Genomic DNA, 72,089 nt, shown 5'->3' with positions numbered 1-72,089 from the left:
TGTGTCAAGAAGTCGAACGGGTCAGGAGGTCGAATGAGTCGAGAGTTCCAACGCATTAATAGGTCCAACGCGTCAGGAGATCCATCGAGCCTTTTTTTTTTACATTCTCTGTTTATAATTATATTTCTATTAATGGCTGCTTGTAACGGTTACTGACAGTTTGACCTATTTGAATAATTTTGAACAATACAACTACTACATAGCTATTGGTGACAAGTATACAGTTCTGTTTGCCACAATGTATATGTATTTTAGTGTTCAATAATGGATACTGCCAGGCGACATATTTTGGACTTGTAGAACTTAGTATCCTTGCTCCAGTCTCTGCTGAAACTAGCTGCATGGTTTGTAGAAATCATACAGTGTTTGAAATTTCAAACTAGCAGCATGGTTTTGTAGAAATCATACAGTGTTTGGAATTTTTGTGCGAAGCTCGATGTCCCCAATATTTAGGTTCGTCAAAATTGAGGGCTGAAGAAACATTGATTCAAGGCTTCAACAGTGGCTCTTTCCTCATTGCATTTCACAAATTGCAGTGATAGAGATTGAAAAAAGAGTGAAATCTACCACCTTGTTGACAAACCTACCTGCTGAAGGTGGCCATGGATTCCCTTGTCACCACTTGGTCACTTGAAGAAGCCGGTAATTATTGTATCTGGTTGTACTGTGGCAGCAATGTTGTCGCTGTAATGCTTATGTGATGCTCAGGTCTCTTTCAGATGTGCAGGTTCACGTCGGAGAGTAGCCCATCACCATGGCAGCTGGTATGACAAGACTATAAGTGCATTAGCCAAAAAATTGAACAGTCAGACAAGCTAGCCTACATGCAGTCTTGTACACGTTACTAAAAAAAAGTAATCGATTACAATTACTATTACTCTTGGCTAAAAAGTATTCGATTATATTACTTGATTACTCGACGGCAAAAGTAATTGGACATTACTTAAAGAAGTAATCGTTACTTTTCCGATTACTTTATTGTGGGAAGACACATCTTTAGCGCTCATAACAATGAACTACTTCCAACCTATATTTCACATTTGCACAAGTATTGAAAAAGAAGTACTAGCTCCCTCTTCGTGGTCGTTGCACCTTCACAATGGGCCTGGGGACACAGGCATAGAAATCGTTTGAAGACATTTAATGATTTGGGCGTTCGCCAGTGTGTGTGTGGGGGGGGGGGGGGGGGGGAGCGGAGGGAGTTCTAGATCTTGTTAAGCTTGAGCAAGGGTTGTCTCTCAAAGTTTGCGTCGCTCATTTTATTATTCACATGTGGATGAGCTCGCATGTTATACGAAAGAGCAGCAGCTCTAGGATTTGAAATGGATCATGCATAGTATTCATTAGCGGAAGAGATCGCCCCGACCACCTCTTAACTCGAAACACTGCTTGTCACAAAGACCACGTAGGGGAAATGGGGAAGTATTTCAACTGCCTTTGTTATATTTTGCATCCGCTTTAGTCATTCTTCGGTTCTGGTTCTCCTACGGGCTCCGAGTAGGTACCCTAAGCAGGATATTTTTTTTTTATTTTTTTAGTTCTGTGTTTGTGTTGAACGAAGGACTTACGAAGCCACATTCTGCTTCCTCAAACTTCGCCCTGAATGGCTTTTGTGACGCACTGTGGCTTCCCTGGGGCTTCTCACTTCCAGTCGCAGCTCAAAAAAAAAAAAAAGAAAAGAAAACGGACATTTTACAGAAACTGTACATAGAAGGAGATTGACCTCGTTTCCTACAGCTTCGCAAAAATCTTTCTTTTTTCCGTTCGAAAAGAAAAGCATATTTTATTTTTGTCATTTCATAAAAAAAAGGCGTGTGCCGGTAGGGGGGGGGGGGGTCCCGTGGACAAATTGTAACGGTTACAAGTAATTTTATTACTTAAAAATAATCAGATTACTATTGTGATTACTGCCTAATAAAAGTAATCAACTGATTACAAAATTACTCCAAAAAGTAATCGATTACAAGTAATTTGATTACTTGTAATGCGTATGGTACAAGTCTGCCTACATGTCACACAAGTCTACACATAGAGAATTAGAAAAAGGAAAAATTAAAGCAACGCAACATTGTCTTTACAGGGCTGTGTATCTCAACTCTCTTCCCTACCCCTGCGTTGACCAAGACGTGATGTATGCATACTTGCAAGTTCAGACGAAATGGGACAATCTACGTACGTCGTCTCTATAGCTTGCATTACAAAGGCAAACCACGTTTTTATGTTGGCGGTGACAAAAAGACTACAGGCTTAATCTGAGGCTCTTTTTTAGAACAAAAGAATTATGTAAAACGAACCCACGTTACAGCCTGTACCGTGTCTAAGTGAGGCGAGTTAAATTCTGGTTTCTCTCCTGAATTTCTATAATACAGCGCTATACACCTAGCAGTGCTAGAGCATTTCTTTGTCAAAGGCTTCCCAGCAGCACAAAGTGAGTAAGGCATAGAAATACCTTCAGTTGTCTAAGATTCGTGAATGAATCCTTCACAGGGGTGAATGTGCACGAAACGCGCCATTTAGTTATGTATAACAATGAGTGCATTGTGGGCCAGATGTAGATAATACAACAGATATATACTTTATGATGACATCTGAGCGTATGTACAATGTCTAGACATGCGAATTCGCTGTCCCGGCAAACGTGTTCCCCACTGCTTTATTCTGAGCGACGATTGCTACTCAATAACGTCACTGCAGCGCGGTGGTTTGAGACGGTGCTGTGTCATTAGCCATTTTCAGACGTTGGAAACTTAGCAGCAGACGGAAAAACTACTGTCGCAACTTTTATATCAATTCAACCTAACTAGCAGACTAGATAAAATCATAACTAGGGATGTCGCGAACCTGCCGAGGATGGAGGAGTTAAGGTTTGAATTTGAAAAGTTCACAAATTTCAAACCCTGCGGTGTTTTGAATTTGAAAAGTTTGAAGATCTCAAGTTTCTGAAAGTTCAAGTTTGAAGATTGCAACTCCCTTTACAGATTGAGTATGAAAAGTGTAAAACTTTCGAATTTCTTTGCTATTCATGTTCGAAGAATTCGAATTTAAGTTTTTTTTTTAATTTCAAGAAACGTGATCAAATACCACAATTTAAAAAAAAAAATGTTTTTAAGGACTCATCTGGAAAAAAAACGTCAAAGTGCTACAAAGTTGACTAAAAACGCAGCACATTTTATTTTGTGCCATAAACACTACTTTCTTCTCGGTACCAGGTTCCCGACACTTCTCATTATTTATCATGATTTATAAAACAAGCCTTGAATCGGTTGGACGATCCAGCGACAAGACTTGAGGCTGTCTGGTGTGCATCAGTAATCGCTACCTCTTTGCAAACTGGAAGCAATGCGATTGAATACCCCTAAATGAGATGCTGGCATGAGACAAAGAAATATACAATATGATACGTGCAGACAAAGTCGCCAAGGCAAGACACGCTTCACGAAAGTTTGTAGTTGCTGTGGGCGTTTATTTCCAGTGGGAAGGCCCGTGGGGCAGAGAAAACAGCTCAAGGAGCTTGCAACCAGGCAAGCTCGCAGCTCCCCCAGCCCTTAAGACACAGCTGATCAGGTAATGACCGGTCGTGCATCAGGCTCACTACACTGCCAATTCTTTGGCACCTCAGTGGTTCCAAGGCAAGGCACCGGCCTGCAGACCCCAGGTGGCGGGTTCTAATCCCGGCCCAGGTGCCCGCAATTTGACAAAGGCTCATTGCCGAGAAAGTCGTGCAATCAAGCTTTCTGTTGCACGTCAAATGATCCCCAGGTGGTTCAAATTAATCCTGAGTCGTCTGCTGAGTTGTTCGGAATGCCCGTCGTCTGCTTGGCTTGTAAAATCCCCAAATTTGATTTTGCATAGCTGGTTCTTCGCGCTTTCGTACTAAGAAAAATAAGAAATTAAGTGGCGATATTAGTAGCTTTCAAAATGCCACTGGATACTGACGATAATGGATCAAGTGCCTATCCAGTGTTGCCTCCCACGAATCGGTGTCGCTTTCAGTACGCGTCTTTCCCCAACCAGCCACTAACACGAGGAGATCGGGCAACATGCATTCAAAAGCAGCCAGGGTTATGAACAACGCCCCACTGAAGTGCCTTTGTCAGATTTCAAACCTGAAGACGAGACAAGGGACCTGCAAGTTTCTTTGGGGCAACCTACGCAGTTTTACACGGTACGACTTCCAGGTACGAGGCCAGCCGCCACCACAAAGCGAGTCGTTGGTAGCACCACCACACCTTTGTGCTAATAATATTTAAGAGCTTATACAATTTGGTTAAAGTTTCTTCTCACTTCGTCGAATTTCTGTTCAGAAGTTCAAAATTCGTCAAACTTCTGTATGTTTCACCTTGAATAATTTTTCCCCTTGAACTGGAAACCTCAAATATCTTTTTGGTTTCACTCCAGAATAAAAGATATTGTAATGTTTCGGTGTGATTCCGATTTGCACACGAATAAAAGTTTTTTTTCTGATGTTTGGTTTTCTTTTCCGTTCGATGCCCTGGTGCCCAAGAGCTCAATGCTCCTCAAAACCTAAATCTTTTTTTTTTCTTTTATGAAGAGTTTTGTGTTATCATTGCATGTGACTGCAGAAAACGGTGCGAGGGAAGCCCTGAGCGACAGTCTCGAGATTACGTGTCACGAATATTCTTTTTTAATGTTGGGACCTTCTTTGTCGTGTTTCTGTAAACTCCGGAAAAACATAAATACCTCGGTGCTTTACGATTCGAAATACGATAGCATAAACAATGGCGTAAAAGAAACGATATTTATGTCAACTTCAATGTTATCGTCTTTTGGGTTGTAGAATATAAACCCTTTGTCACTGGCCCGTCAGTTGTTCTAATTTCAAGGAATTGGGTGCAAAGCGTAAGAAAATGAGAAGCACAACCGTGCTTGCAATGTTACATTGCGGAAAAGGTCTCCCTATCAACACAAATGTTTAGTAGAGTTGACAAATACAACGTAGTTTGTGTGCTGCTAATCTTCTACACTCCGTAAATTACAACTCGTCCAATTTTGTCTTTCGGCACCGTCGAACATTTCTATTCGATCCGAACGTTTCATTTCCCTGTGTAGCTTCCAATATTTTCTTTTGCAATGCCGCTTAAGATGATGAAATTGCCCCGTGATCCATGCTTTAAGGAATATCTTCTGATACATGCACAAGAAATCTTCGTGAATTGGGAATGCATACCGTGTTGTTGCAGCGGCCGACTCCTCAGACTTAAATCACTTCAGTCACAAATGTATTTTCAGTTTTAATTAAATAGAAGGGCACGCTACAGTTTTATTTATAGCATGTCGAGTTTTCAGAAATCTCGTGTCGAATTTTAGGGATGTAAGAGCTTACAAATAAATTCAGTAACATTGAATGCTGTTAACTTGAACACTGCAGCGTCAACTGGTCACAGCCATTTTGCTTGTTGTCGATTTCGTTTCTGTTCGTACGTAGCCAACGTTACTAAAACACTCAGTTGGGAAACTCGCCGTCGAAACCTGGGCCGCTGGCGTCCACCGAGGCCGAGCTAAATGCGACAACAGCGCCACTCTTTTTCGTTTGTCTGTACTATGGTCACCTCGAGCTTTTTGAAAGCCTGTTTTTGCGTAGAAACAAACGGAAAAGACTATTTTTGCATGAAATTTATTGGAGTTTAGTACCAAATGGTGGGCGCGTGATGTTTTTATCATCTTTAGTTCGCAGGGCTTTGCGGAACAATTAGTATTGTTTTCATACAACCATGCCTCAGCGGGCCTTTCAGGTAGCGAGTCCCGCCCTAGGTGCATTTTAACTTCTGTAGTTGAACGCGGCGCGTCCGCCCGGGAGACGGGGGTGGCACCCCTGTAACCTCTACCGCTGTATCTGTTCTTAAAGCCAAAATACAAGTCACAAGCAGTTCTTCGAGTCGCCGCTGCGGGAGTGGTGTTGTGTTCGTCATTAGCTCGGTGCTCAAATGTAGAGTGGGGCCATTTTTTCGAAGCTGTCTCTATGGGAGTTTCCCAACTGAGTGTTTTAGTAACGTTGTACATAGCACTCATCTCAATGGTACGTAGTCGTTAGGGTCGGTAAAGTTAAGTTTTCGTATTAAAATATTAGACAAATTGCAATAAATATTAAATAACAAATGTAGTTAAACGATTTATTTTGGTTTACATGAAACGAAAGTAATAAATAACGAAAGTTGATGTGCGAAACTTTCTGTAACAATTTAAAATTCAATCCTTAGAATCACTGTCATGGCTGCGCCCATCATCTGGCTCAACGGTCCACTGTGGGCTACGCCAAGGAGGGCTACATGAACCTGCGTCGCCTGCGGCCTGCGTCCCTTGGCAAGTTGGCTCCGATTCCTTATTAAGTGACGCTATGCTCTGATATATGCGAAACATTTTGATGTAACCTTTAGGTACAAGTATGAAGTCTGATGTTAGCCATATAATTAGTACATAGACAATCGTGGTGCACATTTCGCATGCGGTTAAAAAACGAATGCCCAAATAGCAGGCTGCCAGCCTTGATATGATTAAAGTTACGAATTTTTCGCGGAGTTTCTAACGGGCAGAAAGAGATCGGTATAGCCCCGTTTGATTTCATGTTGCTGAAGGCAGATTTCGAGGCAATGACACATTTTAATTCTAATTTTTTTCCACAAGAGATTGGTGCGTACACGACAACGCGCAAGGCTAAGCAGAAAGGTTGCAACCCTTACGCATGAGTGACTGCTAGCCGGCCGCCGTGTACGCTCAAGCCAGTATATGGATCGTATTCAATTTTCGAGGATATAAGAATATACATAATCAATTAGGTGGCATGTACGTACCGTTGTGTGACACTAGTCTCTCAGACCAAATCACTTGAAAACATGCTTATCCAGGTGTCAGTTTTTTTTTATCAGTGCCTAACCCACGTTTGCAGGTCTCATATCTGTGTTTGCACACTTTGTATACATGCCTTGCACGTGGCGTAGTATGGCACCGTACCACCGCCACTGCTGAACTGAAGTCACTGGATCCTGGGAAAGTAACGCCAAGCTCGCCGTGTGGTCGCCACCTTGGTCCGTGAAATGAGCAATTTCTCCTTGATCCCTCCGTTCTTGGTAAGCCGATCTAGATTCGCTGGTGACGGGTAGCTTTATAGAGTGGTTTTTCGTATACCGAGAGTTTGCTAAGCACACACCGGTGAAACAAGCGTACACCATCGTGCCACCACTAGATGCTGAGTCGGTGCTTGGAGGCACTGAAAAATAAGTTTGCTGTATTTAATTTCGCAAAAAGAACAATATAATTGTAAGAGATCCATACAGATGGGCATGAGAAATAAGTTGACTGCATACAGAGCGCCAAAGACTCTTATATTGGCGAGGAACGCCTCCGGTACTATGATGCTCAATGGTAATCTTGGCGCGACAGGTTTAGAACGACCCTCTGGAAGCTTCAAAAATTTCAATGGACCAAGATGGCGATTTCCATGGCAACGTAGACCGATCAGCCAATTGCCCTGCTAGGTTTGGGTCGCCTGCATGTTAGTATCCGTTTGTGTCCGGCTAGCAGGTAGGGAAGGTAATGGCGCTACTTTCCCAGGATCCAGTGACTTTATGCTGAACCATACCTTGTGCAGCATGCATTTCGCACCCTTCAAATAGTTTCTCTCGGCAAGCCTTGCCCAGAAGTCAAATTTGATGGTGTCAAATGTATGCTGCAGAAGGTACAGAAAAAGGCGCATGGTATGGAGCAATGGCGGCTGATGTGACGTCAATGCAAGCCATGTACACCTGGGTAGCTAAACTCGTCGAACACAACTTTGTGTCCGAAAGTTGCGGAACGCGCTAATTGGACTCTCGCGACGCTGACGTCAAGCCGAGCAAGGTGTCAATCATCCAAGCTCCCTCGGGGCTCAAATTCCAGCGAGAATGTAAAACACAAAGTCGTAGCGAGCTCCATCGAAGCGCGTGCGAGCAACACCGTGGTGCCAGCCGATTGAACGGCTGCACTGATGACGTCTCGCCCGAGTGTCTTTACATCCCTGCGCCGCGTTAGAGTCAATGATACGTAGATTGTGCCTTGGCGGCCGGTAAATACTCTGAACTTTCTCGTCACCAGATCGTCGCTTGTGGAAGGTATTGGTGACGACAAAGTGACGTTTCACAACTTTGGGAAGGAGTGTTTGGAGGCCAAAATCTTCGCTTCGGAATCGACGCGAAGATTGAACTTTGTGATGTTGTGGAGCCGTGCGCGGTGTACGCAGGCGGCTTTATAGAGCTCATCTTCCGCCACTGCCAACAACGCCACCGGGGTCACCCACAGGCGGTTTGTGTAGAGACGTCGGTAATGTCCGAGAGATGAGGGGAAACGGGGAATAAAAAATAAAAAAAAAGCCGAAGAAGGGGAATTAAAAAAAATAAAGACGTTTACAAATATTTGTAATGCAAAATTAGAGTTCAACTCTTGAGGAGGAATAAGGGAGGGTACGGAGAGGAGGGTATGCCCCTCCTCCTCCCCTCTTCCTCTCCTCCCCTCCTCCTCCCATTCAGTTTCTCCACCAAATTTTGCAGGGAAAAGGACATCACATGACAATCAAGCGGAGAGGTGAATTGGCGTTGAGGTCACGTAGCAGGGAATTGAATTGGTGTTGAGGTCATGTGACGTCAGTTTCGCTCTAAAGTTAGCGGGCCGGTTACGCCGACGGCGACGCCCACACCGCGAAACCCGGAAACGGGCGCCGAAGAGCTGCGCTCTAAAGAAAGAATTAAGGTACGACCAACACACACACACGCGCACACACACACACACACACACACACACACACACACACACACACACACACACACACACACACACACACACACACACACACACACGCACGCACAAACAAATAGGAGTCTCAAGAAGGGCCGTAGAAATTGTTCGGGAGAGAGAGAGAGAGGAGGTGATGGTGGTGAAGAAGAGGGATATTCCTTTTCCCTAATATTTTATTATAACTCTGAAATGCTATGGTGGTTCGTGACTGGGGCGATACCCCCCCCCCCCTCCCCCCTTCCGCCCCTATGCCCCTTGCCCCCTCTTTCGACGCAACTGGGGGAGGGGGGGGGCTAAATCCCCCCCCTCCTCTTCCTCCTGTTTCGACGACCCTGCTTAGAGGTGTTTTAATGAGCAATGACGAGGAACAGCACAGCCTGCAATTTTTGAAATAACGGTTCAAGAGATTCTGGAATTAAAACGGCTCGCGTTCCATGAACTCAAGAGTGGCCATGACAGACTTTCAAGCGAAAGACTCGTGCCAGGGCACATATATAGTCTGCGGGCGCCTTCAGTGACGTCATTTCATAGTTGATACCTTTGACGATGGAGTCAGGATTATCAGCTGTGAACGACAAATTTGATGGTGCGTGTTCAAATCGACGATGTCAAGTTTAGTGTCCTTGCGTTCTTGAAGCATCACCGCCAATATTGACAACCTGACATTACTTTTATTTCCTTATTTTTGTTGATAAACATACTTAATCCCAAACTGACTGGTCTTCGAATATCTACCATAAAATAATTTTATCCCGCCGATGAAGGGACAACGAGCCTGGAGGCGAAATTCGCCCGAAAGTGGACAACGGTAGTCGGCTGGTTGTGACCTAGTCACGTCGGGCTACACTTTTGCCAGATTCGAAAGGCCGAGATAAATCAAAAGAACGGCAGGGACGCCTTTTAGTAAATTCTGCTTTATCGGCGGAAATAAGAACGATACCAGACTATATACTTCGCCGGTGTTGATTTTAAAATACAATTCCCACGCATCCATCGTGCTTTTTAGAGACCATCAAACATGACGGTCGCAGCTGATAATCTTTGCTGTGACGTCACACGTATGAGCCACGCTCGTCTCTGCGCGCTCTCTAGTGCTGCTCTTGTTCGGTGCCTAGGGAGGCGTAGGGATTGTTCGTCCGCTCAACGAAAAACGTCACGAAGACAGACGGATCTTCATCTTTGTGAGAAAAGAAAACTTCGCAGCAATCTTTCGGCTCTTTCCCCCACTATGTCATAACACAAAGAATGTTTTTGTTGACGAGTTTAGTGACCCTGGGCGCATGTGTGAACTCAGAGCGAGAAGGAAAGGGAAAGGCACCATTTTTGGGGGCCCTCTTGTCCGCTAGGCTGCTCAGACAGGACTGGTTTGGCTTGCCTACTTCCGCTATTCTTACGGCTTGGGAGCATAATTGTTATGCCTCATCACAGTGCAGCTGTAGACTGTGAAAATAGCAGCAAAAATGATTCAAATAAAAATATTTATAGGGTTTCGGCAGACTTTTTCGGGTGGTGCACGAAAGCACCCAATGTGAAGCACCCCGCCACTTTTGCCCTGCTTTCAAGAGCTCGTGTTTCAGAAGCCTATGACGCGAATCCCCCGTGACAGCTGGCCGTGTCCTCAGCTTGATGGCGGGACATTCTGCTTTCACCCAGAAAACGGGTGGCCGGGGTGACACTGCTTGTGCATGATACAAAAGACAGTCTGCACACGCAAGTCACTGCAATATCTGTCGTTCGAATGCCACATGCTAAGTTTCTCCTTGAACCCATTGCCAAGCTGCATTCGAAGCACGGATCTCGCGGTGACTTGCCCTCAAATCTAGATGCAGACTGTCTTTTGTATGATGTATTTTTTATTTTTATTTTATTCATTTATTACTGCCAGCCATTGACTGGCCAAGGCAGACGTGGGTACGTTGTGGAAAAGAGCACATAATCAAAATATGCGGGCGACATTACATCAGAAAATACGAGGCAATGCTTCTTTCAAACACAGATGCGCTTGGACTATTTACAATAGTTTCATACAAACTATTCCAATCATCTATAGTTCTCACAAAGAACAAAAATTTAAATACATCAGAAAAGTACAGATGGGGATCAATATGCCTGTTATGCTTACGTCTAACAAATCTCGGAGTCTAAAACTGTATGTATCTTTGTTTGTATAACTTCTGAGAATCGCTAATTATTGAGAAGAACGTTTTAAGGCGATTTATTTTTATATGCGCTTCAATCATGTGAAATCTAGCTCTATTTTGCAATTCTGTAACTGATTTGGTTGATCTGTAATCATTAAATATAAAGCGAAGCGCCTTATTTTGTACTCTTTGCAGTTTTTCTATGTTTTGACGCGTGTAGGGTTCCCAAACCGGGCTGCCATAATCCATGACTGGTAAGACCAGGCTTTTGAAGGCAGTTATTTTAACTTGGGGAGAAGCGTCTCGTAGAGTTCTGCGTAAAGACCAAAGCCGTTGCATGGTCTTTTTCTATATTTGATCAACATGAAGGTTCCATTAGAGATTCGGACAAAATAATACGCCTAGATACTTATACTCTATCAATTTTGTAAGCGATGTCTCCCCAATACAGTATTTGAGAACTAGAGGGGTTAGCTTGATAGTCACTGCCATAAAAACGGTTTTATTTATGTTCAGTTACATCTGCCATTCGTCACACCATTTTTTTTTTTTAATTTTTTGCAAATGCAGATTTAATTTTAGCTGGTCAGATCTACTTGTAATTTCGGTAAATATTATCGTATCATCCGCGAAATGCTTAATACGTACAGTTTCTTCGAATTTCTTACCCATGTCACTGATAAAAAATAAAAAGTACAGGCCCGAGCGCAGATCCCTGTGGTACCCCAGATACAACCCTGCAAGGACGCGATTGTTTATCCCTTATATGGACCCTTTGTTCTCTCTCATGGAGGTATGCTTTCATCCATCTAATTATTGTTCTATTTTTAAGAATAGTGTTAAGTTAATAAAGCAGCTTTGGGTGCGACACTTTATCAAAGGCTTTAGCAAAATCTAAAAAAAATATTACATCGGTCTGACCACCCCGGTCTATGCAATAGCTAAGTTCGTGAGTGACTTCAATAAGCTGCGTAACTGTTGAGCGACCTCAACGAAAACCATGCTGGTTGTCACCTAGTATACCGTTACTTAAAAAAAAGACATCAAATGATTAGCTAATATATGTTCGAGAAACTTACACGACGTACTAATTAATGAGATGTTCCTATAATTGCCTACAAGGGATTTGCTACCCTCACTTGTGAACAGGAATTAATTTGGCGCACTTCCAATCCCCTGTGATCAGACTTCAGTGAAGTGATTTTTTACACAGAATTGTCATGTAGTGGGACAATCATTAAGAATATCTTTTTAGAAATTTATTCTGAATCTCGTCTGGTCCGGGTGACTTTTTTGTGTTTAAATTTTGTATCAAGTTGAAAACACCGGGTTGACTTATTTCAATATCCGGAGCAGCAGGAAAATCAGATCCAAAGGATGGGAGCGCGGGAAGAACACCGTCATGACATGTAAAAACAGACTGGAAATAATCGTTGAAGCTTTTTGCCATATCTAGCCTATTGGCAATCGTTACTGAATCAACAGTGATAGCAGTAACGCTATCTTTCGCCAGTGTAAGATACCTCCAGAACTTCTGCGGTGCTGATGTCATAAAATTCTACAGTGTGATGTTCATAAAAAAATATTTAGACTCGGTGATAGCATGACGAAGACGACGAGATGCGGTCGCAATCTGAAAGCCTCTGAATGGTGAGAGGTTACCTCTTTTATATCCCTGTTGTAGCCTTTTCACCCTTCGCTTTATTCGAATGATGTTCCCTCTGATGCACGGATATTTCCTAGCAATCCTTTTTGTGCGAAATGGAACGAAGCGCGAAATAGCGTTGCTAATTATTCTTTTTAACTTTCCCCAGACCTCCTCGACAGTTGACGTAGCCAAAGTAGAGTATTCCATATATCCGTCAAAGCTTTCATCTAGGTAGTCTTTAATCTCAGCATCATTGGCTTTTCCAAAATTAAGAACTTTTTCCAAAATTAAGAACCTTTAGCAAGGGGCATGTGAGAAGAGCTATGTTATGGTCGGACATTTCATCTATCACCTGACATGAGTATTTTGCGTCTGTAAGGGGTCTAGGTCGAGTAGCGATTCGCAATTTCACCATGTTCTTGTGCTAGTTTTGACAAATTGGGTTAAGTCATGGGAAAACGCCATATTTAAAAGCGAGCGAGAGCACTCACCTTCGTTGCCACCTTCGTGTAAATTGTTGCAATCGATATCGGGCAAATTAAAGTCCCCAGCAGGAATTAGCTTACATTTATCTTTAGCGTGCATACAAAGGTAATCATTTAATACTGAAAAATATTTAGGGTTTGAGTCGGGGAGTCTGTAGAGAGCAACCACATTAATAGGACATTCGCTTATAAAAAGCTTAGCAGCTACGCATTCTATGCCATGAACCACAGGCAATTTAACACAGGCATATTCATCCTTAACAATAATGGCGACACCCCTTCCCCTTCCCTCTCGGTTCTTCTGAAAAGCTAAATAACCTGGTGGAATAAACTCCGCATTTTCTATTTCAGCCATTAACCATGTCTCAGTCATGACAACAACATCTGGTTCATGCTCTAAAACTAGAGATTCAAAGTGGGTTACTTTATTCACAATGCTACGTGCATTTGCATTCAACAAGAAAAAGTTTTCAAGCAGACTCCGGTCATTCTTGCTGGTTGGGAGAACTCTGCTCGGACATTTGGTTGACTAATTGACGTGTATTAGTTCTTTCGTTCCAGGAAAAAGCTTTCCATTAAGCGATAACTTGTTGAACATTAGGCGAGCTTTCGCACCTTGGCCTCTTTCAGCAGCACAGGGTGCCCAGAGTTTTTTCCGCGCACATTTCGAACTTCCTTTGAAAAATCTACACTAGCAGAAATATTGTTACGCTTCAACTTGTTGCAATTTCTTAGTATCTCAAGTTTTTTCCTGAAATGCGCGACACGAAAGATGACTGACCGAGATCCGTCACGTTTAAAACCAAGACGGTGCATGCGCTCAATGGTTACAGGGTTAACTTTTATCTTGTCAAACATGGTTCATTTAACAGTTTCGACAAGCTCATCAGCACTCTCGTGTTCAGTCTCTTCCAGGCCAAATATAATCAGATTATTCCGCCTCGAACTATTTTTCATGTCATCAACTTTTTGTCTCAGGTCAGTGACGGATCTAATAAGGTTATCAACTGTTTCGTGCACCGCAATATGCGGTGCATATTGCGCCGCATACTGCAGTGCAAAAGTAAGCAGTATGACCGTAATCAAGCTATAGGGAGTATTCACTGGACGCCATAGCTGTGTGCGCGAATTCTGAGTGCGTGCTGACGGCATGCTTCCACAGTTCTTTTGCAACGTGCATTGCGCACCATCGAGAGTGTCGGTCTTTGCAGCCTATATATGTGAGCTCGTTCTGAGCATGCGCTCTAAACAGCACTAACACATATGGCGTCCAGTGAATACTCCCTATTAGCGGCGAGACGTTTTGGTGGTACCCTCTATGGTTTCCTCACGTGACGTCATTACCTTGAAAAGAACAAGCTTGATGGTGCTTGTAACATGCATGGTGGAAGCATGAAATCACTGCGCTCTCAAAGCAGCACTGCCAACACCGTCAGAATGAAAGCTGTCGTATTCCTCTTATTTCCGTCAATAACGAATCCTTTGCTGACGTCACAGTCAGCATTCGGCCAATTGTGGCAAGCCGACCACAGCGACGCTTTCGATCGCGCACGTCGCCAATAGGGAGTATTCACTGGCGGTCATATCTGTGTGCGCGAATAATCAGCGCGCGCTGATGGCGACCTGCCACAGTTCTTTTGCAACGTGCATTCAGCTCCATCGAGAGTGCCGGTCTTAGCAGCCTATAGGCAGTAGTCACTGGCGGCCATAGCTGTGTGCGCGAATGCTGAGCGCGTACTAAAGGCGAGCATCCACAGTTCTTTTGCAAGATGCATTCCGCGCCGTCAAGAGTGCCGGCCTTAACAGCCTATTGATGTGAGCTCATTCTGAGTATGCGCTCTAAACAGCACCCAGAAATATGGCGTCCAATGAATACTCTCTATTGATGTGAGCTCGTTCTGAGCATGCGCTCTAAACAGCGCCCATAAATATGGCGTCCAGTGAATACTTCCTATACCCGGTACTTAAGGCTCTACTTAAGGTGCATCCCCACCCTTGGTTAGTGGGATTCTGAACCAACAGACGGCGGTGGGATCGCCTTCCAGGCCTGTACATCAATGCGAGAAATCGTGTGTGGTGGCGCTTCGATAGAGTGGGGTATTCTTCTATATCCTGAATTTGACATCCCTGACCCCTTGCTTGTTTTCTCCGCACGAGCTTTCTTTGGAACGCGCACGGCTGAGCCAGTTTTCGTGCAAGGTGTCCAGTTGCTTACGCTCCGAGCTCATATCTCCAGCAAATTTGGGCAGAGCAGAACCCGAAAGTGGTCCTGAGCCAAATGGCGAGACAGATGCACAAAAAAATCACCGACGCGTTGAAAAATATAAAATTCTCTGTGCGCCGTTATCGGAAATTTCAGAGGCCAATTACACGTATTTCAATGTGATCAGATTTAGATTGCCACGAATGCAGGTGACGAGAGGGCGAACAGTGAGCTGAAAAATAAAGGTTTAATCGGCGAACTTATGCTAAACAAAAAAGTAAAAAAAGAGCGTTGAGGCAGCAGAGAAGCCGGCAGCGATTCGGTAGAGACCGACTCGACAAGGTTGCTGGCAGCTGCTTATCTGCAGTGCGTCGTAAGGCCATCATGAACAGTAACTGAAAACGATCCACTATTCAATCGGCGGGTGGCGAAACGTATCCGTATCTGCGTAGTTATGGGCGATACGTGCTCTAAGTGGCTGGAAGTTTACACGATGCCTGCCACGACGTCCAAAGACGTCATTGACGTTCTACGGTGTCTTTTAACTGCTTTTGCCTTACCAAAAATACTTTTCTCTGATAACACACCAAATCTTGCTCCAAACAAAATAAACAAGTTTTTGAAAAAAAAAAAGACGGCATCAGGCATTACATTAGTGCACCATACCATCCTGCAACTAACGGGCATGCATAACGGATAATGTGCGAAACAAAACAAAAAACAAAGAAAAAAAAAACTTTTGAAGTTTACGGAAGAAGCAGTTCAGTGAAGAATCGCCAGGTTGTGGTTCCAGCACCACGCGACCCAGTCTAATCTTACACGGTAAAAACACCCGCCGAAGCAATATTCGGCAGACGAAGAGCCACTACCCTGGATCTCATGATACTATGGCTTACGAACGAAGATCAATAGATTCCCAGATCGGGAGTAATTGCAGTTTATTTGGTCGGACAACTCGTCTACGTAAGGAATTTCAGCGGAAGTCGGGCCTTCCATGTGAAACATGAGTAGAAAGGGCTCTATGTTGGTGTACCCGAAGGTGTCATCTCCCTGAATACCTTGGATATCAATGTCCTTAAAGGGACACTGACAGGGTATTTATGCTCGCCGAGGTTTTTAGTTGTACGTGACATATGAGAGCTCAATTACCCAGAACAGAGCTTGCGGCTCAAAATTCGGTTTCTTTCCGCCCGAAAACCGCCGATCAAGAACTGGCCGGTTCGAGTCTCGCTCACTCTCTTTTCCGCGGTCACGGGCCGTTTTCTAAGGTATCGATGCGACCACCAAATTTAATCAAAGTCGTGGGTCACTGAAGACACTCACTCAATATTAAAAATAGAAAAAAATATGAAGCCCATTTTTTGTGGCTTCTAAAAAGCTGCAAATACGTTGATTGAAAAACAAAGTTCCACAGACAACCGGAAGCATTCTGTGCGTTCGTCGTTTCGCGTATCGTGGGACTCGCGGGAACGGCGATGGCAGCGGACGACGGCCGTAGCACCTCTATTTCAGAACTGTCGTTCGCGGTACCGGCGAATTCTGTCTACTTTTAAAAGAGAAATTTGGGACTACTCAAAAGAATTGGTATTCATCCCGTACGACACGCCCGACCACCAAGCCGATTTGGACGAAGACGTCGCCGAGCCGCCGAGCCGCCGCTCCCTTCTCGTTGCTGAAGACATCGCTCGCGCTAACGTCAAGCACGACGTGTCTACTTCGAGTTGAATATGCACGCGTAAGATTTCTTTACTAGATGCGGATGTCGCCAATGCGTGATGCTTCCCGACTTCGACCCGGGAGTGCTTTTGCTAAAGGAAAATCGGCAGCAAACTTTCCAACTTAGCTTATCGGCTCAATTATTACTAAAGAAAACGATCCCCCAATGGAGAGATGCCCCAGTAGCTCAGTGGGAAAGACGTCCGCTACACACGCGGTAGGACCAAATTCGACCCCCCGTGGAACCTTTTTTTTTTTTTTTCCAAACATTTTCCAATGTTTACATATCTTGTTTTTTACAATTATCACTGAAGAAACAAACAAAAAAATAACAAACAAATGTTGTAGACGACACTTCGCTGAATTAAATGTTATGGGATTTCCTTTTTGACACCTGCGAACTCAATGTAATCACTTTCCACAAAATGCAAGGAGCATATATATCAGGTAGCGTCCGCTTTCCGAGGTGCCCGTATATGTTCTACAGGAATTGCAGCCAGCCATTGGTACCGACCCGTTGATCTTTCGGAAACTCTCTCGCACAATGCCCCTTTCTTTTTCGGACGCAGGGCATGTAAGCCAGTTCTTCACGCAACATCTTGGGTGTATTCTTTTCGTAGCCAATCATGGAAATTCACCACGGGCACTCACTACTCATCTCTAACTCCTCAATGTACAAAACAACTCATATTGGAGTTCAGAACAGCGAGCGGAACAAACATGACTGCAAAATAATCGCACAGCGAACAGTTCCCGTACGCCGCATGTCGTGTCGTCTGCTACGGAAAGGAAAAAAAAAACAAAAAAACCGCACGGTCGGGTGTAGCCACGTGACTTCCGCCACTCACTCTCTTCTCTCCACTTCTCCGATCTCCGTCAGGTTTCGGTTTCGGTTTCGAGCAGTTGCGTCTTTTGGCTTTATTAAAAAAAATACGCAACTCTGTTGCAAAATATTAATTGGGTAGTCCTCCGACACCATAATAAAGCGCCTGGCAAAAAATGAAAAAAAAAAAAATTTGGGGGGGTGTCAGTGTCCCTTTAAGTGTAAATATAACGAAATCACAAAACTCTCTTAGTGTATTGTGTAACTGCCCTTGTATTTTCTAGTAGAAGCTATGGTGTTGATCTGGACTTTTCACACCAGGCTCCGTTTTCTTATTTTTCGCCTCATACTCCTTTGCGGTTTAAGTATGCTTCAAGAATCTTTTGGAACGGGGACACTTTACATCAACGAGGCCATTTGTTTCAAGTAGTCAATCAGGGAATGTTGCTGGAAATCCGTCCCTCCTATTAACGAATAAGCCGCACATCTGCACAGTACAGTTTTCCTGTTCCACGTACAGTTGTAAAGCAGCATCCTCATTGATTGTACCATATTCTGTTGCGGGCGAAGAAAGTCTTTGGGTACACGATACTTGAAACAAGTCTGGCACTGTACGTTGTGGTTCGACACCCACTACTGCCGTCGTCCTTATAGAGCCTCTTCATTTAATCATTACCTCGTTACCTCATATTGCTCTTCATCAACAGTAAATTCAATAGCCTACCGCCATATTACAATCCAAGAATTGAAAAATTGAGTCGTTCAGTCCGTCAACAAGTTTATTATTTATATAATGTTATTACGTTACATTACCTCGAGACGATCGACGTCCATCGTCGATCTTCAAATACTTATACCTCTATATAAATTAGACGCACAAGGGGGGGGGGGGGGTCGGTGGTCGAGTGCATGGTCTAGCGCACACCAGCTCGGAGCACTTGGAGCGAAAGCTCGCGCTGCAGAAGCCACCCCGCCCCTGCCCGTTTCGATCGGGAAGAGCATCGTACCGGCGTGCGGTTGTGTATCACTACTGCGTGGTGCACGTTAAAGACCCCAGGTTTGCTGTTGTACCGCACTGGCTAAATTACTCATCTACAGCTGAGAGTCAGACGCCCACTAAGGCAGACTAACTTCCGGCTGTATAAACATACACACAACAATTTGCAATTAGACGCATAAGCAAATTGGGTTATGGGGATATTTATACAGCGTGTAGTTGGTCAGCCATTACAGTTGCGTCGAGTCACACGCTGTAGATGAGCAATTTAGCCAGTGCAGTACAAGCGCTGGCCTGGGGTCTTTAACGTACACCACGCAGTAGTGATGCACGACCATACGTCGGTACGATGCTCATCCAGATCAAAACGGGCAGGGGTGGGGCTCGAACCCAGTGTCCCTGGGTTTTGCAGCGCGAGCTTTCGCTCCACGTGCGTCGAGCTGGGTGTGCGCTTTAGCCCACTAAGCCACCGATCCCCCGATTAAGGGGTATTCACACGAGGGAGAAATCCCCGGGATTTCTCCCCGGCACGCGCATCCCACGACGAAAACGTCAGGCTTTGCGATGTGCAAAAGCCTCGCGTTTTCGTCTCGTGGCGCGCGCGTGCCGGGGAGAATTCCCCGGGATTTCTCCCTCTTGTGAATACCCCTTTAGGAGCATAATAACAAAGAGCACAGCGTGTCGCCTTTTTTCTTTGGATGCCTTTTTTCACACCAGCGCAAGCTCGCGCGTTCTCTGTTTTGAGACGGTTAGAACGGTCGCACATAAAACCCGCGTTTCTCCTACCCGGCCGCGTCATCCTCTCATTATGTGTAGTTGGTTATAACCAAATAAGCTATAATAATGGTGCATTATTCATATTTACTTAAAGTTTCAGTTAGGGAAAAGGGGTTTTGCGGGAACTAGAGCAAATAAATTAGCTGCGCTTAGAGTATCGGCACTCTCTTCCCCGACTGTGTTCTGAACGCCGCCATTCTGGTGCTTGTACAGAGCAGGCGCAGCTGCCGATCGTCATAATTTCAAAGTGCGACAACCTCAGCATTAGATTCGGTGTTAGGAAGCTCATGTAATGCTGCTTTGCTTTGTCGCACACTGTTTAAAGTGGAGGACGGAAAAGCGTTTCTTGTGATTTCAGATAAAGCTTCAAATAACTGGCAACCATGATTTTAAGCCACAATATGGCCAAGTGTCGCTACTCTGACGCGTAGCTTATTTAATGACACTACTCATGCTCTTGTTCAAGACACTTGTAATACCTAAAGGGGCCATGACGTAAGCCCCATGGATTCCACAAGCCACTACCTTTTGACACCTGCCTCTTCCTCATTGTTCTCGATGTGCCAGTAAATTAGCTACGGTTCAGAGTAAGGACACTTAACCATAATGTGGCTTAAAATCATGGTAGCCAGTTACCTGAAGCTTTATCTAAAATCACAGGAAACGCTTTTCCGTCCCCCACAAATGTTTAAACAAGCCGTGACAGAGCATTGCAATATTGCATCAGCTTCCTAGCACCGCATCTAATGTTGAGGAAGTCGTACTTTTGGATCATGACGATCGGCAGTTGCGTTTGCTCTGAAGAACACCCAAAATGGCGGCGCCCAAAAAATATTGGGGAACAGAGTGCCGATGCTTTAAAGCTCATTTAGTGACTCTAGGCATGACGTGAACTCGGGTATATTATTTTCCTCTTCGTCTTTATTGTTTATTGATTTCAATCATATCGAATAATGAACACATTATATCACGCTAAGCGTGTGTAATTATTTGTCTTAGATATATTAACCTGACGCAGTACTTAAACCATTCATTTATCGATAGTAAATCTTCCAATATATTTTTTAAATGTGAAGGTAAAAAGACACGGAGATTGATGATTATACAGACGCCAACGCCGCCCTCGGAAATTTTTTGAACACTAGAAATCAGCAGTTTGTCTGCCATCCGCCAGGTAGCGCAACAAAACACCTTAACAGTTTTTAATTGTTTTTAAAATTAGCTAAGTTATACACCTATTAAGAAACCAAAGCAAGATCATTGTGAAAATTTAATACATCGCAATGTATATCTATTCCAAACAATAAATGTTATTAGATGCCAATAAATATGTTTGATGTCCGAAAAAGATATGCGTCAAAAACAGGTAAGTTTGAAAGTTTGTGGATCGTTATGACTTCGGAAATAAAAAAAAGCCATCGTCCACCTCTTGGGCAACCATTGTAGCTCTAAATGTTATACGAGATTTTATCATAATTTAATTATGTCCTCAGCGGCATTTGAAGTACCATGACTAGAAGCACAAAAAAGTGCTACGTTTGATATCAAATATCTAAACAAAATCCTTTTTAGATATTAAAAATATCATAAGAGGATTTGCTACGTTTGATATCAAATATCTAAACAAAATCCACGTGACCTGTCTAGATATAAAAATATCTAAACAGGTCACGTGACGACTCGTCACGTGACCTGTGACGACTCGTCACAGGTCACGTGACGAGTCATCACTCGGTTGCTACGGAAATTGAGCCAGCTCAGCTCGTTGCTATGGTACCGAGTGTGACCAATCGCGGTGAGAGGCGGCACAGGGAAAAGCGTGGCGCTACTCTGGCAGCAACGCTGCCATATCGAGTGGCTCTAGGTTTGGTCTGTGAGATAAACCAAATAAACTACGCTTAGAGAATCGGCACTTTCCCCCCCGATATTGTTGTGAGCGCCACCATCTTGGTGGTTAGTAACAAATGAAACACAACTGCCGATTGTCACTATTCAAAAGTGCGACTTCCTCAGCATTAGTTTCGGTGTCAGGAAGCTCACGTAATATTGCTTTCCTTTGTTGCGAACTGTTTAAGCATTTGTGGAGGACGGAAATGCGTTTCCTCTGATTTCAGATAAAGCTTCAGATAACTGACAACCATCAATTTGAGCACCAAGATGTGTATGAAGCGTAGCATATTTAGTGGCTCTTGTTTAGCCCGACCCCATAGGCACAGAAAGAGAACGTACAGCTTGACCTTAAACTCTTGACGCTGCTTCAGTGGCTTCATCAGCCCGTAGCGTTGGCTGCGCTCCGAACTAAGGTAAAGCAAAATAAAATATATAGATCTTAGGGTTTCAGAAGCCAAAAAAAAAAAAAAAGTCACTTAACACGCGCCAATAAAAAAGAAATTGCGGGTTTATTTTGACTAACTGGAGATCTTTTGACGTGCAACCGAAATCTCAGGTTGGCCTCCGTCGGATTGCAGGCACCTCGGCCGATATTTAGACCCGACAAATATGGATTCAAAAGCCAGCGCGTTGGCTCAGAGACACTGAGACGATTTAATGTTTTGTGCTTTGTTTTATTATCATTGCCACTTAAGAGCCACCGAGGTGATTTTCGAAACAAAATATAGTCAAACCATTCCGACAAGCATAGTTTGATTGCGAAAATGAGTTTTGCAAGTGATCAAAAAGGTTAAAATGTTTTCGCATGGGTGGCGGAATCTGAAATGGCAGAATGCATTTCATGGCGCCCATTTCATTCGGATCGCGTCGGGCATGTGTATCGACGCAAAGTGGAATGCGCGCAAACGTGGCTGTGGTGCACCCTCGTGCTTGTTGTTCTGACATCTCTGGCTCGCTCGCTTCAGGCATCCAGGAATCTGACGCCCTGATATCTGGTGTTTTTCTTTCTTTCACCTGGCGTTCCAAGCGGCACACGACGGAAAAAGCACATCAAGCTGCTCTTGAACACGTGTCGCAATCTGTAGTTTATATTTAGAAACGGCAATTTGCCGTAACTGAATGGTAAACGTTTGAGGTCTTAGAACTATCTTTGCGTGTAATATATCAATATGGAAGTTCTGGAAATTGTAATATCGAAGGATGCTTCATAATTTATTGTCTCGTTATATTGACTAGTTGACGTGACTCCGTTTTTATAGCGCCATATAATAATACTATTTTAAACCTTATATTTTTCATTTTAAAATATTCATTGTCGGTACAGTTTATTGCATTCTTTTTTAATTTATTACATCCAACCGATCGTTCACGTAAAATATCGTGGACGATGGGCCGTTATAATTTCAGAAGGAATTTGTTTTCAATATTAGAGACTGTGGTCCATTAAAAGCTAAATAATTAAGTAACAACTAAAATAATCCTAATATCGAGACATTAAGTATTGTTGCAAAATAGCTATTTATTTTGACATTAACTTTATTACTGTAAGATACATAGAAAGAAAGTTATATGCCATCAAAAAAGCACCAAAACGTCACGGACGGTGGGGTTGCACCTTAAGTAAAGAATAACTGGATTAAGCTTTTCGTTCTTAAGGTGTACGCTCTACTAATTCACATCTTACCACACTGAAATTATGAAAAAGAAACGAAAGCAAACAATACCAGTTAGTGACAAAAAAATTAATGTATGCGACAGAACCCTGTGCCGGAATGCCTTGAAAACCAATCGTTGACTCTCCTGTTCGTAAGGCCAGCATCGTTGGAGGTTCGTAGATGTGCTGAATTCAGAGAAAGATTGTTTCTATCATATTGTTCCTTACTTCTTGACGGTACAGGCGAGCCTTCGTGATATCAAGTCCGCCCGGATTTCACCCGCCCAAGTTTACTTACACGGCTCCGGATATGGGAGTGCCTCATGCGCTCGCGAGGTATACAGTACAATGAAGTCACGGAACGCAATAACCTTGAATAAATTATGCGCTCAAGGAGAGTGAAATCAGATTTTTGTAGTGGCCGGGACTTATAAACGGAGCTCACACGATCTGCATTTGGTGGATAGTTGGGTCGGGACTGGAACTGGGCACCATTACTTTCCTTGCATAACACTGTGACTTGACAGCCGACGCCTTTTTCAGTGGCTTGCACGACGCGACACTGAAGTGACGATTAAGTGACCGAGTCGACGGTACAATCTGATGCCTCATTGACGGTCTGTAGAATTTTCAAGGTATAAAGACGAAAGGGGTCATCTGTATCGTAGACAGTGGATTTTATTAATCCTCCAGGGAATCGAACTGAAAAGGAAACCAAACATCAGAAAAAAAAGCTTTAATTTGTGTACAAATCGGAATCAAACTGAAACATTATAATTTTTTTTTCATTCTGGAAAAAAAACTTAGCCAGGAAACAGAACAATAATCTTTGAGGTTTCCAGTTCAAGGGGAAAAATGGGGTACGTGATGCATACAGAAGTTTGACGAAGTATGAAGAAACCTTACCCAAATCGTATAAGGTCCTAAATATCATTAACACAAAGTTGTGGTAGTGCCACCAGCGACTCGCTTTGAGGCGGCGGCCGGCCTTGTACTTGAAAGTTTTTTCTCCTGCTTTCGCACGGAGCCTCTACCGTGCAAAACTGCGTAGGTTGCCCCAAAGTAATCTGCAGGTCCCTTGCCTGCAGGCTTGAAATCCGACAAAGGCACTTCACTGGGGTGTTGTTCATAACCCTAGCTGTTTCTTAATGCAAATTTTAGAAACTTGACATTATCAAACTTTTCAAATTCAAAACACAACAGGGTGTGAAATTTGCGAACTTTTCAAATTCAAAAGTTACCTTCTCCAACCTCAGCAGGTTTGTGAAGTCCCTAGTTATGATTTTATCTAGTCAGCTAGTTGGGCTAAATTAATGTAGAAGTTGCGACAGTAGTTCTTCGGTCTGCTGCTAAGTTTCTAACGTCTGAAAATAGATAATAACAGAGCACCGTCTGAAACCGCCGCGCTGCAGTGACGTTATTGAGTATGAATCGTCGCTCAGAATGAGGCAGTGGGGAACACGTTTGCCGGGGCAGCAAATTCGCATGTCTAGACTTTGTAAAGTCAGCACGAAATGAAACCCGAATGCCGGAACGCGTGGCCATCGACACAGGCTGCTCCACCTGGAGGGCCCCTGAGAGCTAATGACAATGCGCTTTTGAACGAGGGTGCAGGTCGTACTAAGATGTTCTAGACCCTCGCGCGGCGTGTCTGAGACTCCCGCTTTTCGCCGGTGGTCGAGGGTCGAGTACAGCTTAGTACGGCACGCACCCTCGCACCCCGGCGCATTTTCATTAGTTCGCAGGGGCCCTCCAGGGGGAGCAGCCTGTGTCCATGGCCACGCATTGCGGCGTTCGGGTTTCATACCGTGCTGACTGTACATACGCTCAGATGGAGTCATAAATTATACATCTGTCGTATTATCTACATCCGGCCCTCAACACACTCATTGTTATACATTTCTAAATGGTGTTTTTAGTGTACATTCACCAATTTGAGAGGTTCATCCTCCGGTCTTAGGCAACTGAAGGAAGTTCTGTTCCTTACTCAATTTGTGCTGCTAGGTAGCCTTCGACAAAGAAATGCGAAAGCCAACTAGGTGTATAGGGCTTTATTATAGACATTCAGGAGAGCAACCTGAATTTAACTGACCTCACTTAGACATGGTACAGGCTGTAACGTGGGTTTGCTTTACAGAATTACAGAAAAAAGAAAACAAATAGCAAATCATGGACCAACATGCGCCCAGATATTTGTCTCTTGAACGCGCGGAGGAAACTCAGAATATCTAGGACGCGAAAACCCCGAATTGGATAGGCCGGTATTGGTGGCAGAATTCGAGTACGAGCTCGGGGCCATAAAAAACCGCACCGCGCCGGGCCCGGACACCATAACGGCAAAACTTCTTAATAACTTAAAAGAAGGCGATTTCGGGGGGCTAGTTAATAATTTTAACGAGCACTACTGGGCTAGGGGGGTGACGCCAGCTTGCTGGAAAACCACCGACATTCGCGTTATTCCCAAGCCCAAAGAGCACTGAAATCTAAAAAAAAAAGATATTAGACCCATTTCACTTACCTCATGCGTTGGTAAAGCTATTGAGAGGGTACTAAACACTAGGCTCATGAGGTACTTGGAGAAGGAAAATCTCATGCCCTATACTCAATTTGGTTTGAGGCCTCATACCTCAACACAGGACATACTCCTGTGGATATAGAATATACAAAGACCTTTTAGAGAACCCTTCCAGGGGACAAACACGGTGTATTCTCGCTCTTTACTTAAAGGGGGCTTTTGATTACGTTTCGCATGCCAGCGTACTCAGAGGCCTGAACGAGATACACTGCAGACAGACAACGTTCGAATACGTACGAAGTTTGTTAACGGACAAGAAGGCTACTCTAGCATTAGGGAGCATGAAATCCAATAGCTTCGAGCTGGGCTCAAAGGGGACGCCTCAAGTGGCTGTTCTATCTCCGCTTCTTTTCACTCTGGCTGTGTTGGGTTTGCAGGAGGCGCTGGGGGCGGCTCCCGCTGTGGAACGCGCCATCTACGCTGACGACATCACCCTCTGGTGTCGGGAGGGCAACGACGCGGAGGTTGAAGAAAGACTACAGGCGGCTGCCAAAATTGTAGAAGACTACGCTGAGGAGTGCGGTCTAAAGTGTGCACCGGAGAAGTCCAATTTACTGCTCTTGGGGAACCCTTTTGAAAGTGTGTCGGAACAGATCGAGATTTGGGTCAGCGGGAAACGGGTCTCTAAGCCCACCACGGAGATTCGTATCCTCGGCCAGCTCCTTCGACAGGTCAGGGACAACAAGTCGACTATCGATAAGCTTGACACCATGACCACCCAGGTCTGTAGGAAGCTTCGGAGGTTAAGAAATTGTAGGAGGGGTATAAAAGAAAAAGAAGCAATGCAACTCGTTCAGGCCTTTATTACCTCCAGAATTGCTTACGCCACACCGTACTTGGTCTTGAGTAAAGTGGAACGGCAAAAAAAATATATTTTAATATGGAGAGCATACAAAAGTGCTCTAGGGCTTCCCGAGAGGAAGCCCTAGAGCAGTTTTAGGGCTTCCTCTCGGGTTAGGGGTCCACAACACGATAGATGAGCTTTACAAAGCACACCTCGTGGCTCAGCTAAAGATGTTGGCGTTTACGAAGAACGGGACATGGCTCACGGACAAACTCGGGATGGCGGTTCCAGGGAGGAACGCATACGGGTACTATCCTCGATCATGAGCTGTCAGCAGAAATACGGAAGAATACAGTGGTGAGTCGTATCCCGAGAAATATTGCCGGGCGCGCAGCTGGCCAAGTAGGCAGCGTGCGCGTGGCCTAACGGTTATCGCACCTGGCTCCCACGCGGAAAGCCAGGGTTCGATTCCTGGAAGCGGCGTTTCTTTTAGTTTATTCCTGCAGACTAGTATTCTGGTAAATCCGAGAACCGACGGTCTTGGCCGAATCGAGGTTAGAATGTTCTACGCGCCGAACCTTCTACGCCGAACGCTCCAGAAGCCCACGCGGGTACAAAAGCGGCTCCGCGTGGCAAGCCGGAGTCAGTTTCGCCCCAGCGTTCGACTCTGCTGTCACGCCGACTTCGACGCTCTGCTCTTCGTCTTTGTGTTCTCTTTATTTTGAGCACAAGTTCGCCCCATTAAACGTTTAGTTTTCTTCAGTTATCAACGCCGCATCAATTGTCATTCGTGACAATATGCAACCAGGAAAGGACGACGGCAGAAGAAAGGCCAGATCTGAGGCCCTGTCTAAGACATGGGATCACAAAGAGGGAACGCTATATGTTGAATCTGGCGGCCCATTGAACGGAGTCACCACAATCGCAGTGGCTAACGCCCAGGGTCGGGTATTAAGATTAGCTTCGGTCAGAGTAGAGTCTACTGGGCAGGCTGAGGAAGCGGCGACTGCGTTGGCGGTCGTTTGCAACCCCAAGGCGAATGTCATCTCTGACTCCCAAAAAGCATGTGGAAATTTCGCTCGCGGGATAGTGTGCGCCGTCGCTCATTGAATACTTAGTACGACGGAAGTGCAGAGGGTGCATCTGATCTGCTCCCCTGGCCATAGGGGTAACACTGGTAATGAGGCAGCAAGTGCTGCGGCCCGAGGCAGTATTTTCCGGGACTCGTCCCAGTCGGGTGCTCAAGTGGACGCGGACCTTTGGTTTAACGAGGCACTCAAAACGAAGAAGCTCGACAGGCGCCTATTCCCCAGCCCGTGCGGGGGGCCTGGGAAGGAAGAAGGATGGACTTGGAGAAGGCTCCAGTCGGGCACTCTCGTGACCCCCGCCAAGTTGCACCAGTGGTACCCCGACCGGTACACTACGGGAGCCTGCCCCTTCTGTAATGACACCTGGGCGGACGTTCATCATGTTACTTGGAATTGTAAGATCCCTGGACTGGCTGCACTGGTGGAGCATTCTACTCAAGAGAGGGAAGCGGGGCTGCAGAGTGAAGTCATCGATGTGCAAAAGCTGCTGGTGACCCGCGCGCTGCACGGCCAAGCCGCAATGGGAGCACTGGAATGAGGGCATACACCCACTCTCAATCCCTTTAACTCCCCTTTCCCTTCCTAATGTTTCCTGTTATGTGCAGTAAAAGTTTTAAACAACAACAACAATCCGCTACCTGGTGTCTATAGGCCGGTGCCTTGCCTTGGACCCACTGAGGTGCCACAAAAACTGGCAGTGTAGTGAGCCTTATGCGCGACCGGTCATTACCTGATCAGATGTATCTTGGGGAGCCGGGGAACCTGCGAGCTTGTCTGGTTGCATGCTCCTTGACCTTGAGCTCTGTCGGGTGCTGTACCTGAATGCAGTGTTCTCTCTGCCCCACGGCCATCCCACTGGAAATAAACGCCCAGAGAAGCTATAAACTTTTGTGAAGCAAGATGTCCTACCTTGGCGACTTTGCCTGCACGTATCAACTTGAATATTTCGTTGTCTCATCCCAGCATCTCATTTATTGGAATTCAATCACATTGCTTCCAGTTTGCAAAGAGGTAGCGATTCCTGATGCAAACTAGACCGCTTCAAGGTTTGTCGCTTAACCGTCCAATTCAAGACTTGTTTTATAAATCGTGCTAAATAACGAGAAGTATCGTGAGAACCTGGTACCGGGAAGAAAGTAGTGTTTATGGCACAAAATAAAATGTGCAGCGTTTTTAGTCTAACTTTGTAGCACTTTCACGGTTTTTCCAGATGACTCCTAAGATCTCCTTTTTAAATTGTGGCCTTTGATCTCGTTCCTTGAAATTCAAAAACTTAAATTCGACTTCTTCGAACATGAATAGAAAATTTCGAAAATTTCAAACTTTTTGTACTCAATCTTCAAAGATAGTTGGAATCTTCAAACCTGAACTTTCAGAAACTTGACATCTTCAAAATGTTCGAATTCAAAACACAGCAGGGTTTCAAATTTGCGAAATTTTCAAATTCAAACCTTAACTCCTCGAACCTCAGGGGGTTTGCGACATCCCTAGTTATGATTTTATCTAGTCAGCTAGTTGGGCTGAATGGATGTAGAAGTTGCGACAGTAGTTTTTCCGTCTGCTACTAAGTTTCCAACGTCTGAAAATAGCTAATGACACAGCACCGTCTGAAACCACCACGCTGCAGTAACGCTATTGAGTAGTAATCGTCGTTTAGAATAAAGCAAGGGGGAACACGTTTGGCTGGACAGAAAATTCGCATGTCTAGACATTGTACATACGCTCAGATGGCATCATAAAGTATATATCTGTCGTATTATCTCCATCTGGCCCACAACGTTCTCATTGTAATGCATACCTAAATGGCGCGTTTCGTGCACATTCACCCCTGAGAGAGGTCCATTCTCCGGTCTTAGACAACTGAAGGAAGTTCTGTGCCTTACTCAGTTTGTGCTGCTGGGAAGCCTTTCAGAAAGGAATGCTCTAACACTCCTAGGTGTATAGTGCTTCATTATAGACACTCATGAGAGAAACCAGAATAAAATTCGGCTTACTTAGACACAGTACAAACTGTAACGTGGTTCGCTTTACAGAATTGTGTTGTTCTGAAACAGAACCTCAGATGATGCCTGCAGTCTTCTTGTCACTGCCAACATAAAAACGTAGTTTGCTTTTGCAATGCAAACTATAGAGAGGACGTAGGTAGATTGTCCCATTTCGCATGGACTCGCAAGTATGCACGCATCACGACTTGGTCAACGCAGGGCTAGGGAAGAGAGTTGAGATACACAGCCCTGTAAATACAATGTTGCATTGCTTTCATTTTCCCTTTTTTTAGTCTCCATGTGTAGAATTGTGTATCATGTAGACTAGCTTGTCTGACTGTTCAATATTTTTGGCTTATGTATTTATACTATTGTCATACCAGCTGCGATGGCGATGGGCTACTCTCCGACGTGAATATGCAAATATGAAAGAGACCTGAACATCACATGAGCATCGCAGCTACAACATTGCTGCCACAGTACAACTAGATACAATAGTTAACGGCTCATTCAAGTGACTAAGTGGTGACAAGGGAATCTTGTGGACACCTGCAGCAGGTAGGTTTCTCAACAAGGTGGCAAATCTCACTCTTTTTTCAATCTCTATCAACGCCATTTAATGAAATTCAATTAGGAAAGAGCCACTGTAGAGGCCTTGAATCAATGTTTCTTCAGCACTCAGTTTTGATGAACCTAAGTATTGGGGACATCGAGCTTCGCACAAAAATTCCAAACACTGCATAATTTCTACAAAACCAAGCTGCTAGTTTCAAGTTAGTTTTCTCAACCTAATCTACGGGTTATTGCAGATCCACCACGCACTTTAACAGACATTAACCACAAGCATGATGTTATACTGCTTTTTCAATTAATGGCATCACCTATCGCCATCCCACACCTTCGTTTCGGGGCTGCGTGTGTGTAGTCATGGACAAAGGGTTTATGGCTATTTTTTCCGTTGTTTGTAGCTCATGGAGGAATTAAAGGTACCTATTTCCTTCTAGCGGGACCACCGTGAATCCTGTCGGAGAAAAATGAGATGTCTGGCTCCCTCCTGGGTTATGGCAGAGCTAAATTGCCATAAACCTAGACGAAACGGGTTCTGACTTGGTTTATGTACAGTCGCACAACTGGAATACTTCGTTCACCCCTAAGCTTACGGTGCATTGGAAGCTACGTGCCTGCTGGACCTGTTGTACGCCCATCATTTGCCATCTGATCACGCTCCCCCGCCTTCATCCATGCGCTAGTAGCAGGGTCCGGGGATGAGAGGAAGGCGGCCAATAGGTCCAGTGAAGATGTAGCTCCCACCGCACTGTTAGCTTGGTGGTGAACAGAACATAGGAAACAGCTCATTACATTGCATTACCACTAAACGACAAAGAGCAGGTGTATGTGATTTGTAGGCTTATATGAGGTATCTTATTGAGTGCCACTTTGGAGCCTGTGGCCAAAATCAAAACGTTTGGGATAGAACCAGCAATAATTAACTGGATTGATTCCCACCTAACAAATATAAGCCAGGGTGTGGAAAGAAACTGTGGAGTTGCAAACCCCCTGCCAGCATATTTGACACTAACTCACAGTTCTGTTTTGGGTCTGTCTTGACATATATAAATGACATGTATAACAGCACACATCCAGAAATACAGGTCGGGCTCTGGGGACGATTGCATTATTTACTCACAGATGAGCACTTCGGATAAGCAAGCATCATTAAATAGGTATGATAACCACATAAAGGAATTGTGTGTAATATTTTCAGGGTGTCAAAGCTCATCATATAGACCAGGGCTGGCCATGTGACATGGGGTTAAAGCCGCAGACAAAACAACAAAAGTTCAAAGAGCCACAGAAAAAGTAAAGGGGGGGGGGGGGGGCTACTTAAAAAAAAAGACTATATGAAGGGAACTGTGCTTTTCAAAAAGGACAAGTATAATTGTTGTCTACAACAAATAATACCAGCAGCAGAACGTTACTTTAACCGCTCAGCAAAAATAAAAGCTTCGGCTGGTTCGCTAGCCTGCCACTGCCCCTGGCGCCCGTTATGCGTATACGGTTCGAAATTTTCTCTAGGACAATAAAAGAAACAGTACCACTGGACACTTCAATGTGTTAAAAACCAGTCCAGCTGTATCTACGTAGTGTAATACAAGGGTGCCAAGTCGGTGAGCTTTTTTTTTTTAATTGTAAAGCTCTCTTCGTCTTTGGAACACAGGAGGGGTAGGGTGCACGCTCACCCGAAACCAGCGAGCCGCATGCGGCTCGCGAGCCGCAGCTTGGCCACCCCTGATATAGACTAACCAAAATTTTTATCTAGCAAAGTTTACTGCATGGTAAATATCACATCAGCATTCGCCAAATTCCTTTTTCTTTCCTATATATATATATATATTTCTAATTCAGGCTTTGTTTTCTACCTTTTCACCCTGGAATAGTGCTTTACCCTTAAAGGGATAGTGAACAAAAATTTCGAGCTCACAAAACAAGGCTGGACGGATAGGCGAAACGCTGCAAAACCCCCAAACAACACTCATACAGCGATATCTCTAACGGATCGCTGTATTTTTGGGAAAGAAGTGGGCGAGTGAACACGGCCGACGAGACAAGTCACGTCACAATTACCATTCCCTCTCCTTCTCAATACGTCCCTTCGGGCTAGTAAACCGAACCGAGGTGGAGAGAAGTGAGGCCGCTTCCCCTCATTCTGAAATTCTGCCGGAGGACAACGACGTCAAAGACCTCGCTTGATCGCGCCCTTCTTTTCCAGAAGTGTGGCCATCCGCTTGAGATAGTGATGTATGAGTCATGTTTTGGAGTTCTTCGCGTCTCGTTCAACGCTCATGCATCCTTATTTTGCGAAATCCAAATTTCGGTTCGGCATCCCTTTAATGGAGCACTACAGCGTTTTTTGAGTGTCTCGTTGTATGGTCATATCTCAATCTACGAGCACTAATCATCCTAAAAAAACAGAGATTACATTAATTTGCGGCCAATTCGTAGCGTAAAAAAGTGATCAAAGTTCCAGACACTTACCATCGCCTCAGATTAACAGATGGCGCCACAGAACCTTGCTGTATATGGTCGAACGGCGGACGGCGCGTGTCAGCCACTCGCGAACGATGGGATCCCGCGTCGACGAGTACGGCTGGTCAGCGGCTCATCCACGGTGGACCCCAGCTTGTCCACGGTGTCGCCATCGCTCGCGAGTGGCCGACACGTGTTGGCCGTTACTCGACCGGATTCACCAAGGTTCGGTAGCGCCATCTGTCATTCTGCGCTGACGCTGAGGTTAAGTGTCGAGAATTTTGATCATTTTTTTTAGTATGCAAATCGGCCGCAGATGAATTTAATTTCTGTTATTTTTGTAGTGATGGGACGAATCTTTATCCGATTCGAGATTCGGAGCCGAATCTGGGGATTCGGAAAGATTCGGAAGAGTAGCCGAATCTCAAGCGATTCAGAAAAGTTCGGAAAGATTCGGAGCGTTGCCATGGTTGCCAGATCACGTTGATGAGTGTTTCAACTTTTCGTGATATTAAATTCACTAAATTTTATGAAGTGCACAAAATATTATCGTAATATAATATAATAGTAATAAAACAAACGTTCCGCTTTGTTTATATTATTTTGGATGTTTGTCGAGAACCCAGCCAGACATCGTGGGAAAATTTAATTGGTTTCGGTTTCGGATTATGACCCATGCTTGGTGCACGTGGAAATACAAGTGCATGTTTTCATCGCCGCAAGAGATGATGCCGTACGTGCCGTGGCACACAACTGAGTATGTTCTATTTGATTATCTTCAGCAAAGTAGAAATTTGGGCTAGTTGGTTCATGATCAGAATATACAGCGCCAAAAAAAACAAAAAAACGACAGGACAAAGAGGAGAGTAAACAGGACGAGGCGTCGTTTTTGTGTTTTTTTGGCGCTGAATATTCTGATCAATTATCTTCAACGTGTGTCCACTGTGGTATTATCGGAACAAGGGAAACAACCTGATTCCTGAAACTCTTGGCGCCGTACCCTGCACTGCATTTGTACCTTTCTGGTTAATGATATCTGATTTAGTTAGTGTTTGTTTCGACGTTAGACACCCCTGTTGTTTCTTTTTCGTCAAATAAAGTTCACGTCCACAAAACGTGCTGCCGAGAACGGAGAAACGACAGTGCGAATTAGCGACGTTTTCCTTCCCCACCGGTGCCGGTACATTCATCTCGCTCTCGCGCCTTAGTGGTACTGACATACGCAGCTCTAGAGAAGGAGACGAATCATTTCCTTGCTTGAATATATTTATTGTGCGTTGCGCCACATTATGTATAATACGCAGCATTTCGCCACATTTTACCGATCACCATGAAACCGCACAGGAACCGAGACCGTGCATTGGTTAGGCCTACGTCAACCACACCGATCAGCTCAGCTGGGATCTGGGCGTGTGCCAGGGTTTAGAATGACAGCACAGTACATACCATACGACGTACGTTGAAATAAACAAGACGAAATCTGGTTATATGCAGTAACAGTACCTAAAAACAAACAAACCGACCGCGTTCGCGAGCTTTACGACAAGGTTCACGCTGCTGTTGCTGCCGTCTTCAACCAGCGACGAATCGGACGAATCTCTGAATCTGCGAATATTCGTCGCGAGAAGTTCGGAAATTTCCGAATCTGGGTGAATCCGAATCTATGGTCATTCGTCCCATCACTATATTTTAGGATGGTTAGTGCTCGTAGATTGAGTTATAACAATAAAACGAGGATCTCAAAAGGCACTTTAGTGCCCCTTTAAGACAAGGCTGAGCTGCGGTAAAGCGACATATGCAGAATTCCAATGCCTACTTCACGGGTGTAGCTTCTCGCCAGTGTACTAGTGTGTGATGTGAGAAGCGCTCTCAACGGATATAATTAGACTGCTCGAACACACCACGTACAATGAGAGATATCACGCAACATCCGAGTACTGCGTCATGTTCTGTCTGTAAATCGAATCAAAACACACATTATTCTAAGCAATAACCGGAAGTTCTGAACAATTAGCACAATGTTAAAGGAGCAATCTGGCAGTACTGCGACGCCTGAACTATTAGTTTCGTTAGTTTTCAAGTGAAATTAACTTTTTGTGCAATGTAGGCATAAATTCATCACATTTTGTTGAAATGTAGCAGGGTAAGCACTTTGGCGAAACATCCATATCAATGTTTTTCGCCTTGGAACGCATTCTTGCACATTCCGATCCAAATTTCCCATCTTCAACTTTGTTCCTTAGGTAGCATGTAGCAGGACTTCAAGGGATAACTTGCTGGTTGGGAAGTAATTTTGTGGCTAACTTAAAGGGCCCCTGAAAAGAAAAACAATGTTTCTTTTGAAAGTCTGGTTGGAACACATATGGTAAAAAAAAAAAAAAAAATTACAAGAAAAAAAGTTTTTTGTCGGAGCAATATCGATTGCGAGAGATTTAATTGAAATTGCGGGCGAAGTCCGTGACGTCACGGTTTATTCCAAAATGACCATCTTGGTCGCGAAGGCGAAGGCGATAGACCTGTTCTGCACGCGCCTGAAATGCCGAGAAAGAAAACAAGTGGTAAGGACGTGACTGCCGACTAAATTGCGTCTCACGCCGTCAATATTGCTCTAAAAGATATTTTTTTTCACGTAAAATACTTTTTGTTTGACAGATGTGTCCCAACTAGATTGTTAAAACATTTTTTTTTTCTTTTGAGGGGCCCTTTAAAAGGGCGAGTCTCCCGCTAGTGGATCGATCGGGACGCACCCAGTACAAGCATAGCGACCTACAATCTGCCTTGCATACAGAATGTTTCATATCTCCATTTTTGGATTACCTTTTCTGCACATTGGTTCAAGAGTGGCTTGGATTGACTGCTTGGTCTCTCTTTCCCCCTCAGGCAGGCAGTCTACAGTACTTCAAGCATTTGCAACGTGCCAAAGGCCTGGTTGATGGATCTGGCTGCACCATAGAGTTCTGCGCAATCAACCTCTGGAAAGCAAGAGTCTTCATGATCAAGTGTGGTTTCTTGGCAGGTGAATGCCTGCAACACTGGTGATCATCAACATATGTGGTGAATGTCTCGAGAAATAGTTCTCGGATGCAAGACCCCGAACTGCACCTGGAACTCTGATGTAGCTTGTACATGCTCATTTGATTACCTTCTGAGGACTGTGCCTCAAAGAACTGCTGGAGAATGGCGGTTGGGATGAAGGCGTTACGAGATGCGTCATAGGAGCCACCATGTACTGGTGCACATTTTCTCGATCCAGGTGTGGCTCGTTCTAAAAGTTCAAGCAAAGAGACCAGGCAGAGGGGGGCAAAGGTTGCTTTCGTCGCAACGTCCCAACTTGGGGTTCTTTGAATCTCCGTGGACGGACATGCTAGTGAGCCGCAGCAGAACAGGCATCTGCGGTGCCCGCGTTCCACTGCTGTAACACTGCCAGGATTGAGACCAGGGGTTCATCCATGATTGTCAATCTGGGAGGGTGTTGCTAATTCTGTAAAAGGCCTCCCGAGGGGTGTATAGCATAGATTTGTGCACTTTGAGTAGAAAATATTTATAGCGTCGTGCCGCTAGAGCGACAAACGCCGATTTTTGTCCGGCAAAACAACAAAGTTTTGTGTCGCTGATGCTGTTCCACTGCAACGACCAACACCTGCTACAAGCGCGGACAAACTATTGACGACGGACGAGTTCTTTTCTGTAGCTGAACTTGAAGCGCAGCGAGCAGTCCCACCGAGAAACATCTCTCATAGACAAACTTAATTTTCTCGCCCGTTTGTGCCTTTAGTTGCTGTCTTCGCCACTCCGCTTCTAGCCTTCCTATCATTCCTCCCGTTATTCAGTCCTTGGCGGCCACTGTTGTTCGCGCTCCCACAGTTTCGATTGCTGGATTGCTCGTAGTGGCCGCAGGCGCGGCTTGCTTGCTAGTGTTCGTGTTGTGCAAGGGTATTTGCTGTGGCTGGTTTTGCTCGCGAAAACTTGGTGCGCGAGGTGGTGATTCAAGACGCTGTAGTCTACGCCCCTGCATCAGGATTGATTCACCCATTTGCGAAGACTGACCAAAGTAAGACCGCTCACCACAAAGTAGGACACGACGTTTTGCCAGTTCCGCGGTAAGCCATTCCGGCAAAACGAGCGACTTCTGATCCGTTCTGTGATTGTCACGCATAAAACGTTTCCCGTATTGTCCCCCATAAAATTCCTGCCCTCGGTAATTCGGATGTGAAGTTAAAAACATCCTCAAATCGACGTGAAATTCCGTGGCTCTCACCTGGAATGCTTCGAACGACCCAAAAAAAGGAACGATTCAGGAATTCTAGTTCGGAAAAAGTTGGATGTCGATTGTCACGACTGTTTTCGGAAAGTCGACAATGGCAAATAAAGACAAGCGAATCTTTAAACAAGAAATAAAGTAATCGTATAAACTTTTACCGTGTTTGTCGGCGCGTTTTACACCCAAAGAGCAAAACATGAAAACGGCGTCGCCATATTCTGTTTGTTTCTGTATTTTCAAGTGTTTTGTTGACAACTCCAGTCCCACTAGGAAACAAGTTCCCTTGTTGCCGTGTTCTGCGTCGTGCCTGCCAGGTGGGACGGCAGACTCCGATAAGCAGGGTGTCTGTCGGTGTCGTATGTTTCTCATTGTCGTCTGTTGCTGTCGTTAGTTGGTGTTGCTCTAGTGGGACGGGGCTATTAGGGACTCGCCCTGGGGTATTTTAAGGGTGCGTGCGTATAAGTCGCTGGTCGTAAGAACCAGCAGCATGGTATTCGTTGTGCTCAGTGTCCTGGATCTTGTCTGGATCTGCCTGTAATTTATGGGGCCTTTAGAACTTCAGCATTACACAGTGATGACATCAGCAGCTGGAAATCGATGGGACCGAAATAACGATGACAAAACTAGACTGTAGCTGGGGTCTATCGCTTGCATGGTGAAGCTGTCAATAGCATGGACTTCAGATTCACACAAGAATATCACGTGGGTAAGGGGACTTTGTGCAAATGTAATTTCGAAGATGGCTTTAATGCTTCCGTTCCAATTCCCATCGACCTCCATAGGCTGAAAGGGCAGGTGACATTTCAGATAACTGAACAGGTCAGATACCGATGTATTATGTGCAAAGAAGGGAACATTACACAAGAAGGCAGCAGTACAAGGTCCATATCTTTTGAAAGCGAGTTCTGCATGGGTTTTTATGTCTTACTTCATTCTCCGCTCCTTGGGGATAAAAGGACGTATTGGAGCGGTCCTAGCTCACGTCCAGTGCTGATCAAAGTAACACGATGTGAAATAATAATAGGCGTAAGAAACAAACAGCTTGAAACCAATTCGCGTCCTTTTAATTTCACAAAGCTAAAAGGCAGAATAGCCTGAAACTGGTACAAATCAATGCAGCGTGTGCAATAAAACGTAAAAATACAGCAAAAAAGTAAACATTTGCGGGGCGTGAAACCGCGGAAGAATATTCGATCATTGCAATTTGTTCAGCGACAAATACGTTTTTATTTAGCTGCGAAGCATTGAAGTGGATATTGTCACGAATGACAAGTGATGAAGCGGCGAAAACTGAAGTAAACTAAACGTTTAATGGGGCGAACTTGTGCCCAAATTAATAAAAGAAAAAGGAAACAGAAGAAAGCAGGAGAGCGTCGCGGCCGTTGATGCCGGCGAAACCGCAGGATCGAGCGCTGGGGCGAGACTGACTCCGGCCCGCCACACGGGGCTCCTTATGTACATGCGTGAGCTTCTGGAATAATCAGCGTAGAATGTTCGACGCGTAGAATTATTCAGACCTCGAACAAGCAAGACGATTCTCGAATTCACCAGAAAACTAAATTGCAGGAATAAACAAAAGAACGCGTAACTCCCGGGAATCAAACCCTGGCTCTTCGCGTAGGAGGCAAGCGCGATAACCGTTAGGCCACGACCGCGCCGCCTACTTGGCGCGCTGCATTACTCCCCCCTTAAAAAGTGCATCGTCCCGATGCAACACAAAACAAAACCAAGCACATAAAAAGAACGGGAAATTAAAGAGTCACTTGAAACACATAAGGTTCACAGTCCTATCGAGCGCAGCACGGCTTCAGGCGCACGACGTGGACGACTTCAGGTCGTGGCGGGCGGCATGATGATGTTCTTGTTCCGTCGGGCATCACCTCGTAGCTGAGATCTCCTAGTCGAAGAAGTACCTTGTAGGGTCCGAAATACCGTTTTAGGAGTTTCTCGCTGAGAACACGGCGGCGAATCGGGGTCCAGACCCCTACTTTGTCTCCGCGCTGGAAGTGGATGTCCCGGCGACGAAGGTTGTACCGGCGACCGTCGACACGCTGTTGATCGTGGATTCGAAGGCGGGCTAGTTGGCGTGCCTCTTCTGCTCTCCGACTGACCTCATGGGCATCGTCGCATCCGTCATGCACCAACTCGAATGGTGTAAACCCGGTTGTTTCTTGAGCTGCGGTGTTGTAGGCGAACGTGACGTATCTTAATACCTCGTCTCACGTCCTGTGCTCTACGTCGACGTACATGGAGATCATGTCGGCGATCGTCTTGTTGAGCCGCTCCGTTAGCCCGTTGGTCTGGGGATGGTACGCGGTGGTCCGACGATGGCTGGTGTGGCTGAGCCGAAGGATCTCTTGCGTGAGCTGAGCCAAGAACGATGACCCTCGATCGGTTATCAAGATTTCGGGGGCGCCATGCGAAGGAGTGTAGATTCGACGAAAAACTTAGTGACTTCCACCGCTGTTCCTGACGGAAGAGCTTTCGTCTCGGCGTATCGTGTAAGATAATCGGTCGCGACGATAATCCAACGGTTTCCTTTCGCCTATGTTGGGAATGCACCAAGTAAATTCATCCCGATCTGCTAGAAGGGCGTAGTCGGGGCAGATATGGGCTGTAGGAGTCCTGCTGGTTTTGTCGGAGGCTTCTTACGTCGTTGACACTCATGGCACGACTGTGTATACGAATGGAAGGTTTTCGGGAGTCTCGGTTGGGTTCTGTCCGCTGTTTCGTCGTCTTCTAGGCCGCCGTGGAAGTGTTTACACACTGCCCCCGAAATGAACTTTGTTCATTTTACACTAACTTGGTAGAAACTTCTAAAGGAAAAAACAGTTGAATGGGTCTTTTTACAAATACTCTGCCGGGTAACTTGATGGTACCAGATCGTATTTTTCCATCTCTTCCGATAGAAACGTTTTCAATCGTTCTCATCTGCCATCGCTGTCTCGGTAGTAAGTTGTCTTTGATTAGGACAAGTCTCCGACTTTAATGTTGTGCGTTTCGAGGTGATGGTTCTTTGCATATTTCTAGTCTCCAGTAAGTATTCTGTTGACCACCTTCTCCAGAGTCTATCCAGAACCTCTTCGCGGTGTTTCCACATTTGAAGAAATTTATCTGAAGAAGTGTGGGTAACCTCTGTAAGTCCAAGTGCGGGAAATGATGTCGGTCGTTTTCCCGTAAGGAAATTAGCTGGTGACAATGCCTCTGGTTCTCCTATGTCGTTGTAGACGTAGGTGAGGGGTCGTGAATTTATAACAGCCTGTACTTCTGTCAGTGCTGTGTAGAGTTCATCGGAGGTAGACTCCTGCAGCCAAGGGCTTTTTTCAGCGACAGCTTGACCGAGCGGACGAGTCGTTCGTAGAAACTTTCCCACCATGGAGCCCGTTCGACGATGAATTTCCAGTGAATCTTGAAGGAACTCACTTGATTCGTGACTTCTTCGTCTCTAATTATGTTCCACAGGTTGAACACTTCCTTCTTACTTCTTTTGAATGTTAAGGCATTGTCCTTAAAAATTATTTGTGGGATGCCTCTTCTTGATATAAATCGTCGGAAGGCGTGTAGGGAGGATGTTGCTGTCATGTCTTCAACGAGTTCCAGGTGTACTGCTCTGGTCACGGCGCAAGTGAATAAGGTTATATAAGCTTTCTGTGAGTTTGGCTAGCCTTTGACGAAGAGGGGGCCTGCGAAGTCAATCCCAGTCACCTCAAATGCATTGGCCTTTGTTACGCGATAGAGAGGTAACGGTGCGGTGACTTCAGAAGCTGGAGTTGAATTGTAACGTTGGCAGATAACGCATCCTTGATCACCCGTCTTTCCAACTGTCGACCAGAGATAATCCAGTAGCGTTCTCTCAGTTGTACAAGAGTATCGTGCACTCCGGCGTGGAGAAGGCTTTGGTGTTCTTGAAGCACGATAATCCGACAGTATAGGTGTTCTTTTTGTAGAACAATTGGATGTCGCTCGCTGTAGGATGCGTTGCTGTGTTGTAGTCGACGAGTAGCGCGTAGCAGGCCCTCCTGATCGACGAACAAAGGCATGTCTTTCAGTTTTGATTCCATAGGTAGTTTTTTAGCTCGCTGCGTGCACTTAATTTCTTGTTGGAATGATGCCCGTTGTACTCTTCGAATCCAATACAACTCGGCTTCGTGAATTTCATCCGTAGTCAGCGGTCTTTTTTGGTGACTCTTGTGTCTCAGCTTGCGAGGGAACCTGAGGATCTAGGCTGTAGTTCGGTGAAGTCCCTGAATTAAACTGTAGTTGTTTTTATCTGGTATGGCTGGTTCAATTGGTGTTACAGTTTGCAAGACGTTCGCAATACTTTGCTCTTCCAACTCACAAGGGAATTCTTCCTTTGGTATCGTTCTCGGGGGCCATGTTGCTTCATTCATTGTAATCTAGGTGGGTCCTTTCCACCAGAGCTGATTGGCAATTAGTTGCTCGGCAGATATTCCCCGTGTGATGAGATCCGCTGGATTGCCCTTTCCAGGACAGTGTCTCCAGTTTTGGTTTGTTATAGCTTGGATCTCGCGCACTCGATTCTGAACAAACTGCTTCCATCTGTTGGCGTCTCCAAGGGTCCAGCACACGCAATCATGAAATCCGTGCAAAAAAGTGTCTCCTTCAATTTCTCTTGAAAGAGAGCTCTGATGTGATCATAGATTCTCGGAGCCACGAGGCAAGCCAAGAGCTTTAGTCTTGCCAAGGTTACCTTTTTCAGCGGAGCCACTCGTGATTTGCAGAACATAAAGGATGAACATGTTTCACCTGATATGCCCGTTGTGCACAGGTATGCTACAGCACCATACGCCACAGTGCTGGCATCCGCGAAAATGTGTAGTACCGTTCCTTGTGCTGTTTCAGTTATTTCATTTTTGTAGAACCGTGGTACAGCCACTTTACCCAGAAGGGGAAGTCCTTCACACCATTGATTCCACTCTTCTAGTATATCTTTGGTCAACGGGCCGTCCCAACCTATGTTCATACGCCATAGTCGTTGGAAACAAAGTTTTGCAAGTATAGTGAAGGGTACCAGCATCCCAAGCGGGTCGTAAATTCTTGCCGTTGTCTGTAATACGGCTCGCTTGGTGTCTGTTCGGTTTTGAGAAAAGTTGACGATGTTGTCCGACGTAAATGACAATACGTCGGAGCTTGGTGTCTACGTGAGTCCAAGTACTTTTACGATACCTGGCAACTCTCCTAGCGATACCTGTTGACCCTAGTCTTCGTTTATTTTCTTTAAAACTTCTGGAGAGTTGGACGACCATTTGTGTAGTTTCATAGAGGCGAGGTTGAAAATTTCATTCGTCTCGGAGTAGATCTGTAGAGCTTGATCTTCGTTGTCCGCACCCGTTAATATGTCATCAACGTAGATCGATTTCAGAAGTTTCTCAGTGGTTTCAGGGTACTGTGGGTTCATGAGCATCGGGTGATGTTGGACTGTTCGCTGCTAGGAGAAAGGGACTCGACGTCGTGCCCAACGGGACTCTCGTCATTCTCCAAATTTCGATTTTTGGAAGTGGATGGTCTGCCTCTGGCTTGCTTTCAAACCACAGGAAACGAAAGGCATCTCTGTTCTTGCAGTTGATAGAAATCTGTAGGAATGCCTTCTGGATATCCGGGACGAGGGCAATTTTATGTGTCCTGAAGTTTAGAGGTAGCCACACTAAGCCAGCATTCCGATTTAGGCCACTCTCTAGGTTTTCATTTAAGGACTTCGATCGACGGCCATGTGACGAAGCATCAAAAAAGTGAAAGCTGCTTACAACTCCCTGTAACGCCGAATTAGAGCGCAGCTCTTGAGGAGGAGGAGGGAAGGGCACTGGGGGGGGGTTAAACTAACCAGGGGGGGTCACGTGACCTTGAGGGTCACGTGACCCCCCATGCCGATGATGTCATCACTGACGTCACTGATGACGTCATCAGTGACGATGACGATGCGGGTACCGATGACGTCATTAGTGACGTCACTGATGACTTCACCAGTGATGATGACGATGACGATGCGAATGTCGGCGACGTCCTCAGTGACGTCACTGATAACGTCATCAGTGATGATGACGATGACGATGCGGATGTCGGTAACGTCATCAGTGATGATGACGATGACGATGCGGATGCCGGTGACGTCATCAGTGATGATGACGATGACGATGCGGATGCCGGTGACGTCAGCAGTGACGATGACGATGACGATGTGGATGCCGGTGACGACATCAGTGACGTCACTGATGACGTCATCAGTGATGATGACGATGTGGATGTGGTAACGTCATCAGTGATGATGACGATGACGATGCGGATGCCGGTGACGTCATCAGTGATGATGACGATGACGATGAGGATGCCGGTGACGTCATCAGTGATGATGACGATGACGATGTGGATGCCGGTGACGTCATCAGTGACGATGACGTCATTGGGGGGTCACGCGACATCGGCGGGGGTCACGTGACCTCAGGGAAATCACGTGACTTCGGGGGGTCACGTGACCTCGGGGGGTCACGTGCCCTCCACGAGGTCACGTGACCCCGGTGGGGGGCTCGCGCGGTGCATTATGGGACATTTCCCATGATGCACCGGGGTCACGTGACCTCGGGGGGTCACGTGCCCCCCACGAGGTCACGTGACCCCGGTGGGGGGCTCGCGCGGTGCATTATGGGACATTTCCCATGATGCACCGCGCGGTTACGCCGACGCCGACGGCGACGGCGACGGCGACGGCGACGCCGACGCCGCTCAAACCGGAAACGGGCCCCTAAGAGCTGCGCTCTAAAACTACGCAGAGCTTGGTTGTTCGACTTTCCTTGACTACTGCTTGACGTGGCATGTAGTAGGTGACACCGTCTCTGTCTTCGCTTTCTACTTTCTCCGTCATACTCTTTTTTCCATATTTTTTTAGGGCCGAGTCATACGGGGACAGGATCTTTTCATTACATCTGAGCCTTCTGGTGAGTTGCATCAGTCATTTTTCAGCCCCTTCCTTAATGTTCTGTAGGTGTACCAAAGGCTTCCAAGGGATACCTCGTAACGTTCTCCGTTGCTCGTTATCGTTTCTTCGAAGGACGTTAGTACGGAGTTGTTCGAACTATCGCTTTCGTCTTGCTTGAGTCCTATAGCCTCCAGACCCCAGAATTTTCGTAGAATGTTTTCGCTGTTCTTCGTTATGGCTAACGTCCTGAGTGCGACCGTTTGGGAGTGTTGCAACGCTGTGGAGCTTAGGCCCATGGGACCGTGCACAGTCCATCCGAACGACGTTTCGATGGCCTTGATATTGCCGTTGAGTTTCGTGACATTTCCAGTTACGAAATCCCAATAAAGTTCAGCGCCGATTAAAATGTCGATATGGTTGGAATTGACGTCGCTAGCGATAACCGCGATCGCACAATTCAGCTGACGTAGCTTCTGTGCGACGTTGTTATCCGGTTGTGGCAGTCGTTGATCTCAAATTATGCTGGTTTCAAGAGCCTCAAGGTGGTAAGTCTGTCCATCTTGTTTGCTTTGCAGAGTAATGAAGACCCTTCGAAAGTTCTTCTCCCGGTTATGTCCACCGAAATACCCTACTGCAAGTCGTTCGCTTCCCACAAATTTGCAGCCCAGTCTCCGAGATAAGTCTTCGGTTATAAATGATCTCTGGCTACCGCCGTCATACCTCTATCCATCGCTTTGTTTTAGTTCCAGAAGCCCACACTTCGGCCGTTTGTAACAGCGCTATCATTTGGTCCGAAGCCTCAGTTGTTGATTTTAGCGGTAACGAAGCTGTGCCAGCGACATTCTCTTGTCCGCCGTTCTTAAATTAAGAGTCGCACATCGTGGAAGCGTGTCGGCTTCGGGAGTGCCTACATGTGATTCTTCTTCGGCAGTTCTTAGACATGTGGTTCACAAGGGTGCAGCGGAAACACCTTCCGTGTTTCGGTAGCATCGTCTTCTTTTGTTCCAGTGAAACTGTCGAAGTGCACCCTTCCGTCTTGTGTTCTTTAGATTTGCAAATGAAGCACGGTGTTCTGAGATCCGTTTTTTGAAGTAGTGCAGACGATGATGGTTTAAAATTGTTTTGCTTATCAGGATATCTTTTAGCTCGTGCCTGTGCATTCGTTTTTTTTTTTTTGTTTTTTTTTTTTTTGTCAGAGGGTGCTCCAATCTCGCAGCTGTATACGTTTGTTCTCGACTTTCGATTTCTACCTTCAAGGCTTGGAGTAACGATGTTAGCGCTGCTGGCTGTTCTCTAGGAACTCGCGCTCGCGCTCCTTCCTCCATTTGTTCTTGGGCGTTCCTATCCTGTCGAATCGCCTCTCTGTTATTATAGTGATGCATTATCTCTCAAGGAAGGAGTCTCACGAGGAGAGAGACTTGAGTCCACGTACATGGGCCTGCGCATTTTTGTCTCTTATGACATGGGCCCGCGCGATATTTCCGTCTCTTATGACAGCCCCACCCTTGTATACCTGATGCACGAGTTGTACCTTTAGCGCACTACTGTGCTTCTCACAAGCTTAATGTATTTCTGAAATAAAATATTCATATAGTTATCTCCGATGATGCTCAGCTAGATTCTAAGTAAAACTCTTGTTCATTTTTATTTTTTTAAAGGTTAATTAATGAATTTTCCTTAAATAGCCCACGGATCGTTTCCATTAGCCCTTCATTTATGTCCCCCTTGGTGTATAACCCCCCTGCACAAACCGCATAAGTGTAACTTCAAAGTTATTCTTTAACCAAATTTGTTTATTTAAAAAAAAATGAAACGTTGCATATTGTGACATGCATTTTGTAAACTATATTTCACGATATATGTGGCGACGAGGTGCCCATTTAATAATTGTATGTATCGTAATTAATGCCACAGTTCAAGCGCCCAACTGCGATTGAACGTTTAGTGGTGCGAGGCAAAGGTTTACCAATTACGGGCATTTTAGGCCTCCTACCAGATTTCTTAACAACTTTTTGATTAATGTAAAATATATGTGACCGAGGTAAAGAAATGAATGCTGTGTTCAATAAACAAGGCATTTTGTATGCTAATCTAGATTTGTTTTTACTGTTGCGTCGAAGTTAAATAGCGCAATTTCTTTTTCATCTGAAACGTTCTTTGGCTCATCAGGGGGTTCGCCACTTTAATGAAACCCCAAAAAATAGACCGCGAAGCTCGACGCTGATTGGTTGATGGACATCTAATGTGATCAATGCCGATTGGCTGATTCTCGTGAGAAAGGGAGATTCTGGAAAACCGCGAGGCTTTGAATCTTGACTAGCGCCCGCATTTGAATTCATGGAACTGCTATGAAATTTGTTTTTGGTACCTGAAAATAAAGGTTGAATGTATAAACGATTAAAAAAGCATAGTTAATCCTTTTATGGCAGAAATAACGCCTCTTACTAAAATAACGGGAAAAATTTACGATCTGTTAAAAGTTCAAACCAGTTCGAGCCGGTTTCAACCGTATTTTTTTTTTCTTCCCGGAACTGAACCGGAACTGAACCTAAAGCCGTGAACCCAAGCCGAACATATACCAATTTCGCTGCTTTTGTTCACGCATCCCATTCTGCGTGAACTGAACGTCAATGCCCACCTAGATCGCCGCGACTTGTCGCAGCCATTGCGGTGACTGCACTGTGGACTACCAAAGGACTGCCTTAATTTTCTTCCTTCCAAACCACTCTTTATCTTGGTTCCTTCCTTCTCGGTGCGAGGAGTCTTATAAATGTTTTGGGAACGTTCGGTTCCCTGGAGGTTGGAGATTCCAACACAGGTGTCCTCTATTCTTTAGTACAAGTGCTAATAAAACCGATTTTTCTTGACCGAACCAAAAATTGACACCTATAAGCACCGAATTCATGAACCATAAAAAAAAAAGATTCCGAAGAAAAAAACACAAAAAACCTCGAAGCACGGTAGCCTAGTCATGAAGCACTCATGATGTCGCGAGTCCACGTGAGGAGCTATGCATCGCTACTCGTGAGACAGGCGCGCGTGCCGACGTTCGCGTGCTGGACTAAGTACTTCGGCCTCGAAGGTCAGACGCTTACCAAGTATACAGGACAGAGAAGTTTCTCCCGGAGAGTCGCCTGATGGCCAAGTATGCTAGACTAAGAATGACTCGTCGCCGATGGCCGTTTGCGAACTAAGTACGCTATGTATGACTTGCCTTGGACGCCGCCTGCTCAATATAGTCTGCCACTGAATCGATATCGAGTTGCAGCTGAGTGTCGCCTGTGGGCTATAGTATGCTGGACTAAATACCACTTGCCTCCGACCGTCGCCAGTAAATCGTATTATGCTAGTAAGTATAATAATATTTCTTTAATTCCTGTCCAATAAGCCGAGGGGCAAGGACAAAAAGCAGCATTCAGCAACTTGACGAGGCCCCTGTCCCGATACAAATGGCGGAGAAAGGAGTGATGTCATGTTTTATAATCCCTGATTGACAAAAACGAAACGAGAACGAATTCAAATTCAGACACATACAATAAAAATGAAGCAGTGGTCGACCAAACCCTGTGGCTGTAAATTAGTTAATTCAGTCTCAATGAACGTCATAGACATGGATATTATGTGGGACTTGGTGACAACTTCAGGTATGACGCGATATTGAATTAATTAGTTTAGTAAGTGATGAAGATTGTGTCTTGTTCATTGGTGTCCATATATTGCACGAGATGTCGGCACAAACGATGGTTCTGCATGTCATGTATTATGATTTGTGAGATGCTCGTTTAGACCTGCAAAGGTGTGCCTTTGCAGGTCTGAAAAGGCAGACCTGCAAAGGCACGTGAGTCTGAGTTTGCAAAGGAAAGATATATTTGGGATGTTTAACTGTTGAAAATAATTAGCAGTGCTCTCATTTCATGCGAGATTTTCTAATATTCTAATTGATTTGTTCGGTGCATGAAGGAGGTTATGTATATATGTTTTAGTTGTACCCCTTGTGATATGACAATATGTTAGGTTAGGAACGACAACAGCATTGTATAACATTTTTATATTATCGAGTGGTGGGCTGTATCTGTGTTTATTGATCACGCCATTTATTCTATTTATCTTTGTACGAATATGATTAATATGAGTATCTCATGTGAGGTTTGCAACAAAATAAACGCCCAAGGATTTTATTTCACTTACAACTTCTATTTTCTGTTTGTCGAGATGACATTTTGGCCTACAAATTAATTTATTTCTGGGTCTAAAGAAAATCGCTCTAGTATTATTAGGGTTTATTTGCAGACGATTTGCGTCCATGTATTTGGAAATTTCTAAAAGAACCATTTGCTTCTGGAACCATATCAGTTTAGTCAGTACCAATAATAAGAAAAGTCACATCATCGGCATAGGCTATCATTTTTGCGGATGTCATTATGTTAAATACGTCTTTAATATAAAATATGAAGACAAAAAGGGCCTAATATGCTCTCTTGGTGCAGACCCATTGTAATAGTATCAAGTGTACAAAAATAAAAGTTTATACAAACGCTTTGAGACTTATGCTGCAAATGAGATTGGATTAATAATGCTGCACTTCCCTATAAATACCATAAGCATAAAGTTTAAGGCTTATTATATTATGGTTCATCTGGTCAAACGCCTTTTAGTGAGGTACATAAATATTCCAATCACGTGATTTTTTCTCAAATGTTTCAAGAATTAGTTCTTTTGACATAACAATGCGCTTTCTGTTGACCTGTGTTTACGAAAACAAAATTGTGAGCTCGATAGAATATTGTGTTTGTTATGAAAGTTGGTCACTCTTGAATGAATTATTTTCTCAAGATCTTTAGACATTACCGGTAAAATTGATATTTGCCTATAGTTAGTTAGGTTGTTTTTGTTACCACCTTTGTGCAGCACCGTTATTTTTGCCTTTTGCATTATGTTTTTGAAAAACATTGGTCGTTCAAACGAGGCTTAAAATGTAGACTCTCTGGCAATATGAAAGACTCACTGGGAGTGCGTGGCAGAGGCGGTGGCTGAGGGGGGCGCTGCGTGTGCTTTCCCTGTTGGAAAATCTCGATGATGGAAAGAAGACGGAAAAGGCTCATACAAGCGTAACCGTAATATGGGACATCCTATACAAGCGAAAAAGGCGGCTCCAGTATAGTGGAATAAGGCGGAACGATACAGGTGGGCGGAACCATACAAGCGTGTCGTATTATGGGACATCCTATACCAGCGTAGTGGATATAGGCGGAACCATGTAGGCGGACGGAACCATACATGCATAACGTAATATGGGACATCCTATACCAGCAAAAAGGCGATACCAGCATGGTGGAGCCATATGGCTCCAGCGTGTTGGTTTTGCCTTTTCACTGTAGTACAGGGCGATTTAGTTTCAAGCTTTACATATATGTTTAGAAAGGTCGTGAAAGCTATATTAATGCGGTTTGTGCAGGCGAGTTATACGGCCAGGCGTACGTAGTATAGGGACCTAGTCGTAACGATCAGTCAGATAATTAAATACAATTTGTTAATCAACTTTTTAATTAGTGAAAATGAAAATATGGTTTCAATTAGAAACTTGCTGAGTCATTGAAAACCACAAAATCAAGTTTTTTTTAGAAGGATATAATTCAGGGGTAGCGTTTTATGCATTCTGTAAAAAGCTTTATTTGGACGAGTTTCTAGGTTTCAGTTTCTTATCAGAGCTCATCTCTGCGCCCACGGTCCTGTTCCCCAGGGGCATAGACACGCAACACACATGCGCCTTGCTTCCCTTCATCCTACGAGGGAGGCGAGGGGGCGGCTTCGCACTGCGGTCACCGGGCAGCTGGACCGCAGGTGCAAAGATGCGCTCTGGTAAGAAACCGAAGTCTGGAAATGCGTCCAAATTGACCATTTTTTTATAACGCCATATAATGCTACTCGTCTATCTTTACAAAGAAAATTGATTTAGTGTGTTTTGATGATGCTTAGCAGGTTTCTAATTGGAACCATGGGTCTATTTTCACTGATTAAAAATTTCACGAACTTACTATACTTAGAGAGAGGCTGAAGCAGTTTTGTATTTGAGAAAACACTTTTAAATCTTCTTCATTCGACCTCGAGAATCTCAAATATCAAAATTATTTGCTAATTTAATTAATCAAGGCTGCATAGTCATTTTTAAAGCGCTGTGAAAGCACCTCCCTAGAGAGCGACGTCACAACAGCAGCTTTCAAAATCTTTGTTCACGCATCTTCAGCGCCTATCAAAGCTATGCACGCACGTGCTATTTTTTAAAAGGGCAGAAAAATGTGTCACGACTGGTGCCAGTGCCGGAGAATATACCTAGAAAACTTGCGATTGGACGCGCGGCCCTTAAGCAACACACGCTTGGCGGCCGAAAGGTCTTCTTACGATGTCACTGTTGGTGGGATGTTTTTTGTTTTCTCACGTTTAGTTATATCTTTGAGGAAAACGAACGGGATATTCAGATTCGCGGGATAAAACTACGCTAGAATGAACCTCCATCTAGTTTTCTGAAAGAAGTCTGGCATATCTCTGTAATAAGCCGACGGATCATTACAAATTAGCCTTTTATACTATGCCGCCCTGGCCATATAACTCATGTGCACAGACCGCGTAAATGTAGCTTTTACGGCTTTTTTTTAAAAAAAATCTGTAAAACATAGAAAAAAAACTCTGTAGAATGTCCCCCAATACGATACGATTGTATGGTTCCTTCCCCGCTTGCATTGTTCAAGAAAGACTTGTGGACATCCAGCGTTTCATTGGAATGCTGGATGTCAGCGAGTCTCTACATCAATGAGTGGTTTCAAACAAGCATGGTGTTTGCACACCAGTAAGCTCTTATCCGAGGCTCACCAGGACCACTAAGAGCAGAGGCGAAATGTCGTGACCTGGTAAATTTGGTTGCAGGTATTTATTTTTACAAGAACTGCATGCAGCAAAGCTTAACTTTGCTTAAAAGAAGATTATTAAAAATTCAATACTGAACAATGGTGTCCCTTGAGCTGTCAGACCAAACTCCCACTCTTGCCACTCAGGAGTTCCTAACTTGTGCGTAGAGGATCAGCACAACCCAGATTTGTGCTGTGAGCGCACCTGCAATATAAAAGTTGAATAAACATGAGATGAAATATGAGACGTTTACAATTCTCTGTAACGTGAAATTAGAGCACAGATCTTGAAGAGGAGGATGGGAAGGTATGCCCCTCCTCCCCCTCCCCTCCTCCTCTTCTGCTCCCTCCCATTTAGCAGGAAACTTCCCTGAATTTAGCGGGAAAATTTCCCCACTAAATTTAGCTGGTTAAGTTTCCCACTAAATTTAGCGCAGAAATTGATGTCACATGACCTCAACACAAATGCAGTTTTTCCGCTAAAAGTAGCGGGGAAAATGACGTCGCATGACCGTGTCACGTCATCCATAAAAAAATTCAGTTTCTCAGCTAGACTTAGCGGAAATATTAACGTCACATGACCACAACGTTAATTCAATTTCCTGCCAAGTTTAGTTGGGTGGTTACGCCGACAGCGACGCCGCGAAACGCGGAAACGGGTGCTAAGAGCTGCGCTAAAAACTAAATGCATCAGGTGAAATAAAGTGAACATTAGAGATACTGTAAGAAAAAGAAGAGAATCTAAGATACCGTTCTCAGATCCTTCCTTTTGTCCGTTCTCAAATGTTTTGATTTCAAGAAATGTTTATCTCTTTATTCATACCCAGGGAACCCCTCCCAGTTTCAGCATGAATGCAATAAATCAATGCAGACTAGACCTTGTAAACTATAATCCACATGAAAATTAATGTTTGCCACATAGTCATGTATGAGTCAGTGGCTCAGATCTCTAAATACATTTGTATTGAGGAACATTCTTGAATAAAACTTCTGGGCTTCGAATTCAACAGTTTGTACTTCCATAAGGAACACTGTATGGCACTGATTTTTTTTTTTTTGTGACACATCAGAAACAGCACAGCACTGTCATCCTCGCATACCTAACAAGAATTTGTATTTTTTTTTAGCATGGCATGTGCTATTCTAATGCCCATACAGCATCCTTTAACAAAATTTCCTTTGTAGAGCTTTTTATTGGTTCTTATTTAGCTCGCACGACAGATTCGGTACCTTGAATTCTCACTCGGCATCAACAGTTTTATATATTAATGTAATAGCGAAAGACAAGATGTATGGACTTGAGTACGGCTCAGCAAGCACAGATGTTGAGAAAAGTACTGAAGAAAACTATGTGAAAATAAAAATAAGCTGGAATGTGGAATTATGGACATGGACATGAATACAGTTAGCAGATTCAATATGAAGAATATGTGTTAGACGCACGCTCAAAGAAACCTGTTGTATCTATATTCATTCAAATTACTTTGCAGAACCCAGCGCTGCAGTCTCAGGTGGGAGTTCGCTGAATGAGTCTACTGAAAATGAGTGCAGACGGAAAAAGCAGTTTGATCAGCGATAATGAACATTACATAAGTGACATGTCATTATTACTGTTACAGTGCCGAATGTTCCAAACTGTCAGTCGCATCATTCTGTGAGTTCCCTCCGTACATTACAGGGTTTGGCTCTCTCGAATGCTTTGCGAGAAAAATGATGAACTGGAAATATCTAGAGTAGTTCTAGAAAAACTATTTCCAGAATCTTATCTCAGCATCGCAAAGAATATAAAAAGTTTCTAAAGACAAGGTTAGTGCAGGAGTTGAATAAACTAAATACTTTGTTTTTCGAAACCATCTTGCCGTAGTAAACGTATGAAGTTCCCCTAGGTAGAGCTAGTCATTACGGATGATTGTGCCCATTGCGTACCATAAAAATTTAATTTGCGACCTACAATATTTACAAACTCAATTAACTCTGAATAAGTGGACCACTTGGCATTAAAGATTGGCCTCACCATGACTGTCTGCCAACATCTACATGATAATTTCCATGAACCTATGTATTTCAAGAAAATATTTGGTGCGAGCTGCTTAAAACACAATAGCACTTTTTAGCAAGTGCTGATTGTTGGGCAAGTTGGTACGGTACGTTAGAAAACATGATTGTGCTTTGAAGACGGGGACATAGGAAGGACAGACACCACAGAGTGCTAACTTTCAACTGATTTAATTCAAGAACCTCGGCGTAGAAACACACTGCGTCACCGCACCACATCTCAACCAATCCGTAGCCCTGCCACGGACCGCAAGTACGCCAACTCCTTATCCGCCAAGTCAATTGACGCCACACTGACACAACACGTGCCGGAACTATTTATAGCATCAGCCTCCATAATCTCTCTAACAGTCATATCTTTGTGCCTAGCAAGAACAGTAGACTGAGCAAATAATGGTTTGCACTCGCAGTCATGATCTGTCGTGTCACTGTCATGACTGCGGGTGCAAACCATTATTTGCTTCGTCTATTGTTCTTGAGAGGCACAAAGATAGGACTGTTAGCGAGATTATGGAGGCTGACACTATAAATAGTTCCGGCACAAGTTGTGTCAGTGTGGCGTCAATTGACTTGGCGGATAAGGAGTTGGCGTACTTGCGGTCCGTGGCAGGGCCACGGATTGGTTGAGATGTGGTGCGGTGACACAGTCCGTTTCTACGCTGAGGTTCTTGAATTAAATCACTTGAAAGTTAGCGCTCTGTTGTGTCTGTCCTTCCTATGTCCCCGTCTTCCAAGCGCAATCATATTTTCTACCGCACTTTTTAACACTTATAGAAAGCCTGTAGTGGGCCACAACTTAAGCAGTTTTCACTTCATTATAAAGAGCAATTACACATATGTGAACCATGAATATAGGCCTGCACTGAATTTTTTTCTTAAGCTGAACGTGCTATGCTCTGTTTACTATATAAATCTTTGCAGAGCTGACAATGTGCAAGTTGCTGTTTTTTTATATTTCACATGTCCCGACTGGTGAGTGTGGTAGGGACATAAGATTGATGACACCAACGAAACACAATGATTATTTTAAGAATTTGTTTGGGTATAGCACGAGCAAGGCGATCTGCGGGAAGTTATTTCTGTGACACCGTCGAACCTACATCCGCGGGCTTTAAGTTCACATGTTAATCATGTCTGCAGACTCCTTTTTGTAATTGGAATTTCATCCAACCCAAGATTTGAATATGCTTTTTTGCATTTTAGGCTTAGTAGTGCTTTTGCTGTTCTATTAATAGGTAAGAAAAAGGCTTATTTCAAGTGGCATACCTAACACCTGGTGGCACGAGGACTCCCGTGTCGTGACGCAGACCGAAAGTCACAGCCAGGGAGATACTGCGATGCTCTTGTTGCTGGGATTACCTCCCCCATGGTCCTGCCCAGACCACAGAAAAAGATTGAGTCCAAGCTTGTGGCCACTAGGATCTCCAGATCTTGAGGCACCCAAGTAGCTGAAAATAAAAACAAATCACAATCAAGTACTTGGCAGAGCTACATTAGAATGGCTAGCATATTCTTTCATGATCAGCACATAGATCCTCTTATTTTAGTCATAGTCACCCCCCAGGACAAAGCTACGTAGGCGTTAAAATGATGGGTACCGAATTTAGGTGAATGATCAAATGCATTCATTTAACCCCCTTTCGCCCCAACCTGAGACTTCTGTCAAATATTCACATTCAACTGTAAAGACTACAAATAAAACTACTACTGCAATGCAAAGCCGTATAGTGGGAGAGTTTAGCCAGCGGGTGTGGCAACGAAGGCGCCGGAGAGGAGGAAAGGGAGGAGAACGCCGAAGGAGGGAGAGAGAAGGCAGCAGAGAAAGAAAGAGGAGACGACCACCATTTTGACGCAAAGCTGTCTGCACGGAGCACTGTTGAGGCTACGTGTCGTCTGCTACGGGCTTATTTATTTTTTTTGCCTCAATAAAAGTGCATTCAAACATGGAGGAACTTCTTTCTTTAGGTTTTTAAGCCACCGAGGAATAACACTATATCATTTTATTGCCAGAGCCTGCCAAATAAAAGGAAAGAACCGAAATTTGAATATCGATCCCATGCCGGGCGAATGAATGAAAATGGCGGCCCTCCCCGTTCAGCTGGGAGCAGCCTAGAGTTCACGCGCAGGTGCTCACGCCTCTTGCTTTGTGCCACGGGCTGATCAGCTCACTCGGAAGGGAGACGTTACGGCAGCGAAATCATAGACTGCCAGACTCTCCCCATATATGGCTCTGCTGCAATGGAAAGATTTTCCTACCCTCGTGCTCAGCGAGTGTCGACTGTGGATACAACTCCGGTTCATACACTCGCTGAACATGAGGGTAGAGTGTACCAGCAGAGGGCAGGTGTCTGTATACAAAGAGTTTAGTTGGCACACCAAGAGGCTAACGAATAAGAATGGGTACCACTCTGAGCAAAATGCCAAAAATGCGTGGATCTCGGCTTGACACTAACAGCGGCACACAGTATCTATTTTACTGACAAAGGGGTACTAAATCATTATTTTCAGCTTCCTAACGAAACTAAATATTCTTCCCGGCTTGCTTTTTAGGAAAATCTCCAAATTTACAAGAACTACTAAGACAAGACAACGTCTAAAAAAAAAAAAAAGCAATGGCAAAACCAGCAATCGAATTCGCCTGCTCTCCAGTAGCACGACATCTATGGCAGGCAGACCTGCAGAATGAGCAAGCAGTTTAAGAAACAGAGTATGTCCTATGTATAATTTTTTTTTATGCTGCAAAGCAAGCGCTGGAAGGAGGTTTCACGACATTAACGAAATTTCTTGCAATCAGTTGAGAACAAATTAGAGCAGTGAACTTGTCCTTACTTCTGGCATAACGTTTTAGTGTTGCCCATGGAAACTCACATAAATTTGAAAATAAAAACAAAAAAGACTAACCTTCATAAAAAAATCTGTAACTTTGGCAAAGAAAAGTTACCTTGGAAAAAATATGTACAATACAGTTGTACAGAGTGCATTTGTGTGCTTAACCAATTTTGAGGCAAATCGGCGACAATGAAAAGAAGACGTTTGAGTACAATTAAGGGAAAGACAGAAAGGATGCATACCTACAACAAAAACATTTAGAACGACCACGGGCAGGAAACTCTGGTGAGGCTCTCGGAGTGACTCCCTCATATGGGCCTGCGCAGACCACAGAACAAGATCGGTCAGAGCTTGCAGCCATAAGGTGCTTCATACCATGAAGTTACAGAAGCGGGTGCAATTGGAAGCAAAGTGCATTTCATTTCTCTGAAAAACGAAGAGTTTAATAGGTAGCTTGCATTCATAAGGTGATACAGTCATGAATGCACAGACTTTTCAATGCAGCGCTATATCACCAACTTGTTAACCATGCCGGGCAACACTAAAAACTGAGAGCATTATTTTAAACTATCTCAGCTTAAAGTTAACCACGACAGAAGCTTCAAGCCATCCTTGCAAATTCAGTGCACAAAGCAAGCCATGTGACCTTCTAGTTGGACGCCATGGTACGTCGAGCTTATAATCATGCGTCATGCTGTTTTTGCTGCAAAGGCTTGTAGTTTTAAAAGTGGTCCAGCTTAAAGAGACTAAAAGTATAGACGTTTATGAGTGGGGCCCTCACCTAGTCTGCAGCTACATTGCGAAATAGGACGTTCCAACCGGGATGTTTGCTGCCTGTAACCACACGACCAGCTTGTGCCCAGCGATTGTTCGAGCTGAATACATGTCCTCGACAGTGCCATTATTTGACAAGCATTTCTATGACTGTTAAACATGACTGACTTACAGAGAGACTCCACCTCAACGACTAATGACTTGGGATACCTAACTGAATACTGATATATCAACTAAATGCAAAACAATTACCTGGCAAGCATTAAATTTTTCAAGAGGCTGGGTCGACTCCGCATTAAGTTGAAGGAGTCGATGCGTAATAGGACAATACAAACAAAAATATGCCTTAGAATTCCTTTTGCACCCCCAAAATGATGTGTTTTTGAAGGTAAGGTACACAATGTTCTTGATTTAGAAAGTGCCTCAGCTGTACAAATGCATATGCAATAAGGGCACTTGCCAAGCCTATTCTACTCAGCTCTGTGCAGGTTAAGCTAAGTTAGAGTATAGAAGTACATGCTCACTGACACCATCAGAAAGGCAGGGAGAAGTCTCCGTTGTTCGACCTCCAGCCCGTCTGCTACCTTCAATGACGTTTCAGCGCCTGATGAGCCTGGAGCGAGCACATCTGTCTAAAGCGGGGTGAAAAGCACAAGCATGTGCTGGAGGACGCCCAGCCATTCTCTTTTTGTCATCGGCTATACTACATATTTTTAGTAAGACATATTTTTAAGTGAGGAAAAGTACTGCAAATATGCAGTCCACCTTAAAGATAACAACAGTTGCCATTCACCATTTTCCAAATAAGTGCTCCCACGTACCGGAACATCTACACATGTGGTGCGTGAGTAGGTTTAGGACTGAGAGGCTAGAAAACGAAGCGCTCGCAAGGCTTGTCTGGCCCTTCCAACCATGCGGGTACATTCGTTGAAAGTTCCCGATTTGTAGACAAAATGATTTAGAATGAGCAAATCTTGTCTACGCCCGAGGTAGAACATTGAATTGCGATTCCCCCATATTGTGCGAACCATCCTTCAAACTGCGGTACCACCTGCAAATAAACTATGTTGTGCTGCGGCACACGTCCATGCTGCCTGCTTCAGAGGAAAACCACTGCTCGTGTTGAAGACGACATCCCACAGTGGACAGGCAACAATTTTTAACGAACAAAAACAAAATTGATATCATTCAATAGACACAGATAGGCTCACAAAGTGTCGGCACCATGATTGTTGTTGTTGGTTTTACTCTTGCATACAAACAAAGGTGACTTCCTCTCTCCTCCGATGGACAGTAAAACCCCCTTATCTTGGTAGCCCCTATTTCTTCTCGAATCGGTCACAGAGGACATAATCGCAGCCACTGAATTCCGTAAAATTAAAGGCCGCGAAAATTAAAGGTTCGCCAACATTAAGGGGTTTACTGTTCTTCTGGGTGTCACATGATGTTAACATTTCAAGGAGGCTGAAGGTATTGGTTTAAGAAAAAATTGACCTATGAAAAAAATGCCCTTCTCCAGGTTAGGCACGCGAGGTTCTTTTGCACTACGTATAAGGTGGCAAGTTTATTTCGGCAGAGCTTTTGGTAAAACGGAGTCACAAAAGTAGCTATACTTGGCGTCAACTATTTTGTGCTGCATTATAAAGCCAGAGTAGATTCCACAGTGCGTGCTTCAGCAGAGCACTGTTTGTTGCGAGAGCATATGTGGTTTAGTGTTGCATCCCATTTGCATAATCTAGAGAAACTAGCGCTGACAGAGTTGGAGCACTCCAAATATTAACAGCCGACTGTAGAAGCATTGAGAGATGCACACATGCGAACTGTGCATTTCTTAAAGGTGGGTTCGAGCAAAGGTAAAAACAATATCTATACTTACGGCGGCCATACTTGCCTTTCCCAAGCACGACCACTTTTCCCTCGGTAGCACCATCCAGTAAGAAGCACCAGCAACACGCCCATGAGACGCCGCCACCTCCTGGATTGAATGACGACCCGCCTGAGGTCTTGGAAGGAGATCCGGAACACTGCTTTAGGCCAGATGTTGTATCTGGTGGGGCAGAGACTAAAAGCAAAAATTAACGAATTTATCTGAAGCGCTACATTCCTATAGGACAGCAGTATTTTTTTAGGCCAGTGATTCGCTTTAATTAAACACAAATGGTTGGTTTATATGATGAACCATCAGCCCCTATTTTTCTTAAGTGTAACGCAGTGTCTAACGTTACGTCCGACGGAACCCGAAATAAAAATTAAAGTTACGCCCAACGTAACTGTCAAGCATTCGAGTTACGTCCGACGTAACCCAAAATAAAAATTAAAGTTACCGTATTTACTCGAAAATAGGTCGAACTCTATTTGTTGGACCCACCGAGAATAAAAAAAACAATTTAAATATAGGTCGACTTTTTTTTATTTTTAAGAACAGGGGAAATTTTGGGCAAAAGAAAGAAACCTTTATTTACATCACTTCACAGCTTGGTAGACATCCTCGCAAATCCGCCACAATACTTCACTGACACCGTTGTAAAATGACGACAAGAAACGAAAGAAGGTGCGAAGCAACGAAAGACAAACTACAAAGATGCAAACAAAGCCGCCGTGTCGCCATGAGCAACACGCGAGCCGAGCCGCCTCAAGCAACTAACAAAAGTAACATCTTTTCTTTTTTTCTTTTTTTGAGCGCGTTTGCGAGGATGGAGGACAAAGTGCATGGCGCATCGCGTTCCTCTCCTTCCCCATTGCCCAGCAAGGGGAACGCTAGAGGTGCGATGGCGAAATCTAATGCCCCAAGAGGTGCGCGCGATAGCGGCACCAGCCACCGCTGTTGTTTTCGGTTGTTTAACAAAAGCTTTTGGAAACAAGAAGCGGCGCAGCTCTACGGCAGCGCCGGCTCGGTGACTCGATAGCTTCATGCCTCCGGTACGGTCGCAAAATTTGGTCGCGAATGTAGGTCGAAATTCTTTAGTCACAATTTCCGGAAAAAAAAAAAAAAAAAAGAAAAGGTCGACATATATTTGAATAAACACGGTAGTCAGCTGCGCGACGAGACACACATTATGAAAGCGATTGGTGTGAGCGACCAAGGCGATGAGCGACGTTTTCTAGAAGCCCAGGAACCGAGCGGCGCAAGCAGCGAGAGTGAGAAATCTTCGTCGCTCGGCGCCGGCACTCGTACCTTCTCGTCGTCGCTCGTCTCGTTGATCGCTATATTGCTTACATGCTGTTCAGAAAGGTGCTCTAAGTGGTTACCATTGCATTGGGACCAGCCTCGCATCCAACCGTAACCAGTCTTGACTTTTTTTTAAGCCGCCCAGGTAGAAGTTAACATCGTACATACATCGTTTTCAAGCATGGCTCCTCGTTCATTGCTCGATTTACTTTTTCGTAAATGACAAACCGCAATGAAGCACAATTATTCTAGTTCAAAATTGTCACGAACACTTGGCACGCATGCTTACACTGTAGCGCACCTAACGTAATTTAAAAGTAGAACGAAAACGGGGCGAGATTCGCTTACCGCTTCACGGAAACAGAGTCCTTCGGATCCTAGGCCTAACGGCCGAAATCGGAAGTCGCCTGCGGTCCGGCGATCGGACGAGTTGAGCCGGCCGCGCTGTGCTGACCCCGGCTGACCACGCCTGGTTGAACCATGAGAGGCGTCGTCGAGTTGAGAGCCAGAGACGCAGTAGAAACGGACCGTAAAACATCTGTCCCGTAAAACGCAGGAGCCAGCGCCAAAACCGCTACGTCTGGCTGCGTCGCCATCTCCGCGACGACCGGAAGCGTGTAAACCGGGACTGGCCGGGAAGTTAGAAAAGGCGCGGCAGCGGAAGCCACTGGGCGGAAGCTTAACGTTTCGGTTTCGCTTTTCTCCGACATCGGCCACGGTCGCGGGCTGGTATGTTTGCGGCTGGTTGCGACGACTCGAGGGGCCACGAAAAGACGGCGAGTTGGCCGAGTACGAGTCACGGCCCACGATACGAGCAACGGGCCATTTGCCCCTGTCGACCGGCGATGCGGTATCCGCGGCTTAGTGTCACGATCGGTTTGTTGCCGTGCACGTTGACTGAAAGCTCGAAGTTATGCAGTTCCGTCAGTTCCGTTCCGGCACCAGCCGCACCACGTTTTCCGGTGCATCGCACGTGGAGGCCTTTCGACGCATTCAGTGAACGTAAAGATCGCGCCCGCTGTCTTCGGTGCTGTGGAAGAAGTTGGGAGACGGAAGAAGCATCAAAACCAAGGCGTTTAGGACTCCAGTCCGGGCCGCCGGTCCACTCTGAACGAGAGGCGACGTGTGTGTGCACGCTTTGAGGAAGCCTCCACGTTTCGCCGCGCCAGACCTCGCCGATCGCGATCAGACCCCGAGTCCGAGAGGCTCTTGCGCAGCCAGGAACGGCAGCGAGGTAGGAGCTGCTCGTTCTGCGCAACCATGCAGTGCTCTACAGTGCTCGGAGCTCTCGTTGTCATGCGTGCTTGCTCCGAAGCCTTTGTGACCCCTTCGGACGCGCAAGTCGTACTTCGCAAAGGTTTGGACGGGGCCGCCCTCACCGAGCAGCTCCGCTAAATTCCGCTTACTTATGATCGCAATAAAAGCTTGCGTTTGTTCTAGGGAAAAAAATTGCGGGACCGCTCTCCGCGCCGCCGACGAGGTTGGCCGCCACCATGTTCTCAGCTGTTCACTCGCTCCCGCAGCGAGCGCCTTCCAATAATCCTCCCCGTTCCAAAATGCGATGCGATCTTCGTTTACATGGGCTGAATGAATGCGCACTCGCCATCTCGATCCACCTCTGTCTAGCGACTTTAATGCGATGCGCTTTGCGCATTATGCCGTTTACATGACCGCATATTGAATGCGGCAACTGGATTCAATGCGACTAAGTCGCATTCATGTAAACGCGGCTTATGGTATTTTTCGACATGTATGATGTATGTAACGATACCGGTGGTAAACGATGGACGTTTTTGTTGGAAGATGGCAGTCGTCTTTCTGCATGTATGGTTTAGTTATACCGGTGGTCTTGTGGTATAGGCGTTTCGTTGGAAAGATGGCGGTCGCCTACGTCATCGGACGCAAAATCATACCAGCCATACCGAGTCATATCGGCGAGCAAACCGGCTGCCAGTATAGACAGACCCGGAGCCATAGCGGTGCCGGTATCTCCAGTTATGGAGAACGCAAAACCAAACTAGCTGCATGTATAATAACAATAAATTATGATGGTGTCATACCAGGACTGTACAAGCAGCAGGTTTGTTTCTTGTACGTTTTTCCAATAGGGTTGGGCAATTCCATGTCGCTCGGAGGGGAAACCTCGCTCGGTGCTCAGCTGCGCCAGCCGCGCCGAGACGTGCTTAACAGATTTTGATTTCGGTTTGGCGGGAGAGCGCCTCCTACGCGGCACGCCTGGGAGTATTGTAAAGGAGGCTCGAACGAAGTCTCGTTATCACGGGCGCTTTTATCAATGTTTTGTGCAAATTATCAAATCAAGCACTGTGAAAAAGCAAAGATTACAGTTATGCTGATGCCCTGTACTGCACAAATAAAATGTGTTGAAGAGCGCGTTTGTTCCTTAGTTTGTTAGAAGAATGCCGCGGGTATCGCAGTTTTAGCGGGAACGAATAATCGCTGTGGCCCAGGCCGGTGTGCCGCAAGGAGCGATTGTCACCTTGGTAGGGCATACACGCAAATCGGTGCGAAGGTGGATCAAGGCGTACCAGCAGGAAGCAAGGCTTGAAGATGCCTCGCATGCCATGCGCCCAAGGGACACGACAGAGCTGCAGGACATGCTAATAGTAGCGGCCATCGTCGACAACCCTGTTCTGTCTTTGAGGCAGCTTAAGACTCAGTTGAGTCTTTCGGTGTTGAATAGGACAATAGCGAGAAGGCTTCGATGTGCTGATCTCAAAGGCCGTGTAGCCTGCCGCAAACCTCTCCTCAGCCAAGAGCGTCGGCAACTCCGTCTTGAGTTCGCTGAGCGTTACGACGGCTGGAGAGACGATCAGCGGAAACTCGCCGTCTTCACCGACGAGACAAGTTTTTCAAGCAAATGGTACCAGAGGCCGGAAGCCTGGAGGCCTGTTTTTATGAGGTATGAATACGTGAACCTTTTAAACTTTCTTATTTTTTATCACGAAAGCAACATACATAATTATATTTCATTGTATTATATTTTGTTATATTAGGTTGTCTTTCCAATATTTATGCCTGTGTGCATTTATCAACTCAGCCCTAATAGTGACCAAATAATTAAAACAGCGCCAAACTAACATGAGGAGAAGTAGAAGGACATTCAGCACCCTCCCCCTCCCCCCTTCCCCCAAATAATTTTGTTTCATTTTGCGTGTTACATGTTTTCGGAATTAGTGCTATTTGTAACGCTCCCTCTTCTAGTTTAGCAATTGTGAGAAAGGCAAAAATGGTGAGAGTGCAGGCGAGCTAGTATAGTAATAATATTAATGTATTTACTTCCCATTCTGGTTGGCACAAAAAGGGAGGACGTCAGGACAAAAAGCTGCGGCTGCAGCTTGACGAGGTCCTGGCGCCCTAACACACTTTGGCGGGAAAGCAGCATTTGAAACAACCCGAAAACAAACACAAAAATGGGCACTAAAACACAATCACAAGAATTCACATTGTTGCACTCAGCTTGAATGCATCAAAACAAATAATTTTCAAGTAAAAACAAGTTTCACCACCGATAGAAAAACTCCAGGCACTAAAGGTAAAAATTAGCCTATCTGTAATATGATTTTTGCCAACATCCGATTTGATGTCCCATAGGTGCTGATACCATTCGCAGAATAAGTTGAACACGATGGTAGACCTGAGACTGCACAGGAAAAAGGTAAATACAATGGATGACAAAAAAAGAACAGTCTACGTTTTTTTTAACGTATTGTGCAACATGCAAGAAAATCTTGTTTTTTTTATTGCGCATTTTTAACATAGCGAAACATGCAAGAAAAATTAGTATTAAACTTACGCAACATGCAAGAAAATCAAGCAACCCAAACAAGTCACAAATACAACACCAGAAGTTTTCACCGGTTGCTCACTACCCATATGCACCGGTTTCGCAAAGTCGCACAAATCAACAGTCATAAAATATTCGCGTCTGCATTCTAAACATCGAGAATTTGTTCAAGGGAGGCCGCTTTAGCTGTCTGTGAATTATTGACTCCGATTATTTAAAGAATTATTGGTGTCATATTTTGAGCATGTCTTCAGTTTTACGGTGTCATTAGTGTGGGAAATGGCCTTATGATTTTGAGTTTGCTTTGGTTAGTTTGTTTTTGGTTGCTCTTTTTACTCCCCCCCAGATATGATCCTCAATACATACAACAAGTTGCGGCAAGTGGTCGCTGCACCGTGACTGTGTGGGGCATGATGACCTTTGACGGTTTAGGTTTACTCCACAGGCTGGACGGGTCCTTTACTGCAGATGTCTACATTGATGTTCTGCGGCACATCATGCTACCGTTTGTGCTGGATCAACCGCACCCGAACGGCAACTTCCTACTGCAACAGGGCAGGAGCCCCGTGCATACGGCACGTCGGGTGCGCCGCTGTCTTGACGCGCTGTGCATAGAAGAACTGCCCTGGCCGCCCAAAGGAGCGGATTTGAATCCGATCGAAAACGCGTGGGGCATGATGAAAAAAGGTTTTACCAAGAGACGCGTGGCGTACTCATCACGCAACGCGCCATGGCAGGCCGTTCAGGAAGAGTAGGCTTCCCTTGCTCAGCGTGGAGACCTGACAGTCATTATTGAATGCTTTGATCTATATTTTTCCACGCAGTTTAAGTGGTGTCGTGCTTGAATAAAGTCTGTGATACCTATTTACTCCTGGTCTTCAAGCGGAATGTAAAGAGAAATGGTAGAAACGCTCACATTTTTCTTTGTGATCCCGGAAAACGATAATGACCCTAAAAAATTCAGGCTACAAACTCCAGATTGCGTTCATTATCAAGTATTCATGAGAAAATATTCATTTTGTGACAGCGACCAATTGTATTAAGGTTTGAGTAAATTCCTCAAATACGTATTATTTTACTTTCAAAGAGACACTGCGCGACACGAAGAAAGCGCGCTCTCCCGACCTACCGAAATAAAATTTAAGCACCTAATGAACATAGATTCATTAAGAAAGCATCGTGATGTTACCGACGGGTCTATGGTACGATTTGCTCATTGTACCAAATTTACAAAGTAAATTTTTAAAGTGGTGGAAAGCTCTAAGTCAGGCAACTTGCTTCCATCAAGTTCAACATCATAACGAAAACTTTATTCAGCTGGTTTAAAAAAATATATGAGTTTCCATAAAATATCCCTTTTGTCTATTGGCGCCACTGAGCAGGTTGTTATATTTATTCAATTTAGCATGTTTCAGTTGGGTATTTGGTTTGTTACGGAAATATTTATAAGAACATAGTTTAACTTGGATCCCTGTTTTTAATAATTTTGTTTAAAAGCTTATTATTTATGTTTATTTAATGAACTAGATCTTGTGCGACCCATGGCTTTCTCGACATTTTGATTTTCCTTATTTGTTTATACGGAAGACAATTTTCATAACTCTTAGCTAAAAAAGAGAAAAACAAAATGTTATAAGCCTTATCTGCTGTTTCCTTTATGTATACCAGGCTCCAGTCAGTATTACTTGTGGCATTACGAAACAATTCTAATCTTTGGGCATCCATTTGTTAAGCAAATGTTGGTTCCTATAATGGTATATTGATGTTTTATTAAGAGATATTCTAATAAACAAAAAAATGGGAAATCGCCGCTGACATCACTTAGTATTACGCCAGAATACCCATGTTGATTATCATTATTTGTTAAGAAGAGGTCAATGAGAGTAGACGAGTTACTCGTGACACGTGTTTGCCATTCCATTAGATTGTTACAACCATTTGATTCAAGAATAGAGATAAATTCATTTTGCGAGGCAGATACAGTGGGTGAGTCTAGATCGAAGTCTCAACTCATAAACAATGCATATATCTTGACACACACAAAATCAAGAAATCGCTCTAGAAACACCCAAATCTTGGCGGAATTTCCGTCAGGAGGCCGATATACAACACACAAAATATTACTATCATTACATAAAGTTAGTACTTCGTAGTCATCGGTTAACGTAGTAGTAATGCTACTAAATTACAAAAGCGCTAAGACAAGGACAGACGAAGAAGTGGACAGGAAAGGTGCTAACTCACAAGTGACGGTTTTATGTACAATGATAAAGAATAAGGTGAAGGAAGTGCTTGGTGTTTAAAAAAGAAGAAATAGGTCTATTTCTAGCCGGGGCCCTCTAAGAAGGTTGTTAGATTAAAAAGACTAAAGCCGAGTAGACCAAAACGAAAATATTAAAAATTAAACAAAGGTAATGAATTTGAACTATACATGATAATATTTTGAAGGGTTAGAAAATAACATCTGGACCGTGAGAGACAAAGTAAGAAAAAAAAAATAAAAACGAATAAAAATCAATTAAAAATCAATAGGTGATCGTTCATAGGCCGCCGATCAGTGTCTCGTACAGCCTATTTTCCCTTTTACATCCAATCCGCACCACAGCCAAAGCTATACTGGGGCGAGCACGAAGACCCACCAAGTGCCCCACCTCACGCGCTCTCGTACAAACGAGAGCTCGTGAGGTGTTTGCTGGTATTTCGACGTGGTAGATTGAGTTAAAGGTTCGTTTTTTGAGATGATACTGTTTGTATGGCTACTCCGTTATTTTTGCCTTTTGCATTTATTTTGGAAGAACACTGGTCGTGAAACGAGGCTAAAATGTACATGAGAGCAGGAGTAATTATATCAATGCCATATTTAATGGGTTTAATTTTCAATCCATTTATGTGCTGTTCTATGGGATCGAATTAGCACAAAGTTGTTATAATTACGAATACGAAAATGACTCGAATTATCGTTTTACCAAGTTTGAGTAAACATATTTACATCAAATTTTATGCCTTTACTATCAAGCAACATTTCGATGTCGTTTGTGTAATTACTCATTGAACGGGCGTTTAAGTAAAACAAATTTCAAATCGTTTACTTCTAATAACTTTCGAAAGTCAGCTTGATCTAAAAACATTTGCCACTTACATTTTTCAATGATACACTGCTTTAGCATGACACTTAAACGATTTCGGAGAGGTCGTCACAAGTCATCATCTTTAAAGTCGGAGTGCCATCTGCCTTCCGTGCAAAGTTCTGGCCCTTTCTAACCCAGACAAACTTCCAATTCGCCCCCCTCTGTTTCCTGGTAGTTTAACCAAGAATCCTTTTCAACTGTGGACAATGGTGTTCATTCATGTAAATGGGCTCGTTTGACGTTAATCTCATTGTCGTCCCACTAAGCCTGTGGCTTCTCGTTTCCTCTAGAACATCGCTTCGTTTCGCTCTATGAACGAACTGCACGACGATGCCTTTTTCGGTAGGGCTGTTTGCGATGGGTACTCGATGGCATATCTCGATATCTTCCTCCGATATTGGTGCGCCGAATAAGGCACCTATTTTTTCCAGTGGCGTAAACAGGTCTCATTTGGCGCCGTAGGTACACCCTTTATATCAATATTTGCATTGCGAGAGTACTCCTCTAAACTCAGTCTACGCGTCTTGCTATCATCCATCATACGGACAGCAAGTTCGTCACACGTCGTTGTCTGCAGCCATGCATTGTCCTTTTTCAGTTCGCTGTTTTCATTCTGCACACTTTGACCTGGGCTTTCATTTCCTCATGCATCTGATTAGTAAACTTTAAGCTCGCCTTAACGTCCCGCAGATTCTCTCGAATTTCTCTATAAAACGTATCTCCGAAAACCTTCAGCTCTGCTTTGAGCTCATTCTTTAGATCATCTAATGCAGCCCACCATTCTTTGCTCAGTGATATGTTCAAGAAATGACCGACAATGCAAGTGTTTAAAAACAGAAAAAAATTACAAACAGCGGCACTACAGTGGCAGCAGCAGCAGTGGTCATGTAAAAAAATGAAATTCCAATACAACTAACACCAACCTGCGGTATCAAAAAGCGTTGTTTAGGCGTCGATTCGTTCGTCACCATTGCTGCTGCCGAAATGTAGAAATCTCGGTGAAAAGCCCTTGTTATATAGCCAGTGGCCGATGACGTAGTGACCACGTGATGATCTTGAGGGCGGTGGTGGGATGACGATGCTTTCGACGAAAGTCATGCGCAGGTCCCTCACTTTCGTGTTTGTTGCGCGTCTGCTTGCTGCGGGCGATGATGATGCAGAGGTTCGCAACACCAGCCAAGCCGAGCACTGATGTTCTCACGCAAGCAGCCGAATGTAGATGGCTTGCAGCGGAAACCTGCGGTATCAAAAAGCGTTGTTTAGGCGTCGATTAGTTTGCCACCACTGCTGCTGCAGAAATGTGCAACTCGCCGCCTACGGTGGCCTGCGGACTATAGTGTGCTGGAGTAGGGTTGACTCTCCGCTGATGGTCGCCTGCGGATTAAGTATACTGTAGTGCTGAAATAGAGAACTGAACTTCTTTGAAGGAAGCAATGCCCCCTCACTTGGTCCTCCTTGATGCCGCCGTGTAGCTTAGGGCCATGAGAGACCACGTCGCAGCCTCGTTGGCTCTTGGCGTCGCTATGGTTGTGGCTCATCAGCATGGCCCCGGAAGTGATGGTAGCCCGCCCATGATTGGAACACTCGGCTGCTTGCAGGCAGCAACCTGTGAGACAGGGTCTACCGGTAGAAGAGGGGAGACGAGATGGGCGTGGGCGTTATTTCTGTCGTCCTAGAGTCATAACTGCAGGCGGATGAGGAGGCGGAGCATAATTGTGTGGGAGGAGACAAAAGTTTGTTCCTCAGTACTTATCGTGCGTGACGCGTTCAATAAAGGGTATGACGCCGCCTTCTTGCATGAGATGTTTTATATTAATGGTCCCGAGATTTCTCAGGTGATGGAGTGTCGCAGTCGATATCTCAGACATGAAATCTAAAGCCGGGGCCACGCTGATTAACATCATCCGAAAGACAATCTGCACACATATTCGAAATCAATCACTGCAAGATTCTTTCTTCGAATGCCGCATGGCAATGAGTTCAAGGCTTGCAAGCACATCCCATCGCTTCTGGAGGGAAGCCACAATTCCCTGGTTGACGTTACTGGGTGAGGGATTTTTTTCGGAGAACAAGATCTACGACGTAAATTTCGACGTTCCTTCTGCCCTTGTCATATTGCATTCGTTGTTTCTATGGGGCAAGTTCGATATTCTCCTGGGCAACTCCCTCGGTGAAAATTCAAAGAGGGACCACTTTAACGAAATTCATGGAACAAGGACAATTTTTCAATGGACCACTTTGGAGTGGGACTATTTTGAAAATGAGACCACTTTGGAGTGAGATCACCTTCAATCGCGACCACTTTGAATGTATGATAACTTTAATATTCCGACCACTTTGAGAGCGATAGTTGATGTAGTAATGTGTGCATAGATTGCCGACACAAAGCTTAATAGTGTTATGTTAATACATTGTTTTAAGCTGTGCAGTCTTTTGATATGTACAGTGGCCCAATTTCTTAATAATATCAAGCGAGCGTCGACCGCCGCGACGGTCAGTGCCATGCCGCGGAGGCGTGCGGCATACGGGGGAGATTAAGTGCGTGCGCACAAAGTCCTTTCTGGTGGGAGAGTCGCCTGCTAGGCTGTTTCGTTGATCGGACTCAGCCCCTGCTTCGTAGCAAAAGAGGGCAGGGCGAAGTGCATCGCCAATACGCTTTTCATCTTGGAATGCGTTCACAATCCTATTGACGTTAGCCTGTGTAACACTGCCTGTTGTTGGTATTTCCCGTTGCGTCGCCGATAATCGAGAAGGCATACAAATGTGCGCTCACCCGCTGGTCACGAAAAGTGTGAAAGTGCGACTACCAGGCTACACAGGCTAGATGACGACAACATTGCAGTTGATATCACAAAACACCAAGCGGAAACCCGGTCTATACCCTGTTTTACTTTGCACTTTGTGTTGTACCGAGTCGACGCTACGAGCCATTTTGGCCAGTCCATCACTAAAAGTTTGTCACGTGGCATTCCCGTTGGGTAGAACTAGTACAACTGCACGTGGAAGCACGATGTAACATGGCGGGGTGAAAGCACTGGATTGGTTTCGATGGCTCGTATCATTGGCTGCGGTATGTAGTTTAATGCATCGTTGCATTCAGTTTGTCGCGTCACCGTATTTGTCATTTTTCTTGGTGTCCACAAAGTAAACAGAAACACGAAATGAAAAAAAAAGTAAATTAAACTCGAGATGACCGCGCGGTTTTCACCACGCCTGAGCAGTATCAACAAGCAAGCGCTGTTAAGATATTTGCTTAAAAGCTGTTAGGTGTGGCAGCAGATAATGAACAGGGGCTCTGTGTTGTCAACACGATAGAGTAGCAGACGACGCTCGCAACGGAAAGAGGTTTGTGCCCACCCGCCAAATATCTCCCGTGTCGCCGCATTCCTCCGCGGCACAGCGCTGGCAGTCCTAGCGGTCGACGCTCGCTTGATATTACTAAGGAATTGGGCTACTACCTGTTCATTCATACATGTGTGGCAAAATTAGAGCCTGCAGTCGGTGACACGGTGAGTTCAGTGGGAAGCCTCTCCCCACCGCCTCTTTCAACTTTAGTATAGTGAACGCTGGAAAGGAGGCGACCTCCTTTCCAGCGTTTGCTCTGCTAAACTGGCAGGAGGCAGAGAGGAGCTTTCCATACTCTTAACCTATCAACAAGCTACATCTAGGCACTTCTAGCAATATCGGTGCGATTAAGGGCCTTTCTTTTCTCTTGAATTTTCTCAGAGAAGATGGTAATCATGTTTGCCAGCGCACTGCTGACATTCCCCTTTTTTCCATCTGACCCTAATGAGATCATATTTCTAGTAACAAATTGCATTAAATAAAATAATGAAGACCCATTGAGTAACTCACCAAAGACCAGGGCCAACTTTTCTGTAGACATCTACTTACATGCTACGGCAACAGGATTCCTGCGATTCTTTCGTGGCAGTCGCCCTTAGTAGCTTCTCTGTGAAAGACTTTCAGAACCCCGGAGAGCCTAGGCTGTATCTTCAGCCGTTTTTGCTGCCCTTGACTTTTTTAAAATAGCTTTTCTTTGTGTCTCCTTGATAGTAATCTGAGGTGGAACTGCAAGATTGGTTAAATTTAGGCACACCAGAAAGGTGTAATGAAAGAAACGCTGAAACTTACTCTTCCACTTTCCAAAATGCTGAAGGGTGGTGCACTTCTTGGCTGACTGCGCACCGCAGCTGTAGAGGAAACATTTATGCGTATGTGTCGGATCACTTTCAGCATTCATCACAAGATTAACATAATTTCGTATGTATTTAATTGACCCAGACGACCGATAATAATTTTTAGCAAAGAATAGATGAATTTTTGTAAAATAAAATGTGATAGGAAAAAATTAATATTTGTCGAAAAGCCTTCTTAGAAAGAGGAAAATTCGAATAATCTATTAAGACTCTTTTCTGCAAACGTGTATGGGTTTCAGCAACATATCCTACAGCCTTAAAATTTTTCTAATGAATTTAATATTTTCCATCTGATGGCAGTTTTAATGCAGTAAATATCAAATGAAGCCAGTAATTCCACTGAGTTAGAAAGACAGTCCAAAGATATTAAAGGTTTTACGTCATTTAAATATATACTATCAGTGGACAGGGAATTCCGGTGACTGGTCAGGCTGGATGATTTCGCCTTGGCACGGGTTCCCGCAGTAGCACCTGAAAAACAGATTCCGTGAACATGCAATATTTCACAATGACGTAAACCAAACTAAGCGACTGAGTCAATCACAAATTGTTCTTATTAATGAACAATTGAATACCACTAGCGGGAATAGTCTTTGAAATGGGAAAGCTGGTGTGGACTTCGATGGTGACATCCGAAATATATATTTATAACTTTCTCCATTTATGCTTCAGTTTTTCATTTACATAAGGCACCGCCAGTGTCGACACCATTATTGAAGAGAAGTAAGGAAATACGTTTCCAGTTATTTGCCAATAAAATTAACGCGTTACCGACCCACGTTAGATAAATATAAAAGGAACGCGTTACCTTTTTCATTAAAAGTAACGTAAGTAACTATTGCGTTATTTGTTCATTAATGAATTATAACGTTTTACCGATTGACGTTACGGTATGCATAAGCATCATATTTCACAAAACATTATCTTCACGAAGAAACTGAACATAACTACCTTATTTTTTACGGTTCAACCTAAATACGCAGAAGAAAACAGGCAAAGAATAAACCCAAGAACCTGTAACAATGATAAATTGACGCCCACAAATAATAAACAAAACTTGAACTGTAATTTTTTCAAACCTTGGGAAGAATAAATATCGACAAGCGTACCTACCTAACACGTCACCTGAAATAAGTAGTCTAAGTAAATCACCCGTTACCATTCTGAAAATATAATGAGTACCGCTACGACCTTACAAATCCCATGCATGCTCGGTATATGCCAAGATCTGTGTCGTACTTCCTGTTGATGCAACATTTGCGTTATCGCGGAGTGCACCAAGCCTCTTAGCACGCCCATGTTTGTTTTCTCGCAACTTGAACAGAAAAAGCCGAAGGTCCTAAACCTTGCTCTCCCCTTTTTTTTCTTTTTCGACTGAGTCTTGGTGCGGCAACCGCACACCTCGCACGACGCTTACTTGTGCTGCAAGCTGCCGAGTCATCTCAACCGGAGAAAGATT

The 72,089-nt window shown here is 44.6% G+C and overlaps 1 pseudogene; it reads right to left on the bottom strand.

The window, feature by feature from the left end:
• Positions 1 to 13,543: 13,543 nt before the first annotated feature.
• On the bottom strand, positions 13,544 to 45,151 carry LOC115330861 (annotated as a pseudogene).
• Between the last annotated feature and the right edge of the window lie 26,938 nt (positions 45,152 to 72,089).

The sequence above is a fragment of the Ixodes scapularis genome, unplaced genomic scaffold (genome assembly GCF_016920785.2).
Source record: "Ixodes scapularis isolate PalLabHiFi unplaced genomic scaffold, ASM1692078v2 PGA_scaffold0__279_contigs__length_252992795, whole genome shotgun sequence".
NCBI lineage: Eukaryota > Metazoa > Arthropoda > Arachnida > Ixodida > Ixodidae > Ixodes > Ixodes scapularis.
The sequence above is the reverse complement of the archived record's forward strand: the minus strand, read 5'-3'. Positions and strand labels throughout refer to the sequence as shown.